The sequence below is a fragment of the Diabrotica undecimpunctata genome, chromosome 4 (genome assembly GCF_040954645.1).
Source record: "Diabrotica undecimpunctata isolate CICGRU chromosome 4, icDiaUnde3, whole genome shotgun sequence".
In the NCBI taxonomy this organism is placed as follows: Eukaryota; Metazoa; Arthropoda; class Insecta; order Coleoptera; family Chrysomelidae; genus Diabrotica; species Diabrotica undecimpunctata.
Genome location: NC_092806.1, coordinates 130,355,992 through 130,428,080, shown reverse-complemented (window position 1 = coordinate 130,428,080; position 72,089 = coordinate 130,355,992). Strand labels below are relative to the sequence as shown.

The following is a 72,089-nucleotide window of genomic DNA, read 5'->3' as shown; positions in this document are numbered from 1 at the left end:
TATAATTTAGTTAGTGTCATAAGAATTTCAATTTTAAAGATAGTTTGTTTAAAATTTACATTATCTATATAATTTAATTTAATTAGTTTCATAAGAATTTTAATTTAAAGATAGTTTATTTTAAATTTTACATTGGTTATGTTAGATATATATGTGTGTTTCATAATAGATATAATAAAGATAATTTCAAAAAGTGCTTACAAACTAATTCTTTGAGAAGCACGATAAAAACCCTATATATATTATTAAAAACACTCATTGCTCATCATTCACAAATAATACATCATAACATTATATATATATATATATATATATATATATATATATATATATATATATATATATATATATATATACATACTAACAATTGTGGGTCCATAATCAGTTTCTATTTTTAAAAACCTGAAGTAATTCGTCTCATATTTACTCTATTAAATATTTCATTGGAATAATCCGCAATGCGAACATTTCTTTTCATAGTTAAGTAAGAATTAGAGAACACATTCTCATTGGTCGGGCAATATTTATTCTGATTTGTAAAAAGAACGTAAAATGGATTATTAAGACTATAGCTTACTCAGCATAAATTTGACGTGGATAATCGTAACAATTTCCCTAAATTTGAAATATATTTGTTAAAATCTTAACATATTCCCAATAATCCCTCATTATTGTGTTACAGCTACTATGAAAACACAAAAATATATTATATTATTTGAGTTTTTGTTTTCGTTCAGTCTCCCGCTAAAAACAGGTTGATTCTTTACACACTTTGAAATTATTTTACCGCCAATTGTCCCCTTCTCAATATAAAAAACTATCATTTTTACGTTTTTCGGAACTCGTAAAAGGCCATAAATCTTTAGTTTTATTGTTTTTAACATTATGCAGTTTCTTCGTAACGCATAAAAAAGTGGTATTTAGAACCCACCCTTTGGGAGGGATACATAAGGTTGTTTTAACTATCTTATAAGTAAAGTCGTCCCAGGAACGCAACTCAACAATATTGGCAATATCATTTTAAAGTCGTCTACTTTAAAATGTATAATGTATGTCTGAATTGTCAAGATGAGTCAGATAAAATTAAATTATTAGAAGCATTTTTCACTAAGTAACAAAAAACAAAATTTGTTTAATTTACTAATGTTTGTATTTTGAGAACGATTTTCGAAGTGGAAATTGAAATGTCAATAAACGTACTTTAACCTTTAATTGTGGCTTATTCCCATTTAAATAGTAATTACTTTAAAATGCCACAAGAAAATAGCTTCAAAACATTATTAAGAAGAGACAGGGTGAGAAATACAAACGTTAGAGAGCAGTGCAAAATTCAAGATATTGTAAGATGGGGAAGGCAGCGTAAAAGGATGTGGTACAGTCATGTAAGACGAATGGATGAGAATAGACTCGCAAAAATTGCCCTAGAAAATAACTCGCCCGGTTCAAGACCTCCAGAAAGACTACCTATAAGATGGAGGGATAGTTGGCAATCTACCTCCCAGAAAATTAACCAGAGGCAGCTTCAGAATTAAACAGATCGAAAGATCTTTAAGAAGTAGAAGAAGAAGAAATTAAATACTTTTTAAACTACAATCTTTGTAAACTAGAGTGTAACGTAAAATAAAGTGTAATTAAATACAACAAATTATTACAAACATTACAAACATTATTATTACTAGTTCGATATAGAAATTGTTTTGACGAAGGATTATTTACTCCAAGTCCTCCTACTTAGCCAGTTCCAACGTCTTTACCCTTTTGTAATTCTTTTTTTACATGTATTATTAATACACCCACATAGTTTGATCTATTTTACCTTGTTCTTCAAAATATCTCAGAAAATACTTGAGATACAAAAAAACTAATACTAAATTGTAGTTTTTTTAATAACTAAAATTTCCCTGTACATAGATTTTCTTTACAATGAATATTTAGCGAGGTATAGCTATGTAAAACCTTCAATTACGAGGCCTTTAAACTCACCAAACTTAAAAACTAAGGGATCTTACGGAATTTAATTTAGATAGTCTTATAGCTCTTCAAAAAACCCTATGAACTCATTTCTGAAAAAACTTTTTATCACCAAAAATGAGGGAGCTATGTTTATAAAACTAATTTTTTTTTCGAAAAATTCGAATAGCCCGCTTAGGAGTGTAATAGAGCATTTTTAATAAATATAATACCACAGAACCAATTTTTCGGCAGTAATACGATATAATATGTTCCACTTTCTCCATTCAAATCAGAACACAGAAAAGAAGAAACATCTGCTCATGTAATAATTCCACTTTTTTTCTTTATAGATCTATTAAATTAGTTATAAAAATTTCAACGTTATTGAGGGTAGTTTTTAAGGGTTCAAATATTATGATATTATAACCTAAAGCATAAAACAATCATTATTTAACCAATCAAAACCAATCAAATTTTACCCATAATCAGGTTTACAATGTTCTTATATAATTTTTGACAATAAGGGGTAGTTTACACCCCTAAAAATAATTAACGCATTTGAGCATAATATAGAATATGAAGTACAGGGTGAGATGATCCTAATCCCAAATTTTTATGCAAATCGAGGCAAGCCGAAATCATTATTTTAGAATAAATATATTTTTTATATAGAGCTCCAACAGGGGTGGTTTTAATGGTTGAAATATTATATTATATCCTAAAGCATAAAGCAATCATTATTTAACTAATAAAAACCAAATATTGACCAAAATAAAGTTTTAAATGATATTTTATAATTTTTTTGCAATTAGGGGTAGTTTTTACCCTTAAAAAACCAAAAGCATACAACGGCTCGATAAAAAAAAAGAACTAAACGGTGAATTGAGCATAATTACAAATTTTTGTACAAATTGATGATGGACGAAAAAATTGCGAGGTTTTGCAATTTTTCAGCTTCATTTCCTGACCTAAAAGAAATATATAATAAAAGCAGTCTGCAAAACTATAACACTTAGTATTTATTTCAAAAGAGTTTAGGTAACTAAGATAACAAGAGAAAATTTAATACAGTATGAGATAAAACTGTCAATATGAAGATATATGAGGAAACAAACTAATAATTTGTTGTAAGTACGAGAATTAGTTTGTCTATTGTTGCAAATTCGATAATTCACCTCACATGCGTGTTTAGTATTTGTCAATTGTTGATATTTTCGAAACAGTACACAATCAAAACAAGTTTATTATTTTGTTAGGAAATATTTAAGTAAATAATGTATTTACCAATAAATTATTATCACAACGATTTAATTTACCATTATCACAGAAAATATTTATTTATCCCTCTGGAAAAAAATATATGCATATTTTATCTTTTATTTAAGTACCTGCATACCTAAATATAATACATGCTTGTTTGTCTGTTTATTTTATTTATAATAAGGTTTTTTCTTGTTTCTATGCACCACCATTGATTTTCCATTTACACCTATTCCCACATTTAAAATCCTTCGTTCAATAATCCTGATAAGGTTCCTGAAATTCACTTTATTTACACCGCTATTTTCGAGTAAAATTAAATTCTCTATTTTACACGATTATTCTTCAAAGGCAGGTTCAAAATGGTTGTATTTTGATTGATTATCCGAATTTGGATATTGAATCAACATATAAATACATCAAAAATGTCTAAGGAACAAAAAGATTTTTTTCATATATAAATCAATTTTTATTGGATATTAAAAAGTGACATGCTGTTATAACATCTAATTAGTCAGCAATAAAATCAGGTTAATTTTAGTGTACAATAATTTCTTTATGATGAATAGACTAGAATAGAATAAATGTTAATTTGTAACATAAAAGTTAATATAAAACCTAAAAATCTAACAAAAATGTGTTTAATAACCTGTGTTTCCTTCAGCAGCATTAATTACAGCTTGAATCTTCCTCTGCATGCTTAAAATTAAATTATCCATTTCGTTTTGAGGCAATAGGATCCATTCCTATTTAAGAAGGTCTTGAAGACCTTGTCCAGTATAAAGATTGTGCAGATAAAAAGCAATGTCTCTTAAGCATATCCCATACATACTCGATGGGATTAAGATGTGAAGGTGGCCTTGTATTATCCTACATGTAACGCAAACTAGGACTTGCAGCAGTGGCAAGTGAAAGGACAACAGGTTCTTAGTTACGATCAATATATTTAGATTGATTCGAAGTGCCCAAAGAAACTGAAACAGTTCGATGATGTTCTCTCCAAACTCTTACCCTTCTTTCATCAGGGTAGAGACAAAACCTAGCTTCATCTGTGAATTACACAGATATACATTCTTCTATGCCTCATTGCACATGTTCTTGTGCCTACCTTAATTTGCTAATTCGGTTTCGCTAGGTATAAATCTTTTGATTTCTCTTTTTGTTTTTAGATGGCGTAGTTACGTCCGTATATAGTTATTTTGATAACTATTGTCTATGACGGGAAAGATTTTTGTTTTGGTTCAGAGTAGTGGCTATATCGCTCTGAGGAGACCTAAAGAGGTTGAAATACGTATAAGCGGCTGTCGCTGCCCTGTATCAAAACAAAAATCTAATACTGTCATTATGTTTTATTACTTTACTCCGTTTGGAGTACCAGAAACTGAATACACTACGAATTTTGACCATGATGAACGGCATGTGGAATGCAATTTTAGATTCCCTTCCCGAGTAATTTATCAAGCTGTTTGCTTTTCAAGTTTTAGAAAGCACAGTGGTACAAATTTGAATTCGGTTTCGCCAGGTTAAAATCGTTTGATTTCTCTTTTTGTTTTTAGATGGCGTAGTTACGTCCGTATATAGTTATTTTGGTAACTATTGTCTAGGACGGGAAAGGTTTTTGTTTTGATTCAGAGTAGTAGCTATACCGCTCTGAGGAGACTTAAAGAGGTCGAAATACGTATAAGCGGCTGTCGCTGCCCTGTACCAAAACAAAAATCTAATACCGTCATTATGTTTTAAACTTTTATTATATTTGTGTTATGATTAATGAGGGTATAACCAAATACAATCAAATTATCTAAATATCTAAAGGAAGTTTCGTAATTTAATTCAGAGGTTTCAATCGTTATTGCTCTTAAAAAATACTTGGACTTTCTTTTAAACTCATAACGAATGACTTCTTTTTATTTCTTTTCTACTTGATAACAATATATATATATATATATATATATATATATATATATATATATATATATATATATATATATTAGTGATTCTACAGTATTCACTGCCTTCCCTCGCTCAACCGTTTCCATCTCTCTCTGTTGTTCCATTCTCCATCGTTTAGGCCTCTCTTACTCATGGCGTCGTTTACTTCGTTCCTCCAGGATTTTCGGGGTCGTCCTCTTTTCCTCCTTCCTATGGGGCTCCATTCGGTTATTCTCTTTATCCATCTGCTGTCGCTAGTTCTTCTTACATGTCCATACCACTTTAATCTTTTTTGTTCTATATATGTTAGTATGTCTGTTTCTATTGATGTTCTTTGCTTTATTTCGTCATTACTTCTCCTATCCATTCTTGTTACTCTGCAGCATCTTCGCAGGCATTCCATCTCTGTTGCTACTATCTTACTGTTTTTCTTGTTTATGATCCAATTTTAAGCCCCATATGTCATAATACTTCGCACTAATGTTTTATAAATCTGCGTTTTTGTCTTCATATTTAGGTGTCTATCCCACCATAGGTACTGAGTTAAGTTGTCGGATTGCTGTTCTTGTTTGTCCTAATCTTTGTGTATTTCCTTCCTCTGTTGTTGCCTTTTTCGTGATTATAAACCCCAGGTATTTGAATTTATCCTTTCCTTTGATTGTTACGTTGTCATCAATCTGTAGATCTTCTATGTCTTCTTCACTTGTAGATAGGTACTCTGTTTTCGCGAGGTTAATATCTAGGCCAGCCTTGGTATATTCTTCTTGTAGTTTCTTCATCATGTAGCTGAGGTCGTCTTGGTCTTGTGCAATCACTACCTGATCGTCTGCAAAGCTTAACGTATATAGGTATTCGTTCCGTACCGGTACTCCCATGCCTTCGCATTTTCTTTTCCATGTAGTCAAGGCTTTTTCTAAGTATATTTTAAATAGGGTTGGAGATGTGGAACAACCCTGCAGGAGCCCTTTTGTTGTGGTGAAGTCTCCTATGATTCTTGTTCCCATTTTAATGGACACTTTATTTTCTTTATACAGAGCTTTTGTAGCTTCTATGAGCTCCGTCTGTATTTCTAATTTGTACATTGCCTCCCATAGTTCTGACCTTGGTACAGAGTCATACGCCTTTCTCCGGTCCACAAATGCCAAGTGTATATCTCTATTTTTTGCTTTTTTCTTTTCCAACAGTTGTTCCAGTGTGTATATGTGGTCTATGCATGATCTTCCTGCCGTAAAGCCTGCCTGATCCTCCCCGATTTTGCCTTTTATCGCTTGCTCTATCTTTTCTCGCAGTATCTTTCCATATAATCTTCCTATTGATGATATTACGCTTATTCCTCTGTAGTTTTCGCATCGTTTTCTATCTCTTTTCTTAAATATAGATGTCATATATGCCTCCGTCCATTCCTTTGGGAGCTGTTCTCCATTTATGGCTTTCTGAAATATCCATTGTATCATCCGGTGTAATTTTTTTGATCCGTATTTTATAAACTCAGGTGAGATGCCTTCAGGTCCCGGTGCTTTCTTATTTTTGATTGCTTTTATGGCCGTTCTCATTTCCCTATCTGTTATTTCTATTTCGTGTTGTGGGAATCTGCTTCGTCTTCGCCTGTTTTCTTTTCCAATGAATTGTGGTCTTTGTTCTGTTAATAGTTCCTTGTAGTAGTCCTTCCATTCTTTGTCCTGTATATTTCCCAATTAAATTTTTTTTTTTGAGTTTTGTTTCAATTCTCTCAGTACTTTCCATGACTCCGAAGTTCTTGTACTTCCTATATATGTTTCAATATTTAAGCAGATTCTTTCCCATTCTTCATTCTTTTGCTGTGTTATTTGTTTTTTCACTTCTCTATCTTTTTCTCTATATTCTTTATAAACTTCGTCGTTGTTTGTAGTCAGCCATTTTCTTGATAACAATCCTGTGCCAAATCTAAAAGCGAAAAGTAAATGACTCCACACATTGAATCTAATATATTATTATGAGACAATGGAAATTTTTCATCTGAAATTATTTTGTTCAATAATCAATAATTAATTACTATTCGTCCTTTTCGGTTAATATTTTGATCCAGTTTTTGGGAATTATTAATAATGGAGCAGACCAAGCAGATGTAGCTGCTTTCATAATTCTATCTATTGGAAATTTATTAATAAGAATTATAATTGGTTCACAATTTGTCGATAGCTCACTACAAGTTTAACCCTAATTAGAGAACTAAAATACAGAGAGGATAGGTAATACGATATAATAGTAAAAACCAATCTGAAACTGACGGTTTAAGATGTTTTCGACTAACTCACCTTGTATCTGAAGGAATACAATACCTTATAATCCGATTACGAAGGTATTTTGAATGGTTACAGATGGCCGACCAGTGTCGTAGAGTATATGATTAAAACGTTTATTTGAACTAAATAAATATATTTTTAGAAATTGTACTTGGTACAATTGGTACTTGATATTTATTAGCTTCAACAATTTCTGGTTAATTATTTGTAGTAGTTACTGGTTAGTCTAAAACTTTTAAAAATTTGATTAAAATGTTATTTTCCCTACTTGTGATCTCAAACTTCTGCTACAAATATTATTCTTTCAGAAATTTCTTTTTTTAGCATTACGCAATGCATTTTTAAATACTTCGCATCTGACTCGTAATTTTATTTTTGTGCCAAAAGTTGAATGTATTGGTATAGTTATTTTGTTATTGATTGTAAACGAAAATGTAAATGATTCGTAATTGATTTGTGATGTACATTTTAAGTAAATCTAGATCATTGACTCCACTTATTATGCTATCAAATGACTTAAGTAAAATAAATTCTTATTAGAAAATATTTATTATTTATTTTTTAAGGTATGCCAGCTAACCTATATCATTTTGTTGATTCTGAAATGACAGTATCTGTGATAATAATATTATGATTAATTTTTTATATTTTTTTTTTAGTTTTTCATTCAAAATGCATTAGCTGAAGCACTTTTATATAAAATAACATTTGTTATTCTGTTATTAATAAAAACTAGAACGTGGATAGATTCTAACGTGCTTTAAAAGGCAAAGATCTAAAACAACTGTCAGTGCATTGGAAGGGTAACAAGAAAGAATGGGTGACAACAGCTACTTTTACAGAATGGTTCAATAATTGCTTTATGTCACTAGTAGAAGCGTATATGAAGGGATAATCTCTCGATTTTAAAGTTTTGTTAATTATTGACAATGCAGCAGGTCATCCACACTTAGAACATCCAAACGTTTAAATAGTACTTTTTCCGCCCAGTATAATAAGCCTTGTTCTGCCATTAGATCAAGGCATAATTGCAACATTTAAAAAATATTACATAAACTCAACTTACAAATCCATCGTGAATAAACTAGAAAATGAGCCCTTAACAGTAAAAGACGAGTGGAAGAAATTTTCTATTTTTGATTGTTTGATTTATGTTGCATCTGATTTCGCTCAAATAAGACCAAATACTTTAAATGCCTGTTGAAAAAAGGTTAGGCCAGTATACGTAAGAAGTAATGAAATCATTCAAACATCGACATTATCAGATGAAATAATTAATTTGGCACATGAAATTGGCGAAGATGGTTTTAATACCTTCATCCACGATGATATAGATGAATTGCTTGTGGATGATGCAATAAGTAAGCAATGATTAAAAATGTAAACGTAAAACTACAGTCCATCTAATTTACAAACCGTTGCACGTCATCATCATTGACAGAGATCGAAGTTGACATAGTTGCCAAAGTATAAAAAAATCCTGAATCCATTTTAAACCAAATAGGTCACATAATTATTGCAAAAGTGGATTATACAACAAAATAAATTAATATTTAATGTAAATAAATAGAAACAAAACAACACCTAAAAAAATCTTGTTAAAAACAATTTGAGCCGCTTGTTTAAAAAACAACATATTTTAATTATTAGTAAATAATAAAAACAAAACTAAAGTGTCAACACCGCAACTGTCAAATAAGTGTTACCAATTTATGACAAAATATCACCTTCGTTCGATTATAGTTCCAGTGTGTTCCGAACAAATGTTCTCCATAAAAACGCTTTATAATGCATTTATACAAATTAAATGAAACATATTATTGTGTATTTTTTTAAGTTAACATTACTAGAAATCTTTAAATATTATTTCTATGCGTATATAATAAAATATGTCTAGTGGCTGTAATGCCAGTGTACTCGCCAAAGTGATTCTAAAAAAGAACACACCTACCGCCTAAATATTTCGTGTTGGTATCATGTGACGTCACGGACTATGACGCCGATGACGTGCAATGGTTTGTAAATTAGATGGACTGTATGTGCCTAATAATTTTCCATAAAATAAAATTAAGTTTTTTTTAAGTTTTTGTATGAATTTCTTTCAGATATTTGAAGTGATTTATCATGCAACCTATCTCTTTTAATTTCTGCAAGCTTTATTGCTTTTGTCTTGGTTTTATGTAATTTTACAAGGCTACGGAACGTATCTCTACTTTTTCAAGGCAAGTAATGTCTATTTTTATGCAATTTTTTTATATGCGCTTTTCTGTGGAACGTATCCATCGCATAAAACGAGACCTTACTGTAACGTTCATTAATAATGAAGATAAGGTGTAGTACACTTTTGGTAGTTGTTTTGTTTTTTATATCAATATAATCCTGATCCTCACCCCTTTCATTTACCGCCTCACACGCTCCAATCGGACCAATAACAACGGAGATATGATGTAATGCCGGTGCTGGGGTTTTTATTACGGGCAGAGACAGAATAAGTAAATTATATATAATAATTTTGTATACATTCAACATACTTCTTACGAACAGTAATTATTTAAATAGAGTATATTTACTTCTGCTCTATAATAGACTTTTGTTGACAATAGGTTATAAGTAAAACGGTACACTACAAAATAAGCTATGGTCTCGTGCTTGTCACTTCTGATGATATTTGAATATTATATGCATAAAAGGTGGTAATATTTTGATTGTAAAACTTTATCTGTTAGTCAGCCATTTTTTAGTAGATACAATTTTTTGTATTTGTATATGTTGCACAAAATCAACAACATAAGAATCTGAAGGTAGACAACCTTACCTACAAATATGCCTCCACTTTTCCCTACCTAGGCTCAATAATAAATGACAACAACAACATCAGTCAAGAAATACAAGCACGGATTCTTAGCGGTAATAAGTGCTTTTATGCATACAAAGACTTAATGAAAAGTAAGTTACTGAATCGTGAGTCTAAGCTGAGAATCTACAAAATAGTAATTAGACCAGTGGTCACATATGGATGTGAAACGTGGACCCTCTCAACCACTGATGAAAATCAACTGAGAATATTTGAGCGCAAAATATTAAGGAAAATATTTGGACCAACCCAATGCAGCGATAGTTCGTGGAGAATTAAAATGAACCACGAGCTAGATGAACTAATGCAAAGCGCAGATATTGTCAGATTTGTAAAATCACAAAAACTAAACTGGCTTGGTCACCTAGAAAGAATGCCAGATAATCGAGCTGTAAAAGTAGTCCAGAGATGGAAGTCTCAAGGAAACAGAACAAGAGGAAGGCCCCGTAAAAGATGGATAGACGACGTAGAGAGGGATCTTAAAACCATGAACATCAGGCAGTGGCGAAGGAAAGTATCCGACAGGGCAGAATGGAAGAACATTGTTAAGCAGGCCAAGACTCACAAAGGGTTGTAGCGCCATTTAAAGAAGAAGAAGACAATTTTTTTGTAAACAAACATGTTAGGTTAGGTTAGTAATATAAATAACAATTAAGTACAACTGAACACATAATTAAGGAATCTCCCTGTCTTATCTCATTGCCAGCTTCAATAGGGTCGGTTAGTTCTTCTTCTACTTTTACTTTTATTGTGTTGTTTTTGTAGATATTTTTGATCGTTTTGATTATTTCTAGAGGTATCTCTCTTGCTTACAATAAGTGGATAACGTCCTTTAATTTGACCCGGTCAAATGTCTTCCTAAGGTCCACGAAATATAGATATGCTGGTTTGTTGTATTCTAATGATTTCTCTTGCAGTTGCCTCATTATAAATATAGCGTCGGTGCATGATCTTTTATGATCTTTCATGCTTGATCTTCAAACGGTTTTTTTTTTGTAAATATATCTCAAAATTTTGTTTGCCATTTCTGATGTGATACTAATGTTTGTATTTTGAAAACGATTTCCAAAGGGGAAATTAAAAACCTTTAATTGTGGCTTATTCCCATTTAAATAGTAATTAGATTTAAATTATTAGAAGAATTTTTTTAGCAGGTTACATTTAGAAGTGGAAACTTTTATAAGTAGTTTTGCCTAGAATTTGTGCGTTATCTTACACAGACAATGCAAATTAAAACCTTATATGTTTAACTTAATCTATTGTAGTAATTCACTCAAATTAATGAATCTAAAAAAACTATTTTAATCGAAAACAAATCTAATCTATTTAGGAAAAAAATTATTGACTACCTTGTGAATGATGTCATAGTTTTAGTTTAGTGGAATAATAAAAAATTGATAATAATATATGTATATCTTTTTTGTTCTAGTAGAACCGAAATCCCTGAAGGTTGTCAAATTTTTTTATCGTGAAATATATGAAAGGTCAACAAAAGATAAGATAATCCCCTGCCCAAAATAAAAAATCAGGGATCAGCAGAAATATCATAAATAACATCCCACGAAGTCCAAACAACACACACACACACCAGAGAGAAAACGAAACACTAGAGAGAAAATATTTCAAAAAACAACAACAATGCACATAGAAGACAGTTCGTAGCTCAAAAACACCCATGGACTACCGCCAAATACAAAGTGGGCCCGGTTGCCTTAAAGAGGATAAACTCTATATTGTAATATTGTTTTATATTTTATATATTTTTCAGTGTCATAGTATAGATTTTACACTAATTTTGATTTTTGTTTCAGGGCTACCTACAAAAAAAAACCAAAAAAACCAAAAAAACACACAAAAACCTGCCTCGCCACCAAAAAAAAAATTTAAAAATACTAACAAAAACCGGCGCAAGCCGCCCTTCCCCGAAGAATGCAAGAGAACGATTTCCGAAGTGAAAATTGAAACGTCAATAAACGTACTTTAACCTTTAATTGTGGTTTATTCCTTTTAAATAGTAATTACTTTAAAATGCCGCAAGAAACTAGGTTCAGAACAATATTAAAATAAAAATATATTCGAAATAAATAAATAACAAAATAGAATTAGATCCTAGGTAATATGTAAAATAAAAATTTAAACGTCAATCCTGGCGATGACGGCATCGACGACGATATGATCCACTGTTATATCTGCGAAAAATAAAATACAATTATTGACATAAAATCTAAACGGTAATTATAGTGTGTTAATGCACACAGACGGAAAGAAACGAGTCGAAGGAATAGAGATGGAACGTGCCAATCAATACTCGGCTCGGCGAGGAACGGACGGCGACCAATCAGCAGTCGGTCAGAGGAGAGAATAGGTCTGTCTCAGATCAATACTCCAAGACCGGGTATGGAATTGCCACTAGATCAATACTCTACCAGTAGCGGTTGGTCAATACTCAATACTCTAGGACCAGTGGAGGTGTTGTCAGTTCAATAATCCGATAGAACTCAACTCGAACTGCTTTTTTATACGGTCGAAGGTCTTACATCTCCTCTAGCGCACATCGATGAGAAAAGATGCGTGTGCACGAAGCACTGAAGAAATCGAGGGGAAAAATATCGTTACAATATAGAGCGTTTATTTTCACTATACCGCAATATATTGTTTTTTGATGAACTATTTGTCTTTAAGTTTTTTTATATACATATTTATTTCATGGGAATGGTGTGTTTCTTACAGGCATTGTTAATAATTGATATGATTAAATTTATTATATAAACAATGTATATGTGCCGAAATATTTAGTGTGTACCACGAAACCGTAGTAACTTTTCTCTTACATTTTATTTTATTCTCGCGTGGTTATCTTAGCCGTGCCTTACCTTTCTAGTATCTTTATCGTTATCTTATCTTATCCTTCTTATACTTATACGTATTAGATTTCCCTGATTCTTTAAAAATAGAGTGGTGCCCAATTAACTTCTCTTATAACTTATCTTTTTTTATCTTCAGTAGTACTCTAGTAGTTAATTCTTTTTGCTTAAGCCCAAGATACCTCTACCAAACTGAAGCCTGTGGCTGTGCCTAGTGCAATTCTTTATGTAAAACTTTGTTCTGCCAGTAAAGAGGTTATGTGAGAGGTAAATGTATTCTCTAGTGAAAGCCGGGACAAAAAGCACTACTTAATAATGTAAATAATTAATTCATGTTTTAGATAAATATTAATTATCTTAAAAATAAGGGAACATTGTTATAGTCCCCTAAACATGCACTTGAACTTATTCCCAAGTATTAAAGTCGATATTATAATTTGGGTTTATCTCATATTTACATAGTTGTTTATCATATATTGTAATTTTTAATAGCACTTTACTATATTTGGAATTTTTATTATCCAATATTTTTCTGTTAAGTCCCTTACAAACAGCTGGTGTATTTTTTTATATTAAACTTAATTTCTGTTCGTACAATCTAATTAAAGGGTGATAGCAAGTTTTTTCTTTTTATATACATTGGAATTTTACAGCATTAGACTTATAGATTACTGATCGGCAGTAACGGCTAATCTTAAAGGGCTACGGAGCCATGGTACTGGCTCTAAAAAATATAATTGATCGGAAAATATATTGATCATTAAAACTACTTTTGTTTTTACTATGCCTTTGTGCTATATAATGTATACTTGGATTTGTGGATGTGGTCAATAAAATGCATTTTTTTGTTTCGTGTGTCTTTTGTTTGGGGCGATTCTACATGGGTAAGACATGGTATCATTAATTTAGTGCATATTTACAAGAAAATAAAAACTCAAGAAAATACAATAGGCGCAAGTTTTCGTACCGATTCGATCCGAGCACCTTGTTTACTTATTTATCCACGCTGTCAGTAGCGGAGCGGTAACTATTTGGTGCCGTTAATCATATAAAAAACATCATAGCGCCACTGTCCACATCTTCGAATACAGTCGGCACAAACACGCAACATGCGCGAGGTTGGATCTATCTATGTGGCATTTACAGTAGAAAGGAACATATAAATAATATTTTTTAGTTTCTCTGTGCTCGGAAAATCAAATATAATGACTCAGTTAAGTTCGGCTTATACGCTTATAGACAAAATGTTATTATGCAGAACAGACCAGTTAATAAATACAAGTACATTTTAAACATTATTTATACATTGTATAAGATTCTGTGGTACATTAGAATGCGAGGTCACAATGAATCGTAAGAAACAACAAATAATGGAGTTTTTCTAGGAATTAATACATTTTAATTAATTAATATATTACAAAGGCACCTATAAAAGTATGGTTATGGTTATGGTTATATTAGATCGGGGCAGGACCTATTTATGAGCCCTTATATACTTAGAGCTCCTCAGACGGTTCCATTGTATCACCTCTATCATACGGAATGGGGCAATAAAGACCTAGCTCTTAGCGTTTCTGGGACCCAGGCTGTTCCGGGTTCCCATATCTTCAGGGATCAGCAAGGGCTCCAAGTCTGAGCCCTTCCTGCCGTTCTGAACGTCTAATCTTTTAGTAACCTTGTGGCCTCTAATTAACCTCTAAAAATATACAAAATGAACTGTTGGACCGTATGCTTGGCGTTTACCACGATGAGCTGACTAAAGAAATTAAAAAACCAAACTATGTATCTGTAATTGCCGATGAAACTACAGATGTCGCTAACTAATTTCAGATAGTCATTTTATTACGATATATTGCCTTCACTACGCCAGTAGAAGGATTTTGGAAATTTGTAAATATTCCCGGACAGAATGCAATTCCAATTGCAAATTGTATTTTAAATAAAATTAATCCTTTAATTAGTGACGCGCCAAATAAGTTGAATGAACACTTACAAAAGCTTAGGGCAGATGTAAGAAGGCTATTCAATAAAGCCAAATTCAACCAGGACTGGGCCATTTATAGAGAAAAACTGACGCAATATAATAAGGAGATCCGAAAAGCCAAAAGAGACTCGTGGCGAAAGTTCTGCGAGGAAGTCGAACAGGCTCCCGCATGTTCCAGAATCCACAAGGTCCTGGCTAAGGATGGTATTGCGAATCAGGTCGGCCTCTTGAAGAAAGAGGACGAAACGTATGTAGAAACCCTGGAGGAAAGCTTAATAATGCTCACCAAGGTACATTTTCCCAGCTCATCCATTGACAATAATCCTTCGGTAGAGGTAGCTCATCCCAGAAGGCCTACTAAGGCGGACTGGAAATTAGCTACCGACATCACGAGACCGGAAAAAGTCAGGTGGGCCATTAATAAATTCCAGCCATACAAATCACCTGGAATGGACGGGATTTATCCAGCCTTGCTACAGAAGGGGCAGGATGTGATCATCCCGCATCTAACAAAGATCTTCAAAGCTAGTTTGGCATGGAGATATATTCCAACCGCATGGCGAAGGGTGAAAGTCACATATATCCCCAAGGTTGGTAAGGTAATGGACCAGACCCCCAAGTCATACAGACCAATAAGTCTATCCTCTTTCCTAGCAAAAACGCTGGAAAGATTGATAGACAGGTATATTAGGGACGACGTGCTGATGGAGAATCCACTTAGCGATCGCCAATGTGCATACCAGCCAGGAAAGTCAACTGACTTGGCGCTGGATGATCTTAACAGACTACTCTCAAAGTCGCTAGATGACAAGGAGATAGCGGTGGCGACGTTTCTGGACGTGGAGGGAGCGTTTAATAACGTCTCCTTCGAGTCTGTAACGGACGCGCTTAAAAGAAGAGGAGTTCCTGCCTTCATATGCGAGTGGACAAAGGCGACCTTAACAAACAGGATCATTGTGTCCTCGTTAGGTGAAGCCACTATTGAAGCGAAGGCAGGAAGCGGCTGCCCACAAGGAGGAGTTTTATCCCCATTACTGTGGGCTACGCTTATGGACGACCTACTTAATACACTGTCCAGGGAGGGTTTTTACTGTCTGGGTTATGCGGACGATTTGGTAATTGTAGTCCGAGGACGCTTTACCAAAATAATTTCGGAGAGACTTCAAGTCGCTCTGAGGATGGTGGACAGCTGGTGTGAGGAAGAAGGCCTGAAGGTTAACCCTAAAAAAACATCTGTTGTTCCCTTCACCAGAAAAAGAGCACTGCAAGGCTTACAGCCACTAGTGCTCAAGGGAGTAGAAATCCCATTCACAAGTCAGGCCAAGTACTTAGGTGTAATATTCGACCAGAGGCTGACATGGAATGCACACATTTAGAAAGTCACACAGAAGGCCACTATGGCCCTGAACACATGTAGACGAATGTGTGGTAAGAATTGGAGGTTAAATCCTAAAATGAACCTCTGGTTGTACACAAGGGTTATAAGGCCCATGATAACTTATGGTTCAGTGGCGTGGTGGAACAAAACGCAACAGTCCGGGGCGATTCGATTGCTCAGTAGCACACAAAGGCTTGCATGCTTGAGTGTTACAGGAGCCATGAGAACAGCCCCAACGGACGCGCTAGAAGTTCTGCTAAACCTACCACCTCTGCATATATACATACAGAGTGAAGCTAGATCAACAGTACATCGGTTGATCCAAGGCCAAGCTTCAATAAGTATGATGCAGGGAGCTGATAACTTAAGGCTATACCAGGACATAAAGGCAGACCCCGTTCTAGGAATGCCTGTAGACCGAATGGTTACGAAGTATAGTTTTAACAAAAATTTTCAAATTATAATACCAAAAAGAGAGGACTGGGAAACTGGTCCTCCGCTAACAGCAAACTCAATATGGTATACGGACGGCTCCAAAACGGATACAGGTACGGGGGCTGGAATATATGGCATAAAACCAAGGACGGAAGTCCGGGTATGTCTAGGAACATACGCGACCGTATTTCAAGCCGAATTAGCTGCTATACACAGGTGCGCTATGGAACTAATCGGCCGAAATGTAGATAACGACTCCATCGTTATCTATTCGGATAGTCAAGCGGCTCTAAAGGCTCTCAGTTCGGTACAGGTCGATTCATGGCTGGTATGGAACTGTTTGGATGTCCTCTCTCAGGTGGGAAGTCAAAACAGGTTGACACTTGCCTGGGTGCCGGGACATAAGGGTCATCGTGGCAACGAGAAGGCCGATGAATTGGCCCGAGAAGGCGCATCTACACCACTGGTTGGTCCGGAACCCTTCTTTGGAATCGCAAATACGATAAAAAGGGTAGCCATACACAAATGGGTGCAACAGAAGTCTCTTGAGTGGTGGAACAACTCACCAGGACAGAGGCAGGCCAAACAGTTCATCAAAGGACATTCGGCTAAATTTACAGCAGACTTACTTTCGCACAGACGCAGGACTGTCAGAATGATAGTGGGTCTGCTCACTGGGCACTGTAGACTCAATAGACACCTGAGTCTCATAGGCCTGACAGAAGAGGACACCTGTCGTTTCTGTCTGGAAGAAGAGGAAACCGCTCTACACGTTCTGTGCCATTGCGAAGGTCTCGCACGAATGCGGTTTCTAGAACTCGGAGAGGAAAAACCGGAAGCACCAGGCTACATGAAAAGGCCACTATCAAGGCTGTTGAGTCTCATTAAGAGGACCAAGCTAGATGAAGTGCTTTAAAATAAGGGGGAAACACAATAGATCTGCAAAGGTCGCAGTGTATCAGGCTCTATTGGCCGCCCCATTTTCTACATTCTACAAATAAGTTAATAGAGCAAAGTTATGAAGGAGCGTCAGTAATGACTAGAGGTTTAATTGGGGTACAAAAAATAATTAAAGGTAAATATCTATTTGCAAACTATGTACATTGCTATTCACATCAGATGAATTTTATAATGACCAGTGCGACTTCAATTAATGCATTTGTTCGAATTTTTTTCGTCCATTTAACTGGGATTTGTTCTTTTTTTACTACGTCACCTCAAAGAACAAAGGTATTGAATGATATAGTCATAACCGATTACCACGATCATCACAAACTAGATGGAACTTTTGATCACGTGGAGTCAATACAATTATAAACACCGAAAGTAGCTTATACAAATCATGGATATTTTAGATAATGACAAAAGTATTAAATTGATAACAATGAGCAAGCCGGTGGATATAAATTTAAGTTACAGAATAAAGATTTTATATTTTGGTTAATAGTTGTTCATAAAATCATGCCACATGTAGAAATAATTTTTAAGCAACTGCAGATGATTAAATCTCCATTAAGGCTAAACAGGATCTGCAAACATTTAAAAAGACAATGCAAAAAATTCGTGATGAAATGGATACAGTGATTGGCCAACTAGATTCGGAGCTAGTAGAAACCGATGAATCTAGTCATCAAAAAAGGCGACGTTGTCCGATATATCTGTTAAAAAGTAGAAGTAGTGGCAGTTTGTGATTCTATTTTACACAGATTAGGGCTCGATTTACTTTTACAGGAGATCTTGTAGCTACCGCATTATTTGTGAAAGAGCATTTGAACGAATATCAAAAAACTTTCCAGACGTATATCCATTTCTAGAAAAAAAATTACTATATGAAAGAGAAGAACTGCAAACTATTTCTAAAGCCGCTTTTTTATCATTACTTTTAAAGGAAGAAATCATATCTACTTTCCAAGAAACTGTTAAGCTGCTGAAAGTTTTAGTGACTACACCTATGTCAACATTCGAATCTGCAAGATGCTTCTCTATGTTGAAGAAGAAAAAAACTTTTTTAAGCAACTCAATGAAAGAAAAAGACGCATTTAATGAATTATAACACCCGAATATTATTCTAAGGGGTATGCAAGTCTCTCAGACTGGGTTAATCAAATGGCTTGCTTGAAAAAGTGTTTCTTAACAACATTGAAGACTTTAATAAACGTGTTGTTGACCGTTCTGCTAGTAAAACAGACAGAAGACTAGATTTTAAAAATATTTCAACGGTGTAAATTTTCATTTTAATAAAAACTTTTGAAGTGCCATAAATTACCGCTTGATGCCAATGCGAATTCTGGTTTTTGTTATTGTTTATAATTTAAAAAAAAGTAAGTGCGCATGTTACCATTGAAATTTTTAATATTTTGTTGGTATTGTTCTCTTTGTCGGTTTTTTATGACATAATATGGTTATTCCTTGCCTTATTTTCATAGTTCTTTATCCATCCGGTCCTCTAATTATACATAAATGTTAATTATTATAAAAGTGTGCCCAAAAAATGAAAAAAAAAATTGATCGATAATGTTGTACTTTTGACCCAACGAAATATTTCAAATAATGTTTTTAAACTGTTTTTAAATTAAAATAAAGCTCATTAAAATAGTCTGTGCTTGTATACAGAATATTAGAGAAAATTTAAAGTGCGAGAATAACAACAACATATGCTACACAAAAAGAAGTTTATCTGCATCTGACTGCGAAAACCGGTGCGGACAGACTTATCGCTTTGTGATAGCTGTTTTATCAGTGTACTTGAAAAAGGTATTTATTTATTTTTTATACGAATTATTAGCTTAACTAACTTAAATATTTATTTAATTTTAATCCTATGATTATCCATCAATTAACATTAGTAGGTAAGCAATAATGCAGGATAGTAGTGGCGGCTCGTTCAATAATTTGATGTACCAAAATGTAATTCCAAATATGCAAAATTATACACAACAAGCAATTACAGAATTCTTTCATTCAACACATTCACAACGAACAAACATGTTAAACACTACAGCACATAATGCAAACGTCGTTTCTAGCACCTCAGTACCAACAATATACGATGTATCCGCAAAACTCTATAGTCAACAAATGACACCACTAAATTAAAAAATCACCCCTATGTTAGATGATCCACAAAGCATAAAACAAACTTAGCTAGTATCAAAACCAAATAGTTACTTTTAACAAAGAAACACAACTATAAAGAGAATGGAAGATAATGGATATACGAGTACAAGCGAGTAGGATGAAATACTGACAGAAAATGAATTCCAAACTGTTGAGTAAAAGGAAGAGATACAGTCCACATAAAAGCGCAAATGTAACATGACAAAAAATAACAAAACAACTCCAATCATAAGCAACAAATATAGTCCACTAGGTAATGTAGGTGAAGAAGAAAACTTGCAGCAAGCACCTTTAAACAAAACTAATAAGATCAGCGTAAAAATTCTGTTGACAGAATGACCAATCAGAGCAAAGATTGTCGATTGTTGTTATTGGCCTTCCGACGGAAGATCGTTGCGGAGTTGCAAACAAGAAATGCATAAAAAGGCAGCGCATCTTCCGATCGGGATCAAGTCGGTCCACATCTTGACCCCAACTAGGCCTTGTTGGCCGAGTGCCTTTTAAACTCTTTCTCTTTTATTATTAACCAAAAGTGAACACATTGTCAATCAAGAAGACTTCACTTGAAGAAGAGCCCGAACACCTTTTTAGTGTGTGAATAAGTATGAAGCCGTGTCGGCTACGCATTATTTAAACCAACGAAAAGGTATAGGAACCGGTGTTATGAACTGTTAGTCCATCTTTTGTCGAGGTGAAGAGAAGTCAGATAATCGAACTTATAATTACCTCACGAAAGCAACTAACAGCTCGGAGAGAACGCTCTCTGTCCGGATAGGGATTGATCCTCGAAATAGGGAAATATAGCGTGTCTAGTAGCTATTTCGGATCGTGCCGAAGTGAGACAGCGTTCCACTGGCCCACCGACGGTTAGGACTAAATAAAAGCCCCGGGTGGACTTAGAATTACTCCTCACTCGGTGGCCGAGATAAGGTAGCACGTCGTCGCTAAACTCTTTCGACGGAAATAACCAAAGTCCTTACGGGACTTTGTAGGTTTGAGGTTGTCTTCACGAGAGATGGCGGTATGGAGTCAAAGGTCAACGAACAGTCAACACCCTGCATTTGTTCCTATACACCTCGTGGAGTGCGTACTTGACCACACGTTGAAGCGTGAAGGGCCGGCATCTCTATGAGATCCAAGGTATACACCGTGATCAGAATATCAAATATATTGTACATGTAAGATAAAAACTATTATTCACGTAAGAAACATTCGAACTGCATAAGGTATTCTGCATTGCTGGTGGGCCCTTGGTGACTACAGAGCCACCCGTGAGCTTCTTGCCGAGTGTGGAACAAGAGAACGCTAATTCCACAAGGAAGGCGAAAAACCTTCGCTCCACCTTCCGAGCGGCGGTCGAGATGCATTCAGAAGCACCGAATACCTCGGAGGATGCTCCGACCATACGACAATTCTACCTTTTATACTACACAGTGTAACAAATAAAGCGCAATACGTATTTCAATCCATCAATAAGTATACTTACATGAAGACAAACTGAAAATTTAAGTAACAAGTGACCAGTATAAAGTTCTCAAAAAACGTTTGAACAAAATAAGATAGTGTTCCACACTTTTGTAGTCCCTAATGTGAAATCTTTTAGGGTCATTTTAAGAAATATCCAGTACACTACTTCAATTCAGGATATCCAAAAAACACTTGCAGACGAATCACATACAGTTAAAAAATCATGAATGTTCATAACAGGGAAAACAAGCAACCCAATAATCTATTTTTTATCGATCTGAAACGTAATAAAAACAACAAAGACATCTTTAAAATAACAAACTTGGAAAACCAGCAAAATGTACCTTATATGTACCATCCATCCAATTATAAGAAATGCCAGGCTTTTCTAGAGATACTAGCTAGAAGATACCCAAATAAAAATGTGAAATCATTTCAAATAAACAATACACCTTGAATGGCCGCCCCACATTCTATTAGTATCTGAGCCGCACTTATTCGCCAGTGCACAATTTAAAATCACTTCATGTAAGGTCTACTGCGTAGAAAGAAACTCCAGAGGCGGAGCAGCGATAATAATTAGGAATAGTCTAAAACATCACAAACTACTGAAAATCGAAAAAAAAATTCCTGCAAGTTGCTTCAATTTACATAGAAGACAATTTTGGCCCACTAGGCACTTTAGTAGTTTATTGTCCGCCAAATTATCAACCTAAAGAGAATGGATTTGAAAATCATTAAGTCCCAGGTTCTTAGTGGGTAGCGACTACAATTCGAAACACAAAAGCTGGGGCTCAAGATTATCCCCCCGGGAAGAGGTTGAGTCCTATACTATGTTGTGAAAGAAATGCAACTAAAATATCTCCCAACCTTCAAACCAACTTACTGACCAACCGATCAAAATAGACTGCCCGATCTACTTGACTTTTTTATCTATAAAGGAATACCAAAAGAATAATTGCACATACAATCTAATGATGAATCATCTTCAGATCATTCACCAATCATTGCAGAAATAATGATAAGTCCATCAGAAAAATATTCACCTCCAACCTCCAAGACTAACTAATAAAACAAGAGACCGGAATATTTTTAAAGAAATCCTACAAGAAAAAATTGATCTAAAAATCGCACCAAAATAACCACAAGAAATAGAAATAAGAATCGAAGCATTAACCAAACAAATATATGAAGCTGCATGGGAATCCACTAAAAATATATTTTAACGAAAACGGTTCGATAAGGATTGTCCAACAATAATAAGAGCAAAAATATTAAAAAAACGAAAACTTCGTAAAAAATGGCATCAAACTCGTTCTCCTTAAGACAACAAAATTGAACAGAATGTGTGGAGAAATAAAAGGACTACTAAAACAACATAATAACGCCAATTTCTAACATTACCTAGAAAACCTGACACCTACCCCAGATAATGATTACTCATTATAGAAGGCCACAAATAAGCTGAAGCGGCCACATAACCAAATTCCACCTACTTCTAGAACAGAAGGTTTAAAATGGTTAAAGGCAGATTATTAAAAAGTAGCCGCTTTCGCAAAACACTTTGAAAAGATATTTCAGCCGCTAACAACAGGGCAAATGAAGATGACGACATTAATGAATATCTAGACAGTCCTAATCAAATGAACCATCCACTCAAATAAAAAAATAGACCTAAAAAATCGCACTAACGAACTCCTAGTGGAATAAAAAGTCTAATAAAAAACCTCAATAAAAGAAGTCGCCTGGACATGATCTGATAACGGCCAACATATTAAATAATTTACTCAGAAAAGAAATAGTAAGTCTAACACAAATCATAAACTCGATATTAAGAACAGGCTACTTTCCTTCATAATGAAAGTTAGAAATCATTACGATTCCAAAACCAGGAAAACCTTCACATAAGATTACATCTTACCGACCCATTAGCTTATTACCAGTTATGTCCAAAGTCGCAGAAAAAATTACAAGTAGACTGACTATTTATTGATATACATAACAACAATATTATACCTAATTATGAAATCGGATTTCGCTTAAAACACGGCACAACTGAAGAAGTACATGGGGTGGCAGAAGAGATACAATCAGCCTTCCAGGAAATGAGCTTTTGCAGTGCGAATATCCTGGATGTTAGTCAAGCATTTGACACGGTCTGACATCCAGAATTACTATTCAAACCGAAGAAAAGCAATATTTCAACTTCTATACACGCAGATGTCACTGCAATTTTGGTTAAAACTCCATATCCCATGGAAGCAGATAAAATATTACAACAAACTATACATTAAATTGAAAAATGGACTAAAAAATGGAAGATAAAGATAAACGAAGCAAAATTATATTGTGAAATATCTTAGATTACAGCTTGACAATAGGCTAACATGGATGACACACATCTGGATGAATAGAAAGCAATTAGGAATAAAATTCAAAAACAGTATTGGTTACTCGGCCGTAAATCCACCTTATCATTATGTATAATAACAAAATATTAGTGTATAAAGCAATCATCCGGCTCATCTGGACATACGGAATCAAACTGTGGGGAACTGCAGATAGAACCATAGCAATACTAGAGCGAGTTCAATCTAAGGTTCTTCGTGCCATCACAGGTTTATTCCAAATTCAAACATTTACAGGGACTTAAAGATCGAAACGGTGAAACAAATGATCGTTAAAACCAGTGATACATATTCTAAACCTCCACTGCATCATGTTGTTTAAAAACAACATACTAAAAATAAACATTTATTTTAATAGCAGATAAAGATGAATCAGTTTGTGCATGACTTGCGTTGTTGACTAACACGTTGTTAACGACGTTGTTCACTAACAATGCAGTATTAATCAGCGTAAATAGACTAAACAATCATAGATGTTGTTGGTTACCAGTATTGTGCCTTTTTAGTTAGGTAGTGTACACGATCAGACACTGACACGTGCTTCAGATTGTTTTTGTTAGTTTTACCAAAGTAATTTGAGTAAATATATTTTACGTGTTATTAATATGGGAAGTAAGATGCATGATTTCTTGTGGTATACAATACTGCGCATATTTTTCTCATAATGATGGTTTTTGTTGTTGTTGTTTACAAACAACATCATATATATCTAGTAAATTTTATCATTTAGGTAAAACATCATGAGTTGAAAAGATAAAAGACTGCTGACTGACAAGGAACTTGCCGATATATTAGATAGGTTTTGGGATAGCGGAGATGGGTTTGATGATGATGATGATGATGATGATGATATTGTCAATCCAGATTTCTCAAGTTGGTACATATGATAAGTCTGATAATGAGGATTCTGAACCAGTGAATGAAATGGATGAGAATGTTGTAGACACTAATATAGTTAATAGCACTGTAGAGGAGAACCTTCCAGAAACTGTAGTTTACTCCAAGGGCAAAGGTATATTTATTTTACAATCAATTTGTGATCAAAAATACCAGATCAAATGTACCAGAAGAAAAAAAATTTGAACTTATCCGAACAGCAACAGCAATTTAGAAGAAATCAGAGTCTTCCAAATCATATTCTACAACTAGAAAGTCCCTATGAATATTTTAATTTATTCTTTACAGATAGCCTTATAGACAAAATTGTGGAGGGGTCAAATGTATATGCCATGCAGCAGAATCCCAACAAACCATTAAATATTACACGAAGTAATATAAAGCAGTTTATTGGAATTACAATATATATGTCCCTTGTTCATTTGTCCAATACACCTGCATATTGGTGAGAAGAAATTGGCTTTGAGAACAAAAAGTGCTATGTCAGTCAACAGGTACGAAAAAATCAGACAATTTTTACATTTCAATAATAACGAGAATGCCTTATCCCGTGACAATCCAAACTACGATAGAGTTTATAAAATTAGTATATTATATAGAATTATATACAGGACAGGAGAATGATCAAAAAACGAGACCTGCTTTTGAACCTGACCTCGGAGCAACTGCAAATGTTATGGCGAGATTAGATATAATTATTCCTAGGAATATATTTTAATTATATCTTTCCAAACAAGGTATTTACAGTTAAGAAACCGTAAGAAGGAATAGGATTCCAAATTGTAAGCTTCCGAATGAAAAGACTATGAAAAATGGGAACAACGAGGAAGGAACAACACAACGAGTGCAGGTTTGTTGGTACTTAAAATGGTGTGTAAATAAGTAACTTAGTGTGAAAAGATAACAAGTAGGTAAGACACGGACTTTCGCTGGCGAAGTTCCTAAAATGGCAAGAAAAAAAAAATAGAACAAAAGAAGTAAGTTGTCCATATCTTGTACAAGAATATAACCGTCTTATGGGCGGTGTTGATTGGATGGACAGCAATATATGACAGAATAGAATTGTTCTAAGGAGTAAAAAATGATATTGTAGAATATTTTACCATCTACTAGATCTAGCCGTTGCTAACAGTTGCATTCTTTACAAGAATTCAGCTGAATATGGAACTTGCGTGAAGCCCAAAGTCATACACGCTTAGTTTAGAACACAACTGGCAGAAGAATTATGCAGGACAGGAGAGCGATTCACCGTTGCAAAAGGGGAAGATCTTCAGCAAGTGAAACTGAGAAGGCGCTGCAAATAAAGAAGAGAAAAGGCCTAGTACAGGTTATGCCAGTAAAGGATGTTCGAATGGATGGAATTCACCATTGGCCTGTATGGTCCGAAAAGTAAATAAGGTGCAAATTTTCACATTGCAATGGCTATATACATGTGTTGTGCGAAAAGTGTGGTGTAGAACTATGCTTCACTAAAACGAAGCACTGTTTTAAAAATTTTCATTTTTCCTAAATATTGTTTTAAGTATATCCTTATTTGCATAATTTTGTTCAAACAACACTTATACTTTTCCAAAATAAAAAAAAATAGTTTTTCAGAATTTTGTTTGTTTGTTTTTTTCGTAAAAATAACGAAAATCCAGTCTGCAAACGAAAAATAAAAAATTATGCAGTCAAGGGTTAAATGATTGGAAAAACACTTCAACGAGTTAGCAGTAAATTTATTGGACAACTCCACATACCTAAAAAATTAAACATTAGAACTCTTCGTGACTTACAATTTAAAAAATAGGTGTCTAGACTTAGTTTTAGTTATTAGGAATAAACTCACTAGGAGTTAATAATCATTGGACTAAGATTCTTGCTAACATAATGTTGGTTCAACAAAAATACTTAGTGTTACTTGTTTGTATGTAACAGATTGTATTTTTAAAACAAATAAAAAAAGGGAGTGTGAGCCTGAGCCGTATGCTAAAATTGGATAATGGTTTTAAAGTTAAAATAATCTTTATATAAGTAATAATATTGTAATGGTGTTATTCTCCTATTATTCCGAGAAATTCTCGTCGCCGCATTTGAAACCAGCAGCACTAAATGGCATAACCAGTCATAAGCAACGTTAAGGTACTTTATTAATAAAGCTCGGATTTATAGGCAACAAAAATTGAAGAAAAAGGCGCCTATATAGGCAAAGATTTTTATTAAAAAAGGCAGGAATATTAACTTTTAGGCAAAATATAGGCAATAAAGGAATATAACTTATTATTTATTGTACAAAGTGAATTAACGTAATATTAACTTAAGGCAGGTATATTTACACATCATAATCATAACATTAGTATAAATAAACTAGTAACTAAATAACTGTAAATTAATAATTAAACATTGTAACCACTTAAAATTTTATCATTAATAGAAACAACTAAATGTTTTTCAATATTTTCGGTCTTAAAACTATGTCTTCGATCACTTAAAATTAATTTGTACATTAAAAACGAACGTTCGACATCGACAGATGTAATTGGAGCATATTTCAGAGCGGATAATAAATCTGGCATAATTTGAAATTCCTCGGAAAATGTCCCATTCAAAACTTTAGCAACATTAGATAAGAACGAAAAACCTTCATTCTTGTCGAAAACATATTTCATTTTTTATTTAAATTAATTGACCGTTACTTCCAGGTGCCGATTTAATTTTCGTCTTTAAATTATCTATTAATTTTACTGACTCACATAAATTTATCTCTTGTTTTGCTAATAAGGTAATTGTGGTAACTATTAATTTATAATTGTCATTGATATAAGCGAGTTCCTGTTTCAATTTGGGATTTTTTAATATTTTTTTTGCTTCTCGAATGGCTTCGGAAATATCATCATCAAATTCTGACATAACTAATTCTATTTCATTGCAGTGTTCAAAGTAAAAAAAAACTGCTTCGAGCCAGGTTCCCCACCTTGTAATTACTGGTTTAGGTGGCAAAGGGACACCGGGAAGTCTTTCTTTATATATTTGCACCCTCAACGGAGCCTTTACAAAAACTTTTTTCATAAAATTTATAAAATTATTTACCAACGGAAACAGATTTCTTATTTCTTCAGCAATTCTATTTACCCCGTGGGCTACACAAGTGCAATGGATTAAATTAGGATAAAAATTCTTTAAATTAACAGCAGCTTTTAACATATATGCCGAAGCATCTGAAAGCATTAAAACTATTTTATTCACTGGTATAGCGTTGGGTAAAAAGAGGTTTGTTAAACTATCTTGTATAAATCGACTTATTGTTAAATTGTTTGTTTTTCCAATTCTTTAACGGCAACTAAATAAGGTTTTCTCGCAAAGTTTTCGTTCAAAATTCCAATCATTAAATTAGCTATATACCTGCCGCATACATCTGTCTGTTCATCCACGATAATATACAAAAAATTGCCCTCTAACTCCCGCTTAATTTTTGAAATACATTAAACATAACGTTTTTCCACAGTATGTTTTCTCAACAGTCATACTCTCGTCCGGTAAGGATTTATTAAGATATTTTTCGAAAAAGCATTTAAAACTAGGGTTATTAACTTTATATAGAGGAATGTTGGATGCAATCATCATCTGGCATAAATCAAATTTAAATGCGTCTTCCTCCTTTTTTTTTGAACTGCTTAAACTATCCCGCAGAGATATTTGGGCTAACTTAGAGGAATTTAGTTTTTCCAAATTACGTTTTTGAAGTGGGGTTCCACAATGCTGGTCAATAAAGTACTTTTTTCTACTTGAAATCTGAGAATTTAAAAAAAAAATAATTAGAATTCTAAAACCGCTTTAGAATTTAGTTATGTTGTGGGACGAGAAAAAAAGAGAAAAAATAAAACTTACCGATTTGCCGCATGGTTTACAAAATGCTCCATCTCCTAGAGAAATAATACAAACCAGACCAGGAGAGATAAACAAACCATTGATATTTTATGGTTTAGTAATAGAATAATATCATGGGTAGTAGCTACCATGAAATTTTAAAAAAGGCACAAATAGGCGGCATTTACGAAAAAAGGCAAAAAGTGCAAAAAAAAATTATAAGAGGCAAAATAGGCAAAAAAGGCAATTTGCCTATAATCCGAGCTTTATTTATTAAACAGCAAAAGCCTTTAAATTTTACTCGATAAATAAACTTCCAAAATTTAATATTTAATTAATATTAATTAGCTCTTGGAATATATATTTCCTTTAATTCATTATTTATAAAAGAATTAATGAGAAGTATATACTTCCAATTATCTGTATTAGCAGTAAGACAATAATAAACTTGCAAGTAGATTACATCTACACCACTTAGGGACTAGCTTATCAAATCAGAAAAACTACAATTGTTAAGTATATTTTTTACCGATAATAATTAGTATACAATATCATATCAATACTCATCTCCCTAAAAATATAATAAAAAGTTAGGTAATAATAAATTCAGTCGTTTTTGTACTACAAAACATTGCAGATAAACTGAGATTAAACCTTACATTTCAATACGTAAAAGAGTTCAAGAAATTAGTTAGTGATCAAAACTGAACTACAAGAATCAAAATGACTAATAAAATATGTAAGTAAATGAACACTTTTTAAAGTATTTGTGTCTCTACATGATTTTTGATTCCTAAAAAGCAAATTAATTCATTATTGCGTACGCTATACGTCTTTTTATTATTATTATAATATTACTTAAGTTGTATTCTTCTTCTTAAAGTGCCTATTCGTTCCGGATGTTGGCGATCATCACGGGTATCTTTACTTTATTTATTGCAGCGCGGAACAGTTCAGTGGTAGTCGTGTTATACCACTTTCGTAAATTTTGAAGCCAGGAAATGCGTCTTCTTCCCGGTTCTCTCTTACCCTTTACTTTCCCTTGGAGAATCAGCTGGAAAAGGCCGTAACGTTCTTGATTTCTCATTATATGTCCTAGATATTCCAACTTTTTAGTTTTGACGGTCATGAGAATTTCACATTCTTTCCCCATTCTACGCAGGACCTCCACATTAGTAACTCTGTCAACCCAGGATATACGTAAGATGCGCCTATAACACCACATTTCGAAAGCTTCGAGCCGATTCATAGATGCAACAGTCAGTGTCCATGCTTCCATTCCGTAGAGCAGAACTGTGAATATGTAGCAGTTCAATAGACGGCATTTTGTTTTTAATGATATGTCTCGACTGTTGAAAATGGTTCTCATTCTAACGAATGCTGCTTTTGCTTTTATTATTCGCTGTTTAATTTCTGTTGAGTGGTCCCATTGGCTATTTAAATTGGTGCCTAGATATGTATATTGCTCGACTCTTTCGATATTCTGTTGGTTGATTGTAAGTTGAGCGTTTAGTATTGGTTTTTCACTAATTGTCATAAATTTGGTTTTCTTTATGTTAAGAGCTAGTCCGTATCTGTTGCTGACTTCTGTTATGCGATTTGTTAATATCTGTATCTGTAAGTTGCATTACCACCATCATAATAAACCCAGATTTCTAAGTGACCTTATCCTGTTCTAACAATGTTTATCCATCTTGTTTTTGTATTCATTTTTCTTATCTATGTTTAACGACTCTTGATTTGTTTTTAATTGGTTTAATTTATTTATTTCTGTTTTGATGTCCTTTTAACGTGGAGAAAATATCCCAATGTTTACCAACCCATGAAACGGAAGAATACAGAGTATTATGTAAACTTGAATTGGAAAAGTCTATTAAAATTGAACAAAACAAAAGCAAAGAGGAACTAAAGGCTATAAGAACTTTAAAAAATGACGACTCCATAATCATCCTTCCAGCGGACAAGGGAAATGCAACTGTGATAATGGATAAAATTCAATATGAAAACAAAATTAAAGATCTAATAATAAACAGACCTTATACAAAATTAACAAAGGATATAATAAAGCCTTTGGAAAACAGAATATATAGAACTTTATTCAAGTTTCAAGATTGTTTAACAAGTTATCAAAGTAGATTAATTACACCTCGTTACAGTAAGACCCCTCATTTTTATGGAGTACCGAAAGTTCATAAAACGAATATACCATGTAGTACCATGAATTCTTCCTGTAGTGAACTATCAAAATTTTTATTAAATATTATACAACCACTTGCAAATAAAAATGACACATTTATAAAAAATACACAACATTTTTTAAATAAATTATCAAATATTGAATTTAATTCAAATAATATTTTGACGTAAGTTTTAACATAAATAGTTTATTTACGAATGTGCCATTAGATAGGACTTTAAATATAGTCAAGACAAAATTAGAGAGTGTTGATACATTGGCAACTAGAACAGGACTAAACATATCAGCTTTAATGGAGTTATTAACATTATGTACTGACAATACATATTTTCAACTAAATAATGAATTCTATAAACAAAATTTTAGTCTAGCAATGAGCTCTAGTTTATTTCCAATATTAACCGATATATTTATGGAAGATTTTAAAACAAATACTATTTCTAAACAAAATTTAAAACCCACAGTATGGTGGAGATATGTACATAACTTATTCTCAGTATGGCCTCAAGGATCAGAGTTATTGGACACATTCCTGAATGATAACGATAAAGAAGAGATAATAACATTTACCATAAAAAAGGAATATAATAACACACTACCTTTCCTGGATGTTTTAAACTGTAAGAACGATACTGGATATGAGACTCAGGTGTATAGAATACCAACACACACCAACAGATATTTAAACTTCAAATTAAATCATAACATTAGTATTAAAAACGGAATCATTAAATTCTTATACGATAGAGCGAAAATTGTTAACATCTGTTTTATTAAAAAATTATTATCCTTTATCGTTTATAAATAAGCAATTTTCAACAATCGACCGAATAGAAGCTACAGCATACACAAGGAATAATATGAGAAAAATAACAATACCATACATAATAGGATTATCAGAAAAACTTAAAAGGATAGGAATTAAATTCAACATTTCAACAACATTCAAACCAACAAACACATTGAGATATATTTTGTCTAAAACCAAACCTAACAACAAACAAGAAAAGACAAATAACTGTATTTATAAAATACCTTGTGAATGCAATCAATTTTATTTAAGTGAAACATCAAGGCCACTAAATTTTAGAATAAATGAACGTCAATCTTATATTAAAAATAGATAATATGATAGATCTCAAATATCTAAACACGCATCGGATAAGGATCATAGGGTTCAATAGAATAATTCAAGGATAGTCATAAAAGAAACGGATGGTAAAAAGAGAAAAATCAAAGAAGCAGCTCTAATTATGCTTAATGAGACCAATTGTGTCACAAATTCCTCGGCAGAATGTAGTAAGATCTGGTTACCTATATTAAAGAGGAAGTTATTAAAAGGAAAATACCAGTATTAGTAAGTCAGTAACATATCGAGGATACTTGCCATACATACCAAAGACTTGCCATGTCGGGATAGAGGTTTTTTTCTGGTTTTTCCCTCACAATTTACTATCGAATCACTAACAGGAGAATTTTACTGTCATCATGGCATGTGATGGTCTTTTTAAAGACAAATTACATGCTATGATTTTTTCTGACGGATATTCTTAAGTTAAAGTTGATTTCATGTAATCGAATGAACTATCTTACAAGTAATAAAGTCGTCCCAGGAACGCAACTCAATAATATTGGCAATATCATTTTAAAGTAGTCTACTTTAAAACGTATAATGTATGTCTGAATTATCAATTTAAATGAGTTAGATAAAATTAAATTATTAGAAGATTTTTCTACCAAGTAACAAAAAACAAACATTGTTTAATTTACTAATGTTTGTATTTTGAGAACGATTTCCGAAGTGGAAATTTAAACGTCAATAAACTTACTTTAACCTTTAATTGTGGCTTATTCCCATTTAAATAGTAATTACTTTTAACGTAATTCCTCATGAATATTCTTAACATAGACATTTGTTAAATTAAGTGGTCGCTAGAATATTTTTTACACAAATGGTCGCTTGGGTTACTTTGTACGCCAGACAAAAATATGGAGGTATTTAAGTTAACACTCTACATTTCTTAAATACATAGGAGTACCAAATGAACTGGCAGATGCACAAGGATGTGAGCCAACAAATAATGAAAGAAGAAAAAACACATAGGAATAAATAAATACATATTTTATGTAAAAAATATACCTAATAAAGAATAAAATACAAAAATTAAAAAGAATTCTTAGATGAACATAAAAAGATACAAAGAGGAAATTCATTTTAAGCACTTTCTGTTTGATTTTCAGTAGTTATATCCCTAGGACATTGATAACAGACGAGATAATTTCATGACAATCGAAAGCTCGTTCCTTGGTAACAGCACGAAGCCGAAGGCTGAGTGCTGTTACCAAGCAACGAGCTTGAGAAATTTGTCATACAATTATGAGGCATTCATCAATGTCCGAGGGATATTCGGCGAATAATTTTTCAAAAAAAAAATCATAACTCAAGATAACGAAACATTTATTTATTAAAAGTACAGTTAGTGAAAGTACAATTATTAAAATTTAAGTTAACATTTGATTCGTTGCTGTTCTCTACTATAGAAGATCTATTACCACGCATAATATTTATAATCTTGTTGTGGTGTTCTTGATCGAGATTCAAGTATGGTTTTATAGAATTCTGATTGCCATGGCCAGTAATTTTTACTTTGAACATTCTCATTGCCGAAACGTGACATTTTAAAATTTATTTGGATGAAGTTGTCAAACTCGATCGTGTTGTCATAGGGATTGAAAATTGCACTGAATGCAATTATCAGTCTATTGTTGACATGATTTAGTGAAACTGTTCCACATGACATAAAATGACGAAATTTTAATGGTTGTTAGAACAGTCAAAAAATTATCAGTAGTAATATCCCTAGGACATTAATAACAGACTAGATAATTTCATGACAATCGAAAGCTCGTTCCTTGGTAACAGCACGAAGCCGAAGGCTGAGTGCTGTTACCAAGCAACGACCTTGAGAAATTTGTTATGAAATTATAGGCATTCATCAATGTCCGAGGGATATTCGGCGGATAATTTTTCGAAAAAAAAATCATAACGAAACATTTATTTATTAAAAGTACAGTTAGTGAAAGTACAATTATTAAAATTTAAGTTAACATTAGATTCGTTGCTGTTCTCTACTATAGAAGATCTATTACCACGCATAATATTTATAATCTTGTTGTGGTGTTCTTGATCGAGATTCAAGTATGGTTTTATAGAATTCTGATTGCCATGACCAGTAATTTTTACTTTGAACATTCTCATTGCCGAAACGTGACATTTTGAAATTTATTTGAATGAAGTTGTCAAACTCGGTCGTGTTGTCATAGGGATTGGAAATTACACTGAATGCAATTATCAGTCTAATGTTGACATGATTGGGTAAAATTGTTCCACATGACACAAAATGACGATATTTGAATGGTTGTTAGAACAGTCGAAAAATTATCATAATAATGGCATTCTAAGCAAATGTGTGTGTTGATCACATGCTCTTTACATGATAGTTTACTGCATCTTTGGAACTTTATTGTAGTTGCTCTATTTTTTTTCTACCGCACTGGATACACCTTCTTTTTGTTTTGTTAGGTAGTTTTGGAGTCTCAGTTTCGGAACTCTTATATGGAGCTAAGTAACTTTTGATGCCAACAAATAGCTTTGTGATATACCTTCTGTTGAAAGAGGGGTGTCATTAAAGAAACCGCTAAATAGAAACATATAGAAATATATTAAGACTTAGGGCCTTATTGCAAGTAGTGGTGTTAAATAAAATATTCGAATTTATTCTTGCAATATTCATAAGGTGATTCAATACGACCAATGGCCACCGTCTAGTTCGTCTTTAGACAGTGTAATTGTTGCACATTTGGTCAACTACATCGATTCCCCCTTTAATTTCATTGTAGAATAGTAGTATCTCTGGTTTGCCTAACTTCTCAACTACAGAATCATCAGCGTGCTACGTAGAAAGTAATATGACAGTCTTATTTCTTTTTCCACTGTAGGATACAAGGGTGGTTTCTTTCCGAAATGCAAAAATTGAGAAGTGTATAGGTCTAGTTTTGCTTGGTTGTAATTCCGGTTGGGTCTCTCTTTTATTTTTTTTTTCAAAGTACCAACCAAATTAATTTTTCGATGAAGAAGCTCTTGAGATAATGTAGGTACTAATTATCTGTGGTCAAGTTCTTTTAAAATTTTTGAAGGGCTCGACCAATCTGAATCCAATATCTGTTGCAGTGTTTGGTAGGTTATATCTTCCTTCGGGCTGCTTGCCACAGTAAATTTCTAAATTTGAGACGTAAAACATCTTTGAATCACACAATGCGAATATTTTTATTTGAATATCTTAACTGCGTAAGATCGAGATGCATACCAGACCACTGGAATACAGCAAACATAATTCTTATTCATAAGAAAGGTAACAAAGGGGATATCAAAAACTACAGACCTATAAGTCTACTACCAATCGTATAAAAGAAATTCACAAAGATCATCAACAACAGATTCACAAACGCATTAGATGCTGCCTAGCCAAGAGAACAAGCTGGCTTCAAAAGTGGATTCAGTACCATAGCTCATATTCATACACTTCGAGAACTAATGAGTAGAGCTACTAATGAGTATTAATATGAAATAAGGCTTTCGATTTTATATATCCCAAGCCCAAGCAATAAAAGCTTTGAGCAGCCAAGGCATTGACAAACCGTATATAGAAACCACTTCATCTAGTCATGTGTGCTTGTGAAGACCAGTAAACTCAGTAAACTCTTCAGTTAACTCAAAACATAGCACTACCTCTCTAAACACACCCACCCCCTTCTTTTTTTATCTAATCTAAACTTTTTATATCTAATCTAATGTAATATCAGTTATTGGGAGTGCCTATTCAATAAAATGTATACATCAGTTGCTATTAACAAGTCCTCACAGACACTTTGTCTAAGGGCTAGCAACCCTAGTGCAGTCTTGCGTTGCCATGTGATCAAATCCGTTTGTAACTTAAACATCATAGTTATCAAAAATGTAACTCAAAGTTGATCAAACTACATTTAAAGGGTACCCATATATTTAGTAACTTCAAACATGGACATCCAGATAGCACTGATGTTGGAATAGTTATTCCGAAAACGTTCTGTCGTGTAGCCCGATAAGGTTTTTATTATTATACCTTTTATAAAGGAATGTTTTAATAGACTATACCTAGATATATATATATATATATATATATATATATATATATATATATATATATATATATATATATATATATATATACAAACAATACAGTTTATTAGGGCTGCAGTCAGTAGGTATGGCCGGGATGGTATAGAAACACTCTTTTAACTTTTGGTCGAGCTTTCGGAATTCTTTTATTCCTTCTTCAAGACAGTGTAATTAGAAGAAAGTGTAAATATTTACAACATATCTCAAATTGTCATTACAACTTACTAGTCGTTGAGATTATTTTTCTAAAGCTACGACACTCAATATTAAAAACACACATATAAAATATAACATTTAAAATAATGGACAATATAGATTTTAAAATTTAGTTGGAAGGTTAAAATTTTGTTATTGACATCTTTTCATGGTGTGTTTTGACTGATCCATAGAGAACAGAAAAAAAAAACAAAAATAGTGTAATTAAAAAGTAATTAGGAGTTCCTGCTATTATATTAATGGAAGTAGTATCTTAAACTTGTCTTGATAGTATGCAACATGTTTTGTATGCTGGTGTATTACGGTGTGTATATGTAAAAGTAAATCTTTATTTTATTTTTGATGTTTTGTCAGTAAGTAACAAATGTTGCTCAATTTATCTATGTCTGACTTTTTATTTATACAAGACGTATTAGATTTTATGAAACACATTTCCAAGAAAACACGTTTTGAATGGTTTTTTTCTTTAGCCAGAATACAGGAATCCTCGAAATTAAATTCATGTTTTAAAGTTAATGCATGTTCTGTGAGCGCACATGCGTTTATCTTTTTGGTTTTTATGTCGCTGCGATGTGATATTACTCTATTGTGAAAATTACGAGATGATTCTCCGATATACACGTTTTTACAGTTGGCACATGGTATAGAATAAACAACATTCGATGACTCCTGTATTGTGAAAGGATCCTTTGTCTTTGTGTGCAACTTCGATACCGTTTTCACATTCTTAGTTGCACATTTTAAGCCACTAACATTTTTGAAACTTTTAACGCCCAGTGTGAACACTTAAAGTTTACGGTTGAGAGAAGCTGATAATATGATTCCGTTTTTAGACATGCTTATACATCGTGGCAGTGATGGCATGCTAAGGACGGAGTGGACGGCTTAGAACATGGTCTGTGGACTAGTACGCATTTCGATGCGCATCGTCCCGCCTCGAATTCTCCCATTGACTCTTGACCTGGAAATCCCTATTTATCGCTCGAACAGCGCATATAAATATTGGCGATTTTCAGGTCAGCCAAGTCAGTCCCTCACGGGCTCTCCGAGAGCTTAGTGCTCTCGGCGCTCTGCTTTCTGCATTTATTTTCCATACTCCGTGGCTGAGAATTGTTTCAACTTAACTTGGTGTTTTTATTTCGGAGAAGGAATTGTCATGTCAGAAATATCTTGCCTTTTTCAAGGCAAGACACCGAAGATAAATATTTACAAGTCCATACCCAGTAAATGGACTTGGGTAGAGGAGCTCTCGACTGCAATATTCGAAGCCCTCTACAGAGCACCCGGGGATATCAGAAGGTGGTTAGACCCTTATTTGTTCCCCCGAGGTGACAATATACTCTCAAAAATCTACTTTCTCGCTATTATGTATAGCAGACAATTAACCTCCGTGTTTGGAGTTAAAAATTGGAGTTTTAGCCACATTCAACCACACTCACAATCTTATAAAATTAATTCTACGTATTCTTTACAAATTAGAAAATTAAAATGTGCGTATGTTACTCTAATTTAACCAAAACTTATTTAAACAAATATAGACTCTGATATTAATCTCTACAAGTATAGATAATTACGTACTTGACTTACAGTAATTAGAATACAAAGACTGAACTTAGTACGCTATTTTATAATATATTGGAGATATAATAATTCTTGTTTAATGAATATATAGCAGCTTTTATGGCTTAATAATCTTTTTTTTATTTGAAATTGTTATATCAATATCAGCTATGACCCGCTGCAGCTTTTACATGCTGGAATGAATGAGCTAAATACTTGTCTTGTAAGTTATTACGAAATATATAATTCTATCCTAGAATAATTTAAACAATCATAGAACATAAAACAATATTGTAGACTTATGACAGAATAAAATTTAAAATGATCGTTTTATGATCCTTATTTAAAAAAAATAATAGTCAAATATAATTATAACACACGCAAAATATACTCAGTGATATTAGAAGTGTTACACCCAGAGGGAATAATTTCTTGAACTTAAATTTTTGGCAACATGGTAGGTTTACATCAAGAATAAAACGATAACGTTGTCGTCAAGAATTTTTATTAACAAGTAATAAAAAAAAATAATAATGTATTTGGCGACCCCGTAGCTGAATACACTCCTGTATACGTCTTCTTCTTCTTCAAGTGCCATCTTCGTTCCGAAGGTTGGCGATCATCAGGGCTATACGTATTTTCGAAACTGCTGACCGAAACAATTCGTTGCTGCTACAGCTATACCATTCCCGTAGATTCTTTAGCCAGGAGTTTCGTCTTCTTCCTATGGACCTTTTTCCTGCTATTTTCCCTTGCATAATTATTCGAAGCAGTTCATATCTTTTGCCTCTTGTAATGTGTCCCAAGTATTGCAGTTTTCGTTTTTTGATCGTAAATATGACTTCCTTTGCTTTATTCATTCTTCTCAAGACCTCGACATTTGTGACTCTCTCGGTCCATGATATTCTCAGGATTCTGCGATACATCCACAGTTCAAATGCCTCTAATTTTTTGGTATCAATCTTTTTCAACGTCCATGACTCCATTCCGTAGAACAGCACAGAAAGTACGTAACATCTCATCAGGCGAAGTTTCATTTCAAGGCTCAAATCTCTTCCGCAGAATACTCTCTTCATTTTAGTGAATATGGATCTGGCTTTTTCTATTCTTATTTTGATTTCTGCTGAGCTATCGTTGTCTTCATTTATAAAAGTGCCTAAATATTTGTATTTGCTAACTCGATCGATAATTTCATTGTGTAAATATAAATTTTGGACATTTTGTGTTGATTTCGATATTACCATAAATTTAGTTTTCTTTATGTTCAAAGATAGTCCATATTCTTCGCTGCAGTCTGCTATCTTATTCACCAATGTCTGTAGCTCTTCAAGTGTTTCTGCGATCTGTATACGTCTAGGCATTAACAAAATGAGATGATCGATGTCTACTTGTCTCACCTCATTCCAAGCAGCTTAAACTTCATGTATTAACTGTGTCAGAGTCTGTATAATTTAGTGCAAAGTGGACAGTCTCCTTCTCATCATATCCCATACGTGTTCGATAGGATTTAAATTCGGAGCACGGTGCGGCCACGGCAAAACATTAACACTAGATTCTTGGAGAAAGTCCATAGTTTGACGAGCAATGTGGGGACAATCGTTGTCTTGCTGAATAAGGACGTCTCGACGGCCGTCGAGAAAAGTCAGTAAAGTGGTTTGTAAGATGTCATTAACATAACGCGCAGTTTGCCTCGAATAAACACAAGTGGTGATCGGCCACCATAGGCAATAGCACCCAAACCATTACTCCAACTGTCCTATCTTCATGCCTCTCAACAGCAAACCCGATATCTCGTCGCTCTCTTCGGCGGCGTCTTACCATCCTACGACTATCATGCATTCCTAAACGGAATTGTAATTTATCGCTGAATGCTACATTACGCCATTCTTACATCCAATGCTGCCGTTCTCTGCACCGATTCAAACGTTGATGGCAGTAGTCCGCAGTCAAAGGAAGAACTAGTCGTAGGCGGAATGAAACCAGTCCAAAGGCTCGAATGCGACGGTATAGTATACACATACTAACAGGTCTACCTACTACTTCAAACCATTGGTCAGTATTTTGACGCGTAGTAGCAAAACGGTCTCGCAGAGCCAGTAATCTAAAGCGCCTATCTTGAAGCTCTGTGGTACGCCTCGGTTGACTAGTTGGTCTTCTTCGTGTTCCTCTACATTCGTTTGTCCACACACGACAGACACGCATTACCGTCATTGCCACACAATTAACACGACGGTCAATGTTGGGATACGATAAACCCATATCTCTATATGCAATAATTCCACTCCTATCCAAATCGCTTACATGGTAGTAATTTTGGTGTCTTCGAACTCGAGGTATTTTCTTACACTGAATACAATTAGACTAATAAATATTAACTAGAAATTTCTATACAAACCGGCTTTCACAAATCGGTCTCTTCACAAAAAAATTTAAAGATAAAACTTTATTTTAAAAAAAAAGTAGAGAAGATAAAACATTGGTATTATTATTGTAGAATGTTTTAACTATAGTCATTCTGTTGGCAAAAAATTAAGTTTTTTTTAAAAAAAATTTTTCCTTCTGGGTGTAACACTTCTAATGTCACTGAATATATATATATATATATATATATATATATATATATATATATATATATATATATATATATATATATATATATATATATATATATATATATATATATATATATATATATTCAGTGACATGAAATCAAGCCTACAACGACGACTGTTTTAACATGTCGTCCTTCATTTTGTTTTTAACTTTTAACGTTTTTAGTAATTTTTAAAGTGTTTTTTAACAGTAACATTTTTAAGTTTAGTTGCAACCTCAGTTTTATCATGTTATTTAACGTTGTTGTTTATGCCACGAATCTTACATTCGGGTAAGTTTTTTATAGTTTTTTACAGCCTTTTTGGCACCATTCAATTTGTTACAACATAGTAATTTTCTTTGTAGACCTTGATAAAGGTGGCAAAAAACCACCGAAAGCTTGGATTCAGAATAAATAGTACGCCTTAGCAAAGCTCTATTTTTTATTGACTACCACACCCAAAAAGAAAAAAGTATTTACATATATTTTTTCCAAACTAGTCAAAAAACTTTGGACTACTTTTTCTTATATATATATATATATATATATATATATATATAACAATATATATATATATATATATATATATATATATATATATATATTCTATAATTATAGTTGCACGTCATTCTATAATTATAGTTGCCATTAATTGAAAGTCATATTATAGTAATCGTGAAATACAACAGTACTGCTTTATTCAATTGAAAATGGCAAATAGCCAAAATGTTTAAGCAATAATTAATAGTTTTATTTATAACAGACCGACAAATCCAGGAAATAAAAATGTTTCTCAATAATTTCAAAATTAAACTTACATTAAAAGTAATTATACCCATTTGCATACATCTTTCTGCTTTACTGCAATCACCTTAAAAAGAAAAAGGTTTATGTCGTAAATGTGAATATTGTCAATCCAGTCTTGCGGTGTTTCCATCTTCGTTTTGAGATTAATGACACCCATATTCGAATCGCTTGCGAGGTAGATAGAAATGCACACGAACCAGACAAGTTACTTTTATGAAATCCAACCGTCTTACAACATTTACAATATAGTGATTGAAACGGACCATCGTATAATTTTTGTTTTGGCCTCTGCTCCGTCACAAAAAATGTGAAGGTGTCTTACCTCGACTGGTAGTCGATTCATCATGTAATTAAATAAAAAAATGAATACTTCATCTGCCCCTTTTTTCGAAACAAATTCTGGATATAAGTAGAAAATGCTATCATGATTCGAGAAAACGTAGATGTTGAAGCTAAACATTAAGAGCCACCTACGATAGTACACATCGTTAGTGGTAAAGTTTGGAAGAATAACATTTTCCTGATAGTCGATGGCAATGTATGTGAAAGTAGGACCCTCCTTAGCCCATAACCGTTCGTTTCGTTTTTGGTCATAAAAAGTCTGGGCCTTTCGTAGATGTAACTACTCTTTTCAAGCTTATATAAATCGAACAAACGTAATTTCTATCGTTTTAGCCCAATTCAGTTTTTGAGTGATTTAATCACATAAACTACACGTATCGGAACGAGGATAGCATAACCGATAAGTTTTGTTTGAAAATCAAGCGAAATATGTAGTACGAAGAAGGATTTTCAGGGTGCAGTTCTATGTATATATTATGCATTTTCAACATATTCAATTCTTTTGGTATTTATTTATTTATTTTTAAATATGGATCTGTTTTTTTGGAAACCTAATAATAATTCTACTATCGCTAAGATAGCAACTTTATAGTGTTTTTATGAATTTGGTTATTATTTAGTTTGTAAGCAAATTATAAAACATTATAGTTGTATACATATTTAAAAATCAAATTCGTCCAAATTCTACAAAAACACATCATCACAAAATGAACACTTTTTTGCTCGAAGCCATTCTTTTCATGCTCATGGGTTAATGTTCAGTTCTGATATGTATGCAATATTTAAATACCTTTAGATAGCAAATTTTAATCTACAGATATATTTCTATATCTCTACAAATAAGTTTCCTAACGTCACCTATTATAATTTTTGGTAATCTTAAAAACATATAAACATGTTCTATTTCCTAACAAAAAAATCTAAGTAAAAAAATATATATATGTTATATATATATATATATATATATATATATATATATATATATATATATATATATATATATATATAAAGACGTTCAAATTATCGGGTAAAGTGGTCTGTAATAAAAATCTTTCTTTTTTCTAAATTACTCAATATTTCGCCATTTATTTAATAGCTTCTTCAGGAGTAAACTAAAACAATTTGAACATTACAAAAAATGGCGTACAAATACATTTTAAAACACTCACAAAATTTAAAAGATTTCGCAAATAAAAACTGACATTAAAGTATTTGAAATATTGAATAAATGGCGAAATATTGAGTAATTTAGAAAAAAGAAAGATTTTTATTACAGACCACTTTACCCGATAAATTGAACGTATTTATAAATTATTTTTTGGTCGAAATAATCATTTTATATATATATATATATATATATATATATATATATATATATATATATATATATATATTATATCAATGGTATTCCGGGTTTGACTCCGCGTTAAATGTTGTTGGTTTTGATAAAAACCATTTTGACGACGTTTCGGCAAGATCTCACTTGCCATTTTCAAGTCTCTCTGGATGGTCTGCTTCTTGTCGATGTTCGAGTGCTCCCGAACTTCCACTCGAACATCGACAAGAAGCAGACCATCCAGAGAGACTGGAAAATGGCTAGTGAGATATTGCCGAAACGTCGTCGTCGAAATTTTCTATACTTTAATTATGACTGAGAGCTAACTTATCCCTACAAATTCGGTAATAAATACGAACGATTTTTTAACACGAAATTAATTTTTTTTTACTATACATAAAATGTATGATAGTTTAAATAGTGCTAATCTTTTATCTATATTTTTGTCTCTAGTGGACGCCATACCTCAAAGATATGTTCTTGGAGTTATGGGTTTCTTCGCAACCACTAACACATATGCGATGAGGGTTGTGATGAATATTGCTATTACACAAATGACGCTCCAACAAGCAGCCACACATGTCGATCCCAATTCATGTCCCGGAGATGAAGGAAGTTCAAGTGGTAATGGTACAACAACTCACGTAAGTACTATTTAACAAAATTCACAATATATTAAATAAAAACATAATTATAATTAAGTTGTAGTAACTGTCCTTTGATTTGAAATGAATTTACCTTAACATTAATCTTGTGCGATAATCAAATAACTTAAAGCTATTAGTTCTCTCAACATAAGAAAATCTTAGAACATTTGCTTTTATTAATTCTTAAGTTTATGAAAAAATATATTTTTTGTTATTTTCAGATAAATGATCCAGTATATGACTGGAGCGAAAGTACAAAAGGGCTAATTCTTAGTTCATTTTTCTATGGCTACATAGTTACTCATTTACCTGGTGGAATGTTAGCTGAAAAATGGGGTGGTAAACATACTTTAGGTATAGGAATTTTAATAGGGGCAGTAATGACGGCCTTAACTCCTTGGATTCTCACTGCCACTGACGGTAACTGGAAAATATTGATGATTACAAGAGTTTTTATTGGATTTGGGCAGGTATGTGTAATATAAATATATATATATATATGTATATATATATATATATATATATATATATATATATATATATATATATATATATATGTAGTTAGGTATTATTGACTGACACGTTATGTAAAATAAAGTTTTATTATGAGGTTGCAGTCATTAATAGGGCAGGAAAGTGAAACCCTTTGTTCTTTATCAAGCTTTCGCAAAATTTATTTGCTTCTTCAGGATATGCTAAAATATGGTATCAGTAAATACAATGAAATTATAATTAAATAGCATTGTATAAAACTAGTATAAAAACTTACAACATGAGGTTAATCCATTAAATTTTCAAATTTACAAAACATTAAAACTTAACTTAATAAAATTATATAGTTATGAAGTACAATATTTTAATTTTATTTAATTTTGTAGAAATTCATTATGACATTGATTATGTTGATGTTTGATTTATGTCAGAAAGACACTTGTTTCTGTTTATTATATTTTTTGTTATTGATAACTAGCTTTTGATTGTTATTATGGTTACGTACAAAGTGGCGCCAAATATGAATATTTAAATTTTTTGAAATTATAGTATTTATAGTCAGAAAATCTAATATTAGAAAATTATAGTATTAATTTTCGTAAGATAGAATGTAATTATAGATATTGCTTAGTTTATCAATATCAGTTTTTTTATTAACGCATTGATATTTATTTATGCATACCATTTCTAAGAATTCCCTTTTATTTAATTGGTTTTCACGTCTTAATATATTAGTTTCATTGAAATTAAATGAATGATTTTTATTAATTGCATGATCTATTAATGCACACGTATTTTTATTATTTCTAAGGTCACTTTTATATCAAAATTTTCGCATGGTATTATATAAACTACATTTGAACTTTCCATAATACTAATAGGTGATTTAGTTATATATATATATATATATATATATATATATATATATACTCAATCCATCGATTGATTATATAGATTCATATCCAATCTGGACCATTACCAAGTCATTTCCTTAATACAACACCCCCTTTCTTGAACATTTCTGTTAACTTTGTTTGAGCTTAATGAGCTTCGGCAATATTTCTGATTCAGCTAGTGGATATTTCAATATCTCCTCATTACATAATTCCTCTATCGTTCTTAATGCAAGGTATGGCGATGCCGTCGTACTGTATCTTACTGTTGATAACTGATACTCCATTATCAGTTCTTTTACGGACCGTCTCCATTATATTTTCTGGTAAAATTGACCTTCTTCCGCTATCTTTATTTGCCTAAACATTTTCGCTAGTAGTATATGCTATTTTATACGACCTCCAATTTATTAATATATTTGTAAGATCTTGTTGCAAACGAAGTCCAGAGTGCATTAAATCATTGAGATTGATTCCTGTTGAACTTTTACTGAAAGCGTCAAACACGGCCCTGCATTTTGTCGTACTACTATCCTCTTTTATTACTACATGATGAGAAAGGTAATACCCTTGTTTATTGCCTGATCCATTGTATTCAACTCCATCTGTCCTAAGTCTTCATATTCCTTTATAAATTTCCTGTACTCTTTTTCTAGGTTTTCGTCTTTTTGAAATTTCTTCTCTTATTGCAGCAGTCTCGCGTATAATTGCTGTTTTGGGTCTCCTAATTGGCTTGTATTAAAACTGAAGGTTATCTAAACTTCAAATATTCCTTCCTTATCCCTTTATACTGTTCTTTTATAATATTCTTCGTACTCTTTTTCTTCTACTGAAAGAGTATTACTTTGACCTACGTCTTCTAACTCCCAATATTTTTTTATTTCTTCATATATCTGTCGCCTAGATATCATACTGAGTACTTGTATATTAGGGATATTTTCTTGTTGTGCTATCCCTGACATTATCCAACCCAATTTAGTATTTTGGGTTAGCAAACCATCCTTTGTTCGATCTACTCCAGTAATATCATACTATCATATATCATACTATATCATACTATACTTTTATAATATCATACTATATTCTTTGGCTCCTAACAGAATCTCTATTGGACCTGTTTTGTTAAAATTTGGATCTGCCAAGACTGAGTTCCCATGGTTCGTTTCTTTTATCTTAATCTTCTTCTCCGGTAGATTCTTTGTTATTTTTCGTAGTACAAGTGCTTCGGTCTTCATTTCAAATTTATTTCTGAAATGTGCTTCTAAGTTTAATGTCACGCTCCATTTCGACGTCCTTTGATCCTCATTGCAATTCCAGATATCTGGACGTAGACAGCCTCTCTTTTTATTCCGAGACTTGTAGCGGTCTGCTATGTAATTAATGATGATTGTGAGCCTTGGACAATCAATGCTCTCATCAATTGTAAGTTTCCTCTTAAGTCTCTCACTCGTACTAACGCAGTTGCAACTAGCACTTCTTTATTATGATGACTTACTAATTTGTGATTGAACACAACCACTTTTATAGAGGGGTGAAGCGGATTTTTATCAAATTTAAGTATATCGTTGGCAATTCGTATTAGTGACATAAAGCAATATGAAATATATGGAATAATTACATTGAATATTGCTGAAACAGTTACTGTATTATTTTGGAATTGCTGCATATTGCTTCACCAATTACTCCAGATTTATTCATTTGTGTTGTCGAGCAATTATTGTTAAAAAAATTGTCTGTATATATGCACATCAGTGAAGCGTCAATAGTAGTAACAAGATGGTGGTGGTCAGTGTATCGTGTGATACCTTTTCCTGGATTGTAAGTTTTTCAAGACCATTTTTTCGAAACACGTATCAGAAATATCTTATTGTTTGTTTTGATATTTGTATTCTTATTTTTTATGCTTTGCTGATTCAGTATACATTAATTTGTTTTTCGGTATTTTGTATCCATGGTATTCTAATATCACTTATCTATACATATTTTGTTAATTTTGTCATAGAACTTTTTGTAATTGCTGACCGGCGCTTTATTTCTTCAGTACATCCCTAGTTATTAGTTATTAAAGAGCTTAGATACACAAATTTATTTTCAACAGCGATATTGTTTATTACCCTTAGACGATTTTGATTGTTGTTGGCTCTGTAAATTATTATAAATCTTGTTTTGTCTTTGTTTATTTTAAGACCCACTGTTAATCTTATGTCTTCAATCCATTGTAGCAGATAAATCAGTTCAAATTCGGAGCTAGTGAGGATGGTTATGTAATCAGCATATCTCACCGATAGTAACCGTACTGTTTTAGCCGCCTTTAGAAGCTTTCCCCATTATCTATTTACTATATATGTTATAAAAATAAATAAAAAGGTTTAGTAAGCAGCCTTATCTCACGTCCTTTATCCTCCTTTACTTTGACCCTTTACTGGCATGATTTAGGCTTCCATTTTGGATAAAACCTATCACATTTTACTCCTGTTGACTAGCTCGAAGGTTTTACTATATTCTATGAAGTACAGGTATGTTGCTCTCTAGAATTATATGTAAAAGTATCTTGCTGCAGTGCATAATGAGAGCAATTGTGCAATAGTTGCTAGATTAGTTTTTCGCTCACTTTTTGTGAGCAATTTTGGTTTAATCCCTCAAAAAAAATATTTTGAAAATAATTTCAGAACCGTTTTGTTTTCTAATTTTTAAATTTTGGTAAATTCCTTTATTTAAAAAATGGTGAAGGCACTTATTCCTATACGTGTCTCAAAACTGCTTTTTTATAGAGCATTTTTAGTCAAAAAGGCTTTAAAGTGAAACTAGAATGTTTTGATACCATTATTATTATATTAGAATTTATATATATTTTTATATTTTTATTTTTTTATTTTTCAAATTATTTTTAACCATGCCGTTTAAATATTTTTTTAATTAATCTGTCTAAATACATAATTATAAATAATTTTTTATATAAGTACTAAGGTATGTTTAAAAATTTATTTATGATTTTTTAGGGTACCAGTAATCCAGCAATTAATTCACTTCTTGCCAAATGGGTTCCATTAAAAGAAAGAGCAACAATTGGTACCTTGGTCTTTGGGGGGAGTCAAATGGGTACGTATAAGAATATTTTTTTATTTGTTTTATACAGAGTAGTTCTATATAAGGTATATTAGTCTACCAATTATATAATGTAGATTTTTTTATTTAATGTATGATTATCGTCATAGGCCGAAACTCTAACTTGCAAAAAACATACTGGTGATAAATTACCTGGTACAAAGTGACTAAATCACACCAAGACAATTAAAGAACAGACCTGGACCAGACCTGGAAATAAGAACAAGGTTAAGCATTGCGAGAGCATCTTTCCTTAAGGCGAAAATCTTGCTAAGAATTAGTTACCGCTTTAAGGCCTTCGAAATATGCATTACCGACGTATGCCGAATATATTCTTGGTAGATCTTATCATAAATATCAAAGTTTTTAGAAGAAAAAACTGAGAACTGCTAATATTAATCAAGATGAAAAAGACCGCAATTGCAGGAAAGTTTCTAAATAAATGTATACATGCGGAGTTTCTTAAAAAGAAAGGAAATAGATAATTTATTCTCTTTTTTTCAAATAAGAGATAAAAGAATGGGAAGAAGAACTTTGGGAATCACATCACGAAGCGTTTAAAATAAACATAAATTCTCCCCTTATAAAAGCTAAAAAACAATAGAGTAAAGCAAAGATGATGTTTGTCGCCGATGCTTTTTAAAGTATTTTTAAACAATGCTTTAGAAATTCGAGAAAATGTCAAAATATGGTTGTCCTTCTCAATAATGCAACGATTTACACATTATGTTTTGCAGATGACTGGATAGTACTTGCAAAGGATTGTATTCTTTAGAGGAAAACCCCAACGTAAGTGGATATGGAAGGGTCCGAACAGAAGAATAAAAAATGAGATTTATGTCATAATATCAGATTGAAAAATATAGTTCAGAATGCTATGGTATTGAATAAATTTTCAATAAGGAGTGACCATAAATTAATTAGAGCAAAAATTACATTTAAAGTTAAAGTCGAAAAAATAAAAATTATCCTCAACAAGAAGAGTAGATGGATGTTCCCAGTAGATGTAATACTTTATAAAGAAAACTAGTTTAACTACACATGACTTAGATAATATCAGCATTTAAGTCAACTTTCCCATATTAATAAACTTTTTACAAAAATAATTACAAAACGATTAGAAAATAAATTGGAATTTTACCAGCCCATAGAACAGGCAAGTTTTAGAAAAGGCTACGGAACAAAGGATCTCCCATCGGTAATAAAAAATCCTATAGAAAAATGTACTAAATATAATAAACCACTAGTTTTAATATTTGTTTATTAATAAAAGGCCTTTGACACCATAACTCAACAAAAAATGTTGAAAGCGTTGACAAAATGTCGAATTGTGCCTTAACTGTTAACAACAGAAAGTTAACAAAATGTCGAACCGTGTGGCTTATAGGGCGATAGAGCGTGCCAAACCACCAGCTACGACGAAGATCAGGAGTGGCTGATGCTGTAGAAATAATAGCAACACTAAAGTGAAAGTGGGCAGGTCACGTGGCCCGATTGACAGATAACAGATAAACAAAGCGGATACTGGAATCGATACAAAGAGATGATGCATATCGAAGTAGAGGTCGTCCATAAACAGGTTGGACTGACAATATAAAATGTTGCCATAGAAATTGGATGCCAGAGGCCCAAAATCGAAGCAGATTGAGAAATATGAGGAAGATCTATGTGAAGCAGTTGACAAGCGAATATTGAATGACATATATCGTGTATATATATGGGATCTACAGCTTATTTTTTTCGAGCCATGTATATTTTTACATAGAATAGAATATAATTTATTTAGTCAATATACAAAAATAGTTTTGTTTTTGACAAGTCCATAGTATATGGTATTACAGATAGTAGTCCTACTATATACAGTAGTACATAGTAGTACAGATGTACATTTTTGTGGGCCTTATTTGTCATCAGTTTCAGTCTAGCAGTTTTCGAAAAATACTTTTGTTTTGATTGAACTACAAAACGAATTTACTGAAAAGTATATAAAATGTTGAAAAACAAAAATAAAACTGAAAATTACCAAACTTTGCCGTTTGGTTTGCCAATTTCCTTCGTAGAGACGACTTTGGAATAGTTTTTATCTTGTTAGTAATAAGAATTTGAAACATATTACTAAATACCATGGACAAAAAATTTAACTATAAGCATATAAATTAGTACAGGTATATTCCATAAAAATATTTTTTGTATATTTGGAAATTTAATTTTCATTAGAGCAAAATGTTTGTATAATTTTACAATTAGGTAGCTTACTTATCCTTTTTTTTTCAGTTTCTCTTTATTGTATATACATAAATAATTTGTTTAAAAAAGTGTCTAAATAATACTTAGAAAACTTATTTTTAGGTACAATTATTTGTAGTGCCATATGTGGTGCGTTAATACACGTTACAAAATCATGGGCGTCGGTGTTTTATCTTTTTGGAGGATTAGGTATTTTATGGTATATATTGTGGCAGATTCTTTGTTATTCCTCACCGGAACAACATCCATTCATTGGAGAAAAGGAAAAAAACTTTCTTAAAAAAGAAATAGGTATTTATTTTTATTTTAATAATAATATTATGTATGCATAAAGTTGTTTCCAATTACTCAATTCTTAAAATTCATAGATTATTAAGATCTTATTAGTTTGACGTGGGACTAAAGAAAAACAGAAAGACTCGTCATATACAATTTTTCGTTGATCCAGTGTTTAATAGGTGTGCCAAGATAGAGCTGGAGAACACCTAATTTTTATAGAGTACCGATTCATAAAGCGAGTACATCACCTTAGACCTATTTGTAGTACCATAAATTTTCCTTGTAGTGAACTGGGAAAATTTTTATTAAGTATTATGAGTATTTACAACTATTTGCAAATAATATTGTTACATTTATAAAGAATACACAACATTTTTTAAATAAATTACTTAAAATTGAATTTAATTCAAATAAAGTTTTGACATAGTTTATCTACGAATTTGCCATTAGATAAGACTTTAAAAATAATAAAACAAAGTTAGGAAATGACGATACATTTACAACTAGAACAAGACTAAATGTATCAGCTATAATGGAGTTATTGACAGTATGTACTGATAATACCCATTTTCAACTAAATTACAAATTCTATAAACAAAATTTTGGTCTAGCAAATGGGTTCTGCATTATTTTTATTATTAGTAAAAATAATTATAGAAGATTTAGAAATAAATATTATTTCTAAACAAAATTTAAAAGCCTTAGTATAGTGAAGATATGTATATGATATATTCTCAATAGGGCCTTATCAATCAGTGTTGTTTTACACATTCCTTAATAATATAAACAATAAAAAAGAGACAACATGATTATTTACCATGGAAAAGAAATATAAAAACACACTAGCTTTCCTGGATGTTTTAATTTCAAAGAACGATACTGAATATGCGACTGAAGTCTATAGAAAATCAGTACACACCAAAATATCTAAATTACAAATCAAATCACAACATTAATATTAAAAAAGGGAATCTTTTACGGTATAAGGGAATTAAATCCTTATACGGAAGAGCCAAAATTACTTCCTCTAAAGAAAATTTGTTTTTAGAAGAAAAACATTTGTTAACATCTGTTTTATTAAAAAATGATTTTTCTTTGTCACCTATAAATAAGAAACAAAGAATTTTATTTAGAAAATACCTTATGAATGCAAACATTTTGATTTAGATGAAACATAGAGACCATTAAACGTTAGAATAAATGAACATCAATCTTATATTAAAAGTAGAGAATTTAATAGATTTCAAATATGTAATCAAGAATGGGAAAATTATCATAGAGTTTCGTGGATAAATTCAAGTATAGTCCTGAAAGAAACAGATTAGAAAGAGAAAAATTAGAGAGGCGGCTCTAATTATGTTAAATAAACAAATCAAATTCCTCGGAAGAATCCAGTAGGATCTGGTTACCCATATTAAAAGAGAAAATCAATAAAAATATATCACTATTAGTAAATTAATCAATGATACATCATTTATGTTTTAAAATAATAAACATATAAAATCAGAGTTTGTTGTTAATATTGAGAGTAAAATAAATGTAAGACCAAGTACTTACCATGCCAGGATAGTGTCTTAAGGTTTTTTTCTCATGATTTACTGTGGCATCAATAACACAAGAACGTTAATGTCGTTATTGCATGTGGTTGTTATTTTGAAGACAAATCATATGCTACGATTTTTTTTTGACGGATATTCTTAAGTTAAAGTTAATTTCATGTAATCGGATGAACTACATTTTAGAATAAAGTCCTCCCAGGAATGCAACTCAAAAATATTAGCAATATCATTTTAAAGTCATCTTTTTTAAAATGTAGAATATGTGTCTGAATTGTCAATATGAATTTTTTAGATAAAAGTAAATTATTCAAAGAATTGTTTGACAAGTAACAAAAAAAATTGTTTAATTTATTAATGTTTTGTATTTTGAGAACGATTACCGAAATTGAAATCGAAACGTCAAATACACTTAATGTTAAAGTAAAATTGTGCTTATTCCCAACAAAAATAGTAGATTTCATTAAGATGTCATAAAAATAGATTTGGAACAATACAAATGAAAAAGTATTAGTTTAAATAAACAAAATACCTGAAGTAATACTTGTCAAAAAAGAGAAAATTGGAATACTTGCTTCACCAATTGCGGGGACAAAAATACATATCCGTTAAAAATATAATGCAGGGAAAGATTGAAGGACGAAATAACAAGCGCCGCAGAATAACGTCCTGAATAAAAAATTTAAAAGAATGATTTGATTACCTAACAAATATACTGTTTAGAATGGCTATAAACAAAGTTTATGGTGATATAAAGTTTCTGATAGGAGAAAGACAAAGATTTTCTATTTTCAGATTTTTGTCTGACATACTCCCACATAACAATTTTATGTTCTTAGTAGAAGCATAGTACATTATAAAACAGATGATAAGTATCGGTTACATTAGAGTACCTACTAAAATCTTCTATTTATATCTCATACTTTCAGTTTATGTCAACAATATACTTTTTAGAATATTCTAAGGAAGTGAACTCGCTTTTAAAAGCGTAAATATGGCCTTTTCTAACCAGGTTTATTAATCTGCCAATACATTTGTTTTATTAAATTTTAGGGCTACTGTCGTGAGTCATAAGAGTTGTTTTTTTCCTGCCCATTGTGTTCAGTAATAAATTTCAATAAAATTGCTAGAATAAGGATAAACTACAACAATAAAACAATTAATTTTTACAAACTATAATGAAAAATATCATAAATATATAAAATATATAAAAACTGAAAAACTGAAAACTTTGTTTTTAAAACTTTAACAAAACTTATCACTAGAGCTGTTTTGGCAAAGTGTCTTTCTCAAGTAATCTATTTTTGGTATGTGTTTACACACTTTATAGTCTTTAACTGAATATGTTGAGGAGGAGAGAACTGTTTGTCTCAAGTTGGTCGTTCAGAATTATGTCTGTATTTTTTAATTTGTTAATTTCCATAGATTCTAATAAAGATAGCTTAAGGCCGTTATTCTGAATGGGAAGAATTTGAAATTCATCATTAAACAAATGATTATGATCTAGAAGGTGAAGTGCGTATGTAGAATCTGATTTTCTATTATTGAAAGCCCTTTTTATGTTCTGCTATACGTTTGTGAAAAGTTCTACCAGTTTGACGTATGTAAGTTTTAAAAACAAAGTAACATTTGAAAACAAAGTTTTTAGTGTTTTGTTGTTATATAAAATGAATTGCCATCAATTAACGATTTAATCCATTACTTATAATAACAAAATAACTTTTAATATATATAATAACTATTTATTTAATAACTATTTAATAATAAATATTTTTTACACAATCTATTTCGGCGGCATGGCCGTCATCTGTCCGGCAAATAAATTGAGTCGCAAATGAAATAATGAGGTTTGAGGTTATAATCAGTACAAGTCAAAATGACTGTGCTGTGTTTTCTGTTATGTGCTTATAATATGAACTAGCGAAAATAGCGACTAAACTAAATTTATTTCAATTACGCTAACGAAGATTTTGTCTTTTTCCTTAATACAATTAGTTTTTAAAATAAGACTATTATACAGTTCAAACAATTCTGAGAAACAAATTAGTCCATTAGTATCTACATACATTAATTGTAATAATTATTTTAAAAATAACGCCGTTAATATATAATCTCAAGGCTGACAGTATATTCTTATAGGTATAGGTATACACATACATATTCTAGGTATATTTTTAGATATTTTAAAAGTACTATCAGTTATCTAATATAAACTTTTACCAATAACTGGAAAACTTATAAGTATCAGTTAAGCATAAACTTTTAAAGAATATCCGATAACTTTATATTCTAAGAATAAACTTTTACGAATGTTCCGGGATTATTAAGTGCACGAATATAATCAGTATATTCGGTCCTAAATTATTCATTGAAGTATATGCAAAGAATATGAATTTTCGAATGATTTTTATGGTTCATGCTATGCTTGTGCTAGCCTATATACTCAGTAAAAAAATATACACCGATAGTTGTTGTTAGTACATGCTTCGAATATGGTGCAAACATCATTGTTATGTGGGCATTAATACATAAGAGACAAACTAGCGAGAAGTTTAGTATACTTATAAGTAAAATTTTTAAAATCAGTATTCTATTTTTCTATTCTTTTATATTATAATTCTTTTAGAGGGAATATCAACAAAAAAACCTAACACTCCGTGGAAGGCAATGTTGACATCTGCCCCAGTGTGGGCGTTGGTAGCTGCTCAAGCCGGTCACGATTGGGGATTTTTTACAATCTTAACAGAATTGCCAACCTATATGAGTGAGGTATTAAAGTTTAATATTAAAGATAACGGATTGTGGAATTCCCTACCATACATCGTGATGTGGGTGTGCTCTTTGAGTTCTGGAAAATTGTGTGATTGGATGATAGCTAAGGGGTACATAAAGGTTACACTTGCAAGAAAAATCTTCACAACATTAGGTAAGTTAGGGACAATGGAAATGTAGAGATTCAGTTAACACTATAAATTTACCAATTATTTAAAGTCAAATGTCAGATTAGACTTCCTAGTCTTAGAGTGGTTGGTTATGTAGTAAGTAATAACGACATATTGTTAAGACGTGCTTTAAAGTCTAGGAATGAAAAAAATTAAGGATTTCAAATCATTCATAATTTGCCGAGATACTTGCAAAAACATTTTTTTAAACACTTATTCTGTCCTCATAAGCTAAAAAACCCTATCACCAAAGAACAAAATTTTACAGGTGCCAAGAAAAACCAATTTTTTCTCCAGCATCACAGTTTTGATATTTTTAAATGAATTTAATGTATAAATGGTTATGTTTCAATATTAAAATTATGTTTTTAACGTAAACATGAGAATATTTAAATTTTTTTAGCAGGAAAATGAATTTAGGGCTTTTTATTTTAAAGTTGGATACTGACATATCAGATTCTAAGAAGTCCTAACTCCCTCGTATAGGCAGTTAAAGCTTTTTACTTTAAAAATTAACTAATTTTATACATACTGAACATAAAAGGTTTATCGAAAATACAACTTATGTTTTTAAGAACTGTGTAATATCTAAAAATGAATAGACATATAAAAATTTGAAGTTATGAAATGATTTAAAATTAAGTAACACAAGGGAAAAATTGCTTTTATAACTCATTCAGCGTCAGTCAATGTTTAATAAATCTGGCTCCTCTGACTCTTGAATGGTTAACCAAAATCCACGGCGATTAGATGGCATAAGAAGGCACAATTGTTCTACTATTTCTTTTTTCTTAGTTTTATTAAATCCTCTTACTTCTTTAGTTGTCTCAGGTATTAGAAAGTTCTTGATATATTTAGCTTGTAAGAAATTTAGAACTTTGGTATTAGATTCTTGGTAATCAGTGGAATATAGTAGATTTGTATTGCCTCGCTTAGCTATTATTTTTACAATGTCTGTAAGATACGGAACGCTATCGTTGCCACGATTCTTAAGTTTTGGCTTGGAAGTGTAGTCTTTCCAAGCGAAAAGATCCTTACCACTAAGCTCCTTTGTTTCCACTTTCCCTAAGTTTGCTTCTTGAACACACTTAACAAAATCTTGGAAATCGTACACTTTTCCACTATGCTTCATAGCTAATTCCACCTGGTGGTGAAAGGAGTCAGCAGCCATATAAGTGTGACCTGGTTCGAAATAAAAAATATCAATGGCGTCGACAGAAATCTTCGGGCAATAATTAACAATATACACCAAAAAGGTAAAGAAAATCCAGTTCTTATTTTGTGCTGAGCAAATGGTAAAAAAACGAGTAAAAGGCATTTAGGATGTCTTCCTTTTTTCTTCCACTTATTGCCACATGCCACAATACCGCGAGAAGTTTGGTCTTACGTTTAGTACCAATAGGTACAAAACTTTCATACCATTCTTCGAGTAAACACGACTTCTTTAAAGGAATCCGTGACAACATGATGACTTTTTGAAGATTAGAACAAAAGAACATGGTGCCATTGGAAGACTGTAGTTTTGTATACTCTTTATAGAATTGTCTTGATTCTGTAGCTTTTGAAATATGGCTCTTCCAACAGACGCAAACCAAACAATCTGATGATAAGTTTTCCTGACTGTGGTCTTTATTATGTTCTTTAAACTTGAAGCACATGCCACATTTGTCATGACCGAGTTTCGTAAATGATATATTGAGTTCATTAACAACTTTTCTGTATAAATCGTATGAACAGTCACAAAAGTTTTCACTTCGTCTAATTTCAGTCATTATACATCCTTTAAAAGCTCACATCATTTGCGAGGTATCGGCGATTTGGTGCATGTTCTCTTCTGTAATGAGCAATACTTGGGTTGTAAGTCTCTATTCTATATGATTTCTAATGACGCTTCTGTCAATTTTCTTATAATAATAATGCATTCCTCTTTTGTCGGTTATACCTGACGCCGTACCTGTCGTTGTATTTTTGTCCCCAGATATTGGGGTATCAAATAACTGAGTTATTTTCTTTAGAAAATCCAAGAGTCGTTAGAAAAAATGTTTTACATACTCTTTCACCTTTTTAGTGATTAAAAAAATATCGAAATGAATTGTGTTTGGTTGTGATATACTAAAAATCCACTCTTCCGAAAATTTTATAAGACATGTGTAGCGACATTTATCACCACAAGGATCGCGCATGGGATGATCTTCTTTCAACTTCTTTATTCTGTTTCGTATTTTTTCTTTTAAAGTTGTACTTGTTTTCTTCCGTATCCTTTTAGTTCCACTTTTTGTAATACCATGTTCCTCATTTTCTCTTTCTCTTGTTCTAAATGTAACTGCTGTTCTTTTTCTTGAGGTTTTTCATTATGACTCACACTATTGTTTATATGGAAAATAAAATGGATATTATATCTTCCTGGGAAAAAGGGGTCTCAAAATTACAACTAAACAAAATTAAATCCACAAACGAAAGAAGTAGTACTCGTCAGCATCAAACAATTAATGACAATGAAACTGGCAAAAGCCACGCCAAAACAGCCAGTCACGCCATAACATTTGATGGGCGTAATTTAAAAAAAAAGACCCTAAATACAAATGTTTGTGGATTTGGGGTACTTTTAGTTCTTTTTCGCTACATAGGGCTTTCTTTTAACAAAAATGATACCAAACTGGATTTAGGGCCAATATATATTTCAGAATAACTCGTCATTTTGATGGATTTAAGGCTTTCTAACGACATTTATAGGTGTAAATTCCTATATAAGCGCCAATTCATAAACGTTCATTAAATAAATTTACAAAAATGTTGGAATTACGGCTTTTTAGCTTATGAGGGCAGTATTGCTACCTGTCATATGCTTTCATAGTTAGTTAACAAAGAGCAATAAATTACTTAATATCAAAGCTACAAAAAAGTAAAAAAATCCATCAAAATGTCAAATTAATAGAAAATAGTACTAATGTTGTACATATTAAAAAAGTCTAAATAAAACATCGATAGAAAATAACAAACTAGCTTATCACAAAACAAATTAACAACAATAATTCGATAAAAATTAAAACAAACGACATCACTACGACTAACATACGAGTCACAGAAGGAATCAAACAGAAAGATAGTCTTAGCCCTTTCCTGTTCAATCTGCTAATGGACGAAATAATAGATATGGAGTCGCTAGACTAGGATATAGACTCGGACATATCAGAATTTGTATAGTGTGCTATGCCGATGAAGCAGCCCTGATTGCAGGCAATGAGGACGACCTACAAAGACAACTTCACAGATTCTACCAACTATGTCGTCAGCTTAACATAAACATATTTACGCTAAAAACAAAGAGTATTATCATAGCTAACTATTCAATTTAAGCTCATAATGGCGAAGAAACTCATAAAAAATCTGAACCAATTCAAATACCCAGGCGTAGATTTATCCAGTTACCATGACTCAGTCAGAGAACTAACAGGGAGAAAAATAAGGCCGCAATCATATCTGGATGTTTAAGAGATGTTGTCTGGAACAACCCATACAGATCACGACATTATTTTATTGACCATGCAACACAATGGCAATCGCTGTGAGATGTTACACGTTTCCACCTCTATATTCATTTCACAGTGGGTACGAATTGTCGTAATTGTCACATTGACATTAAAAATTTCAAACGAAGATCTGAAAGAATAAACAAATAATTAATAAAATGCATATTACGTTGTATACCGTCCAAGAAAAAGTGCAACTTGTAACATGGTACGTTCAAGGCCAATCGATACGCGAAGTAATTGATTTATTTATTGTTGCCTTCGAAAATAGACCCCCACCAAATGTTACAACAGTTAAAAATACCATTAAACATTTTCAAACTTTGGGATGTGTAAAAAGTTGTAAAAAGTGTCATAAAGGTAATGAACCACGTGTTAGACCTGTCGATGAGGAGCGTCAAAACAGGGATATTGCTATTTGTGCTTTTGTGGAAGCTAGTGAACCATGCAATAGTGTACAAATTGTTAGGAAAGTTAACGTGAATGCTCGATCTGTCCAGCGAGTTCTCAAAAGGAATGGGTATTACTGTTTTACGATACAACCAACACAAGAACTGATTCCGGACGATAACTTTAGGTGGATGGAGTTTTGTGAAATTATGTTAGATAAACAGAATGAAAATGTACACTTTTTAAAAAATATTTTATTTTCTGACGAATCTTCATTTTCATTACATAAAAAACGCAATCCATCCGTTGCAAGGTATTATTCCCGGAAAAATAAGCACCTCAGTGTTGCAGTGCGAACGCAGCATCCGCAAAAGTTAAATGTTTGGACTGGAATGTTAGGCGATCATATTGTCGGTCCATTTTTTAACGATGAAAACCTAAACGAGCCCAAATATTTACAACCATTATAGAAGGAGATCATTCCGGCAGTTCGACGCCTTCCCGTTAATTTTCAGGAGGTTTATTTCCAATAGGATGGGTGTTCGGCTCACAACTCTAGAGCAACTATTGACTTCCTCAATCAAACGTTTCCTGATCGACTAATAAGTACACGTGGTACAATTAAATGGCCTGCTAAATCCTGTGACTTAGCGCCTAACGATTTCTTTTTTTGGGGTTTTCTCAAAAAAAAAACATTTATAGGCGTCAGTTTGAAAGGGCCACAAACCTAGTCGAATTAACGGCAAAAACACTTAATTTCTCTGCAATCATTACATCAGCCCTACTCCAAAATATGAGGAGAAATCTGTATGACAGATTTAGTTACTGTTTAGCACAAGGAGGTGGAATATTTGAGCCCTTAATTCATTAATCTGCTTTTCTTATTTTTTTTTGTTAGGTACATTTTACGAAGTTTGTAGGTTCTTAATTAGGTAGTATTTTTAATGTTTAAGTTTGGAAGAATTTTATTGTTTTTTTTATTTAAAAGTACAAATGCTTCTTATTCTGATATTTTTCTTCTTTCTTGTCTTATTGTTATAAAATTTGCCCATAAAATTTGTACAATTTTCAGTGACAATAAAGCGTATTACTTATTTACTTACCTGTTTATTTGTATTGCTATTAAGGCTAAAAAATAACCAAAAAATTAGTTTAAGAGCATTATAATAAATGTACTCTACAGATGGGTGTTACAATAAATCTTAATTCCTATGGTCAACAAAACAATGTCTTTATCTGTATATGCAAACGGACAGAAAAGTTAAAATTTATAAATCCTGTAGCAGACCCGTAATAACCCTTGAAAGAGAATCGCGAAAAGGCACCAATAAAACCAAAAGTATGCTGCTTACAATCGAAATAAAGACACTAAAATCAATATCAAGAAAAACAAGAAGGGGCAGAGCAAGAAATAACATCCTTAGGGAACAATGCAGCATACAATGGTACAATCATGTAAAAAGGCTGGAGGAGCATATGCTACCAACAATTGTGCTAGAAGGAAAACCAGCTGGAAAGCAACCATCTGGGAGACCACCAAAGAGGTTTTAAAAGAAGTATAAGAAGAAAAACAGATTTTAAATATTATAGAAGATTAAGCGTAACAAGTTATCTAAGTCGCTTGTGAAAAAAAAAGATAATCCAATCTAGGTTAAGATATTAGATAGGACCTGCGATCGGAGAGAATAGCAGCGAGTTTAGTACAGGGCTTTCTTGTGTTGATAATTTGTTTATCTTATAGCTAAAAATTGACAAAAATATTAAAAGGAATTATGAGCTATATGCAGCTTTTACATACTATTATTGCAAACATAAAAAACTATTTGCTCCATTGCTTATCTAATTTAAATCATTCGTAAATACTACACAAGGAATACGAGAAATGATGCACAGAATACTGTATATGTACATACATAATACCTATTCAAACAATTTATAATATGGAAATAACACATATGAATTAAATATTTTTTTGTATGTATCTTTTTTATTTAATGAAATTTACATTTTTCAGCTGCCGTTGGTCCAAGTATATTCATCATGGCTGCTTCATACGCTGGGTGTGACAAAGCTCTTACTGTTGGTATGTTTACGATATCCTTGTTTTTGACAGGACCGTTCTACTGCGGTTTTAAAGTTAACGCCTTGGATATTGCTCCAAATCATGCCGGTATTCTTATGGCCATTGTCAATGGTCTTGGATCTATAACTGGATGTGTGGTACCTTATTTGGCAGGCGCTTTAACTGAAGATGTAAGTCTATAAGTATATTTTAACATTATTATTTATAATTATCAAGTGTACCTACTGACATTATCAAAAACATTAAGCAATAAAAAATCGTACTGTGTAAAATTCGAATACAAAAACACACACACACACACACACACACACACATATATATATATATATATATATATATATATATATATATATATATATATATATATATATATATATATATATAAATTAAAGCAGGAATTTTCTTCTTTTTTTTTCACTTATAAATATTTAAAATAATTTCTTTCGTTTTGACTTCGAAATGGCATTTTTTTTTGTTCGTTTTCTTGGAGGACTGAGAGTTATTTCGGCAACTCGTCAGCAGTAGGTATCTGCGTTGGATATATTCGTTTTTTTTTGGTATACTTATTATTTATAGAACCTACCGATATTTAAAAATAATTGTATGAACAATAATCTATAAAAACACAGACCGGAAAAACCGAACAAAACAAGAATAAAATACAAATATTGTTACTTATAGTTACTTAAAAACTAACAACCAATTTCTTCTTCTTTTTCTACTTCCTTTTATAAGCAATTCTGCTTGTTTATTGGCAGATTAATACCTCTATGGAAAAATGTAGCTCCATCTTTTGCGAGGTCGTACTTCTTTTGCCGATTGGTGACTTATCTCTTGCTATTTTGACGAAACGAGTCTCCTCCGTTCTGCTTATGTGGTTATATCATTCTTTTTTTCTATTTTGTGTCCATTGATTTCCACATTGTACGTTACATTTTCTTCTAATGTATTCACTTCTCTTTCGATCTCTTAGCGTATTTCCTGTAATTCTTTTCAGTACTCTCATCTCTGCCATTTGCAATAGCCTTTGCGTTGTGGGTGTATCGGGTCTTGTTTCTGAGACTTATGTCATTATTGTTCTTACACTGGCTTTATAAATTCTTGACTTCATCTCAGTGTCAATGTGTCTGTTTCGGCATGGGGCTCAATGAATCCCCTTTTCTAATTCCGCTGCCTATTTCTATAGGTTCTGTAAGTTGTCTATCTATTCTGACTTCCATTTTGTTGTATTGGTAGATGTTATCGATAGTTTTTATAATATTTAGGGAAACTTTTCTATTATACAGAAGATGTATAACATCTTTGAGTCTTACTCTATCAAACGCTTTCTTTAGGTCAATCATACATAGAAATGCTGGTCCATTAAACTCTAGTGATTTCTCAGCAATTTGCTTTATAACTAATATTATTTCATCTGTACACGATCTTCCACTACGAAAACCCTGTTGTTCATCTGCTAAACTTATCCTCTGATTTATTAGCATTTGTAAATTTTAGTTGTAAATTTTAGTGCAGTATTTAACAAGTTTATACCTGTGTAGTTTTCTGGCTGTTTTTTATTTCCTTTTTTGAATAGTAGAATAAGTTCGCTCGTTCTCCATTTTTCCGGTATTTTATTGTGTTTTATAATTTTATTCTCCACAATATTTCAGTAACTCGTTTGTTATCCCGTCTTTACCTGCTGCTTTTCTGTTCTTCAGGTTTTCAAGTATTTTTCGAACTTCCTGTACATTTATTTTACGTTCTATATTTGTGGTAATTTCTGGTGTTTCCAGTTCTAGCGTCGTGTGTTCTTCCTCTGCATATAGCTTTTTTAGGTAGTTAATCCACGTATCCTTTTGTATGTGTTTTGGTTCTATTAGTTCCTTTACCTCCGTTCTTTGACTCCTTATGAAGCGCCATATTTAGTTTTGCAGACCGTAAAAATCATGTTCCATTTCTTATGAAAAGCGTTCCCAGTGATGATTTTTTATTTTTCTTATAAGTTCATGTGTTTCGTTTCTAATTGTCTTGTAATTATGGTATGCCTCTTCTGTTTTGGTTGACATGTTCTTCAGGTAAGCTTTTTTTTCTTTACATTTTTCCTTTACTTCTGTACAAAACCATGGAGTTTTTTGCCCTTTTTTGGGAACGATTTATTTTTATTTATATTTCTTTCACCAAGAACTTCCTTGGGCAAGGCTAAGATATTAGACTTAATTTTTGCCCAGCTTTCTTCGATTCCAGCATTTTTTGTGATATGTGTATTTATACTTTTTTCGGTTATTCTTTTTTGGAAAAGGTATCTTGTGGAGTCATCCTGTAAGCTTTCGACTTTTATTTTTGTGGTGTATTTCTGGTGTTTTGTTATCACATATATGTGTTTTCAGTCGGATTTTGCACAATACCAATTTATGATCACTTCCTATTTCTACTTATGTTAGTGCTCTTACATCCAAGATTTGAAAGGGCTGTAACTCTCGATTCGACAGAATATAGTCTATCATAGTTCTTTGTCCTCTACTGTTTTCAAAAGTGTATTTGTATTCGAAAATGGTTGCGTTTCGATTTAATTTGAGTCTCTTACCACTCCCTAACACGTGTTTCTGGGTCTACCCATCATCAGAGAGAGTTTGTAAGAAAACTCAAACCAAATCAAAACGCACCGACTACTCCGGCAATTATAGAAAAAATAATTACCAGAGTATGCTACTAGAGACATCTAGTGATGAAAGATGAAGTTAACATTTAACTTCATCTTTCATCACTAGATGTATTTGTATTGTTTTTTGTGAGGGAAAAATGTATTATTAATACGTATCTCGTTTATGTTGGAGAGGTCTGTCAGAAGGTCTACGTTTTCATTTCTAATATTTTCGTTATATCGCTGTTTTATTCCTGGAACTATATCATTGCCAACACTGCGTTAAAATCACCCATAATGATTATCCATTCATCATTTGGGGTCTCGTTTATTACAGTCTAAAGGTTTTCGGAGAAGTTTTCCCTTGTGGTGGTATCTCTGGTGCTCTTTGGTGCATAGAATTGCCATTACATTCTGAGGTTTGATATCCAGTTCAATTGGTGTAAAATTTTTTTGTGTAGAAGGCGACTCCTTCTTTGGCTCTGGTTTCCTTCGCAACACCACTGTAAATCATCAGATAATAATCTAGCATAATTTGACCTTTTCCTTTTTTCTTCGTCTCTTGTAGTGCACATATAGTCTATATTTTCTTCTACAAGCTCTTTTGTAATTTCCGGCTCCCTTGTGTTTATAGAGTTTACATTCCAAGGACCGATGCGAAGTATATTTCTCGTTTTCCATAAATTCGTTGTCCCCTTTCTCGCGTTAGTCGTCGTAATGAAATAATTCCGGTTCCGAGGCATAATCCTGTCTCTATGAGCTGTATGGTTTTAAAGTCTATCAGTAGGGTGATAACTTGGCTGTAGACCCCCTCCTCCTTTATCCGGGCTTGAGACCGGCAATAGTTCTGTCGAGCTACTCAATCCACCCAACAAAACTGCAGGCGGAGATAACAATTAAGGAAATTAGCAATTGGATAACAATCAATTTAGGAAATAAAAGTAAAAAATAACTACAATGATTAACAAGCAACGCTCACTAATTGAACTTGAAATGAACAAACTGAAAGCCACCAAGTTTGCAACAAACAAGTAGCAACTTTACTAAGTTTTAATAATTTAATAGGAATGCAAAACCCTACCATAGGCGTACGTGTCTTAGCGTGATTTTGTTTATTCCTAGTGCATCTGTATTTTGAATATACTGTAGTTTTTAAGAGATCATACATATAATTTGTATTTTCCAAATTTTATATTTTTTTAGTCAACATTCTCATGTAGCATGCATATTACATTCATTTTTCCATTTTACTGTTATGTAATTATTTTAATATAGAATTTTCTAACAAAATAATATTTTTTTTAGCACACGTTGCTGCAATGGCGTCTAGTATTTTGGATCACCGGGGCAGTATACGTCGTAACAAGCATTATATTCTGCATTTGGGGTAGTGGTGAGTTGCAGTTATGGAATGATCTCTCCAGTTGCAGTTCAGAAGACAAATATCCTATAAAGAACTGTAGTGATGATCTTAAGAAAGAATCTGTTTAAATAGATATATAAAAATAGATCGCTCGTATCAAGCGATTGTTAAATAATAATACCAAACTAATTTATCTTACCTATTTATAATTTTAATTTTACTGTTTAATATTTAAGTTATTGAAAATATTCTAGAATAAAAATATAAAATACATATTTAAAAACATTGTAGTTCATTGATCTTCATCGATGAAACAACTCGAGGTGTTCAAATTGTAATGATATATTAAGTGCTTCTCGGATAGACTCATGTGTGGTTGCTAGATCCACCATCAGGCGCCTCCCCAGGTAGCGGATATGGGAATGCTTCTCAGATATGGGTGGTACCGACGAAATGAAATACTCGGGGTGGACAAAAACTAGCACATGGAAATGGGAAGCAGCATTTTTATTATTCTATTAAGGTGTAGAAGAATTCTTCAGTTTAATACGGACCATTTTAGGAGACTGTTACCATATTTGGTTGATACGGCTAAAGCACTGCGAGGGGAAAGGCAACAGGAAACCACGCCATTTTACTCGCTAGTCAAGTCGTCATGGCATCGATTAGTGAAACGAAAAATATTACTGATCATGGGCTGCAGAACTCAAGATTCGGCAAGGGAAGTAATACACAATTAAATCAGAGGGCTTCCCGGGTCGCTAGCCAGCGAAATCCCTGTAAACAAACATCACCAGACATAAGATAAAAATAAAAAAAACCATATAAAATCGCTACATGTAATGTAACAACTTTATATGAAGACGGTAAGCTGAGAAGTCTACTCTCCGAAATGGACAAACTAAATATTGTTATCAAGGGGGTGAGTGAAACAAGATGGCCATATACAGGGAATTTCATAGCAAACGGATACGCCGTTTAGTTTTCTGAAAACCAAGACATATATATGAATCGAAACGGATTATCGATAATTATTAAAGATTATATTTGTATGTCATAGTGATATTAAGTATATCACTTACTTACTCTCTTACCTTTTCTAAAATCGAGTTTTGTATGTCGTACCAACATTTGTTGATGGTTCTGTTTTCGTTTTCGGTTATTTTGTGTACTAAACAAATACCATGAAATCAACAAACTCATCAAAAAAAATTCAGCAAGCCAAAGAATCTTAGAAGAAGATAGAACATACAGGACATAGAAGATAGACAGAAATAGACCATTAAACAAAACATGACAGTTGAAACCTCTACAAGAAATTTAAATATACCTCCGGAATTAGGAAACTGAAAAATGTTCACGTAGACTGGGTCTACAAAAAAAGCTCAAATCAACTGAAGGATAGTGGTTCGATGAAGAGTGTCGTAACATAACAAAGAGGAAAAATAATGCATATCAACGACTACAACAAACACATATAACACGAAAGGCAGAGGAGTAATATAGAATCCTAAGGAAGGAAGAGAAGAAAATACATCGCAAAAAGAAAAGAGAACACGTAGAAAAAGACCCCCCTTCAGTAGCTGAAGTGCAGAGCTGTAAAAGATACTTTTTAAAATTATCTAGATACTTTTAAGATATATATATATATATATATATATATATATTGTTATGATGTGTTTTTTGTTTGAATGATGAGCAATGAGTATTTTTAATAATATAATATATAGGGTTTTTATCGCGGTTCTCAAAGAATTAGCTTGTAAGTACTTTTTTTAATTATCTTTATTATAACTATTATGAAACACACATATATATCTAACCTAGTCAATGTAAATTTAAAATAAACTATCTTTAAACTGATATTCTTATAAAACTAATTAAATTCTATAGACAATCTAAAATTTAAACAAACTATCTTCAAAATTGAAATTGTTATGATATTAACTAAATTATATTAACAAAATTTTGTACCTTTCTTTCACTGAATGCCTAAATGAACTATTTTCCACTAAGTATATAGATTCTAATCACCACTGAATGTCTTCGTACTTCAGTTATCCTTGTTTTTTTTTGTGAAATTACTTTTTTCAATTATCAGCTTCTACCAATTTAAGATATATTTTTCTTCACCAGCATCTATACACCACCAACCAAACCAGCAAACAGCATTTATATTTATTCTTCTTTTCAATATACCAATATCCAATTATTATAAGTTGATTTATACTAATCTCCAACCATAATATAATTTAATTTCTTCCAATATACCTTTTTTTATCTTCAATAATTATTTGTGTATAATTATAAATGTGCATTAAATTATATGCATAATTTTTAATCTTCATTTAACTCACTATATTAAACTATTGGACTATTTGTACTTGATTCACTGACTCTAACTAACTTTCATAATAAACTGCTTGACTTCTGACTAAAAAAACTTAAAAACTGCCAAAAACTCTTCTGACTGCACTATCTACAACTTTTCTGACTAAAAACTTTTAAAAACTGCCATCTTGAATCCAAATCACGGGTATTTATATCTTTTGGACATTCTAGAACCATCTCGTAAGAGATCATGTTCCAATTTGTTCTATTTCATACTTGTATGAATTTTCTGGAACAAACCATTTCGCAAACATGGCCATCTCCGGAGATCCAGAGAATTCCATTCTTTTCTATTAATAATTTTGTTTACATTTAGGCTTTTCAGATCAGAATATATAATTAAATTAGTAACTAACACTCTAATTTAATAAAATACACATTTCAAACAATATATTATATAACCCACTTTATATTCGTAAATATTCTTAAACGTCACTTCAGAGTATAAATATCTGTCAATCTCCGAGAGTATTTTTGGTTGCCTAAGCACATGGCTCACTTATATATATTTACAATATTAAAATACAACTTTTTACAATTATTATGCTAATTTATTAAAAATGCCCTCACATAAATATATTTTTATTAAATTCTCTAGTATATAACTTATTTAAAATAATCAAATACTTTTTTACATCTAATATTATGTAGTATATAACTTATACATTATTTTCTATAAACCCTAATCGTATCAATATATATATATATATATAAATATATATATATATATATATATATATATATATATATATATATATATATATATATATATATATATATATAATTTCGGTTTACAACGTTCTTCGACGTCTTCCGATTTCCAATCTCCATCTCATTCTATCGTTCCGTAAATCGTCCTCCAAGTCTCTTTCTCTGATTTCTTTATCAACTTCTTCCCTCCAACTTCTTCTAGGCCTTCCTGGTCTTCGCCTACCTCTTGGTCGCCATTCAAGAATTTGTCTTGGTATTCTATTCTCCGGTATTCTCCTTACGTGTCCGTACCATCTGAGTTGTGTCGTTTTGATGTCATCAACAATATTATGTGTAACCCCCATGATTTCTCGGACTCTCTGGTTTGTTATTCTGTCGCGTCTGGAGATTCCCGCCGAGCGGCGCCAGAAGTCCATTTCTGTTGCTCTAAGCATTTTCTCTGATCTGTCTTTTAGGGGCCACACTTCGCATCCATATGTTGTGATACTTTTTATTATGGTGTTGTATATTCTTCTTTTATTATCTTTAGAGATGTTTTTATCCCACAGTACGCTGTTTAGTAAGGCTATGCCTTTCCTTCCCTGTGTATTTCGTTCCTTAATGGCTGCATCTAATTTTCCGTCTTGAGTGATCTTTACTCCTAGGTATTTGTAGTTATCACATAGTTTGATCTCTCGATTTTCCTGTACGAGAAGGTTATGTTGATCTCCTCCGATACTCATGTACTCAGTTTTTTCCATATTCACTTCCAATACTTTTAAGATACTTTTAAGATACTTGAGGCAAAAAATATCTTAAGATACTAAGTATCTAAGATACTTTTTTGTGAAAGTATCTAAAGATACAAAATACCGGAAAAGTATTTAGAGTAAAAATATCTTATATACTTTCAAGTATCTAAGATACTTTTGAGTATTTAAGATACTTTTAAGTATCTAAGATACTTTTAAGTATGTAAGATACTTTTATGTATCAAAGATACTTAGATGGTTTTCTAGTATCTAAGATACTTAGATACTTTTGTAGTAACTAAGATACTTTTAGGGTATAATATAAAGGTACTCGGTACTCTACAGTAGATTGTCGATACTTTTGTTTTAAAAACATCATTTTAACCCTTTATATATATCATATTATCATACAATTTTAGTTTAAGCCAGCAGATACTTTGAAATGGTATACTTTGGGCTTTGGGGTAGATAAGAAATAAAAGACGTTAAGCTATTACAAACTAATAACTATGTATTGAAAACAAAAATCCAACATTAAATTTTCAAAACAGTATAAAATAAACATAAATTCGTGTGTTAAAAACAGCATAAGATGCATTATGCATTAAAAACAGAACATTCAACATAATTAAATTTTTAAACACAATAGGATAGGATGAAAAAAATAGTAACATTTTGGTACCTAATAACTAGTTAGTATAACCACTAGCTTTTAGTAAAACTAAATTTTCAAAAGTATGATCAGACAAGGCATGACGTCGGGGTGAATTAATAAAAGTTGCAAAAGAAAACATTATTTCAACAGCTGCAGAAGAAGGTAATGGCGTATTGAACTTTTTAAATAATTGTTCTATAATATTATATTTTTTTAACAATTGTATGTTGGTTTCAGAATCGGCCAAATATTGTAATAGTTGCAGCTCAGCTTGTCGTTTATAATCTAAGTCAGTATAGCCAGTGTTTTCGTTTTACGTTTGAAGATCGAAGTATTCGGAGTTAATATCAAATTCAAAGAAGTCGTTTTGCATTTTGTTACTTTTCATTACAGTAGTAATGTTATTTGTACTTACATCAAATTGTTTTAATTGTTCCTCATTTTCCTTTATAATTTTTATAGCTTCTGTAATTACCAAATCCTTAATTTCACTAAGGTCATTTTCGATATTCCTGATTCCTCGAAATGCAGTAAGCCAACGTGTTTTAAATAAAGGATTAGTAACTGCAGCAATTATTGCAGATTGGTTAGTCAACTTAAGAAGTTTTTCAAATCTGGAGTTTAAAGATACTGTCAGAGCGTTCAAAATAGGTTCCACATATTTAAACTTATTGGTTTTAAGCTTTTCAATTTTAACAAACAAGCATACAATTGATGGTAGAAGGAAACCGTAGTACATATTTTGTTCGCCTTGAAGAATGTCAAGTGCCAAAGCAAACGGTTTTAGTATTTGGCATAATGCTAAATAATTTAGATCAGTATCTCTGAGCCGATCTTGTTTTGCAAAATTTAATTTTTCGTATAGAGATTCCAGTTTTTCTTTAGACTTAAGAATTTGGTTCAGAGCATCGAACATGGAATTCCAACGAGTCACACCCAACGAGATAAACGGATAATGCTGCGGGCCGGATGCAAAGAACAATACACATCGTCTCTCCCGCTACGGCCGGCGCGACAGGTCGAAGCTTGTCGGATCATGAAAAGTATCTATTTCTCAGGTCCTGAGTAAGTATCTAAGATACTTTTTTGTATCTAAGATACTTTTAGTATCTAAAGATACTTTTAAAGATAAAAGATACTAGATACTTTTAAGAAGTATCTAAAGTAAAAGTAACTTTTAAATGAACCAAAAAGTATCTTAAATAAAAGTATCTAAGATACTTTTAGTATCTTAGATACTTTTTTTATCTTTTTACTAAAGATACTTTCAGCTCTGCTGAAGTGCAAGAAGCAGTTACCAGACTGAAAAACAACAAGTCACCTGGATTAGACAACATTAGCGCAGAAATAATAAAGGAAGGCGGAGACTCCCTATTGAATGACATACACGAACTAATAGTGAACATATGGAATAATAAACAATTGCCACAAGATTGGAATACCGGAGTAATTATCCCACTACATAAAAAGAGAGATCAGCTTCAATGTAAAAACTACCGGTAATAACGCTACTAACTGTGGCATATACAATACTGTCAAATATTGTGTATGACCGATTGAGACCATATGCGGAACAAATAGTTAACGGATATCAATGTAGTTTCTGCAGGCAGAAGTCCACAATAGATCAGATCTTCGTCTTAAGGCAAATCTTGGAAAAGACCAGTGAATTTAATATAGACACACATCATCGTTTCATTGATTTTGAGAGTGCCTATGATAGCATCTATCGAGAATTTCTGATCCATGTACTAAAAGAGTTTAATATTCCAACTCAACTCATTGATATAGTAAAAACAACACTTAAAGTACAAAGCAAAATTCGAATTCAAAACTCACTAATAGAACCATCAACAATCCATGTGAGAACGGGCCTACGACAGGGAGATGCCCTATCCTGTATTTTATTCAACATCACATTAGAGAAAATAATTAGAGAAAATAATTAGAGAGTCAAAAGTCAATACCAGAGGAACAATAATAACAAAAAGTGTACAAATACATTTATAGATTATGTTGATATTATAGCTAGAAGCGAAAGAGAAATGATAGAAGCATTTAATGCCATAGAAAGAGCGGCACAAAACAGTGGCCTAAACATTACTGAAATAAAAACCAAATACATGAAGGCCAGCAAATCGACAGGCCAAAGAAACCTACAGAATCTGACAATAGGAGACTATAACATCGAAAGCGTGAAAAATTTTACATATCTAGGTTCACTAGTTACCGTAGATAACAATGTCAGTGAAGAAGTTAAGAGAAGAATACATATCGCTAATAAAACATATAATGGACTAATTAAACATCTAAGACCTAACATCACAAGAAAAATCAAAAATGCAGAATATAGAAGACCCTGATAAAACCGGTCCTTGTGTATGGATCAAAGACATGGACACTGTCGAAAAGCGATGAGAACCTATTAGGTACGTTTGAACGAAAAATCCTTGGACACTATTTGGTATATTTGGACATTATTTGGTAGGCCAATAGCTATTAAATCTA

The 72,089-nt window shown here is 32.2% G+C and overlaps 1 protein-coding gene across 1 annotated transcript; it reads left to right on the top strand.

Moving 5' to 3' along the window:
* Positions 1 to 29,254: 29,254 nt before the first annotated feature.
* Positions 29,255 to 65,374, top strand: LOC140438399 (putative inorganic phosphate cotransporter). Its single transcript, XM_072528080.1, has 8 exons — positions 29,255 to 29,413; positions 43,397 to 43,587; positions 43,812 to 44,060; positions 47,975 to 48,074; positions 50,430 to 50,618; positions 54,789 to 55,088; positions 61,039 to 61,277; positions 65,036 to 65,374. The coding sequence occupies exons 1-8, from the start codon at positions 29,398 to 29,400 to the stop codon at positions 65,219 to 65,221; spliced, it is 1,470 nt and encodes a 489-aa protein (XP_072384181.1). The 5' UTR covers positions 29,255 to 29,397; the 3' UTR covers positions 65,222 to 65,374.
* Positions 65,375 to 72,089: the final 6,715 nt, after the last annotated feature.

Excerpts from the sequence above, each read along its gene's own strand:
- LOC140438399 (XM_072528080.1), top strand. Across the intron at positions 43,588-43,811 it reads GTAATGGTACAACAACTCAC|ATAAATGATCCAGTATATGA; the intron begins GTAAGTACTATT and ends TGTTATTTTCAG. Across the intron at positions 50,619-54,788 it reads CTTTCTTAAAAAAGAAATAG|AGGGAATATCAACAAAAAAA; the intron begins GTATTTATTTTT and ends TAATTCTTTTAG.